Source organism: Ischnura elegans (assembly GCF_921293095.1).
Source record: "Ischnura elegans chromosome 13 unlocalized genomic scaffold, ioIscEleg1.1 SUPER_13_unloc_4, whole genome shotgun sequence".
NCBI classification, from domain to species: domain Eukaryota; kingdom Metazoa; phylum Arthropoda; class Insecta; order Odonata; family Coenagrionidae; genus Ischnura; species Ischnura elegans.
This window is the reverse complement of record NW_025791660.1, coordinates 3,153,842-3,225,930: the sequence shown is the minus strand read 5'-3', so window position 1 is coordinate 3,225,930 and position 72,089 is coordinate 3,153,842. Positions and strand designations below refer to the sequence as shown.

The window sequence follows — 72,089 nt, the reverse complement described above, 5'->3', positions numbered from 1 at the left end:
ACCACGCCTCGCCATCGCGACCTAAAACGCGAATGGCGGACTCCAACGAAAGACTCCAGAACTTCTCTCCTTCTTGAAGGAATTTCATTTCGACGCTGCGCTTATCAGCAAGACGAGACTCCACACCACGCAGAATTGGAAAATTCCTGGATTTACCACATTTCGAGATGACAGAACCGGACAAAACCCTGAGATACCTGGCAGCGGAGGAACTGCAGTTTTACTTAAAGACGGCCTAAAAGGACATCAGCTTCCTGCACCTCAAAACTCCTCCATTGAAACAACATCGGTTAGTTAGTTAGTTATTGTTATTTTTAGGGTGCGTCGACATCTTAGGTCATTTTGCACCGTATCATTCCATTGGTAAAAATTTAATTTGGGAGGATCACGCCATAAACCTGAACCTGAAGGAATCTGGATATTTATTTCCTCGGAATATAAAATAATAGGTGAGATAGGTGAGTGCGTGAATACAAATTGTGTAACGAGGTTAGATTCATTCAGCAGACCAATAGTTTTCAGAAATTTTATTACCCGACTGAGACGTTCAGGGTCGTCACGAAACATGTCGTTTAGTCCTCCCACAAGGTTCATCCTATATCGCAATACCCGATATAGGTCACATTCCGTCAGGATATGTTAGTACAACATCGGTACAGCTAGAAACCAATGCAGGCTACTTCACAATTGTCTCGGCCTATCACCGGCCTAAGCAGAACTTCTGTGCTGATAAATATGCAGCGATATTGCAAAGAGGATCACCAACAGTACTCGGTGGCGATCTAAACGTCAAGCATCATTCCTGGCAGTCGAACGTCCCGAACCCGAGAGGAAACAAGCTGAGGAAATGGCTGGATGACAACAATATCCGTGCCTTGGGTCAAGATTATCCGACGCATTACACGTCCAACGGCTCCTATGACGTGCTGGACATCTTCCTTTTTGCAAATATCAATTTATCCGTCTCCTGCCGCACCGTGCAAGCACTGGAAAGTGATCACTACCCAGTGATCTGTTACTTGGGGATCAAACCACTTTATCTCCCACTCCCAGAGCACAGAAACTTCGCCAAATGCGATTGGCCCTTGTTTCGAACTACTCTTACATCATCTCTGCCAGCTTCGTACTCAGCGGACACGTGCGCAGACATAGACAACCTCGTCGCAGCGCTCACAAATAACATCCAGAAAGCGGCAGAAACGGCGATACCTCTCGCAAAGCGCAGTCCTCCCGACTACCTGGACCTACCGGCTGGTATCAAAGAACTGATTCAAAGAAAAAACAAGGCGCGTAAACGCTTCAAACAAACACATGATCCACGCGACAAAAGAGCCTTCCAAGTACTAAAACGAAAGGTACATGACACTGTTTTGGACTTCCGACAGACGACCTGGGAGAAGAAACTGTCCTCGCTATCCACTGACGACGGCAACATATGGCGAATGGCCAGATCTCTCAGGAAGCCCTTCACAAAAATCGACCGATACGAACATATTCCGGACTAGCCTGCAGCAGCATTGAAAAAGCCTTTTGCTTTGCTGACTTTTTGCAAGACTGCTTTACGCCAAACAGCCCTACACCTTTGGCTGCTAACATTACTCAACTAGAAGAAGAAGAGCCGCCAATGCCACCATCTGCCGCAAATCCTCCAGAAACCACACTGCCAAACATCGCTGAGGAACTCAGTAGACTTTAACTGAGGAAAGCGCCAGGTCCTGACGGGATTAAAAATAAGGTTCTGAAACAACTTCCGAGAGCAGCCGGAGTTCTTTTGGCCTTCATTGTTACCGCAAGCCTCCGACTCAACTACTTTCCTAAAGCGTGGAAGAAAGCAACGGTAATAGGTTTGCGAAAACCAGGCAAACCTTCGTCCGTAATATCCAGCTACAGACCGATCTCGCTCCTAGACGGTCTTGGAAAAATGTTTGAAAGAGTAATACAATGCCATCTACTGAAGCACACCGAATCAGAGAAGATTCTCCCAGTCTTCCAATACGGATTCCGCAAAAAGCACTCAACACAGCATGCCCTACTTCGTGTCACAAACTTTATCAACAGCGCCTTCAACGCTAAAAGCTGCAGTTCTGCTGCCTTTTTAGACGTCAGCAAAGCGTTTGACAAGGCATGGCATGAAGGACTTATTTGGAAATTAAAAACATACCGCTACCCGCTCTGGATCATTGAAACCATATCGAACCTCCTCAATAACCGACAGTTCAGAGTCCATTGGGATGGAGCCAAATCAACCGTTCGACCTAATCCTGCCGGAGTCCCTCAAGGATCAGTCTTCGGACCACTGCTCTACTCCATTTATACCGCAGACTTTCCAACAACGTTCTGCTGGAACACAACCGCCTGCCTCTTCGCGGATGACGCAGCCATAATCTGCAAATCCACTAGACCACGCTACGCTGCAAAATACCTTCAAACAGCCTTAAACAAAGTGGCGGATTGGTACTCCAAATGAAAAATAGACCTCAACCCGGCCAAAACGAAAACGGTCATGTTCCAAAAAAGGAATAGCTGGTTCCTACTTCCTGCTGCTCCACTCACTCTGCGAGGTATAAATATACCATGGAGCGATAACGCCACCTACCTCGGAGTTCACCTGGATCGGCAGCTACGATTTCGCCCCCATCTGCGTGAACTCCAAAAGAAGCTCAGCAGGACAAGCTTACTACATCGTCCCATCATAAACTCGAAAGAAATACTCCAACATCTGCGACTGCACATCTTCAAAGCTGTTATACCTGCCATCACATACGTCTCTCCTATCTGGTCCGGGCTGGCATTTTAAGGCCCGATCAGAAAACTATACAAGACGATCCGGAAAATACTGCGGAGCATCACCAGAACCCCCAAGTTCGCCGGCCGTGACCAACTAGATCTGGCCACCAACGAGAAGCCGCTTGAAGAAAAATTCCAGGAAGCAGCGAAGCAGTTCTACGAGTCAACTTTAACATCTGAAATTAATGACATTGCTGCTCTTGGAATGGCGAAAGTAAATCCTTGGGATCGCCATTGCAGGCCAATCTCCTCAAAGGGAGATGCAGAAAACCAGCCGCCACATTGGTACTGCTAACCAACAGTCCTGGCAATCAGGACAAAGACCAATGCTACCACTTCATAGTGCCTGAAAAGGCGGAATGGAGAGAAAAGAGAAAAGAATCACCAGTCATCAGTGCATATATACCGCATATTATGCGCATATATCGCAATTAATGAGGACATTATACCATTTATATGCACATTTTATGCACGATTTATAACATTGTGGTGGCATAATATTCGCATAAAATTTGAATAATATGTGCATATTATTCACTTTGTGCTGAGTGGGATGTACACACTTATGATTTTGACGTGTCTTACATCTTGTATATTTCAAAAGTACTTGTCCTTAGAGCAAATAGATACATTATTATTATTATCATCATCTTAAAACCCTATTGTGAGCCAGAGAGAATGGTAGAAATGTCAGCCCCTGTTGCTGTAAGGGAAAATGAAACTCTCCCAATTGAAAAACCAGTGACTGATGTAAATATTGATAAGAACGTTGCGGTGGACAATAAGGAGACGTCTGTGCTCCCTAGTGACAAAGATGTTTGTATACCACCCAGAAGAAGTAATCGGGTAAGAAAGCCAAAACAAAGTTTTGAATTGTAAGCAGGAAGTTATTTATGTTTTCTTTTTCAGGGTATTATAATCTTATATGGAGGATGTTGTCATATCGCAAACGTTGGCATTGCTTGTTTTCTGTTGGGTAGATTGTTTTCTCTCCCTCTCGGAGATGGAGTGATGGAAGTGTAACATGCGAATTGTATCGCGTTTGAAATAAATTTGGCTGTAAACATTAATATATAACAATATACTCTTTACCATGCAGTCTATTTATTTTACAGGTAACTTGGTGATGGTTTTCCGGGTTTACACCGCGTTGATACATGTTTTGCGGACGACAGTTTCGGGATGTAAGATGTAAGTTACTCATTAAATGCTATCGATTTTCTTTACAATGCTGCTTACTTCATTATTTTCCAAGATAATGCCGAATTCTGTTGACGTACCTGTAACTTGTTTATTAACATCTCAGATTGCTGTGGGAGATGGCCTTCCCACTACCGTGTGTCCACTGTGTTGGAAGAAACTGACGGAATTCAGTGATTTCAAAAAGATTTGTTTAGAATCAAACGCAGCTCTTAGAGAAAGTTTGCCGAGAAGTTGCTGCAAGGTGTGTACGTTTCGATTTTTCTTATTCGAAGACTGGTGTAGTCTAAGTTTTGTAGAGTTAAAAGTGACACTCTTTGGCTTTTGTCTGCAACAGCAGGAATCTAGGGAGAAAATGTTTGTGGACTGATATAGTTATAGCATAAATTCATAAGGATTAACTCAATTAGGTAGTAGATTAGTCGCTTGGTGACACAATTGGAGAAATATATAAATTTTATATCAGCCGGTGGCCAATAAATCGAGTAATAACTAAAAAGGCCTTTCGATTACCGATCAAAAGATAATTTAGCATACCTTTTGTTAATCTACAATAATGGGGGACATGAAAGGTCCGCAAGTGTAGAAACAAATCCCTGAATATTTGCTGCTAAAGAATGAAGTGCCAGAGACCCGGAAATTAGTTTGTTTATAAAAAATATAGAAAAATGCGTATATGCATGGATGCGTTGTCAAATAATAATAATAATATTTATTTTACGGGCACAAGCCCTTTTACAAATCACTTTTTTTTGTATTTACTAATCAATGTGCATATGAAATGTTAGATGTGAATCAAACAGTACCCCAAGGTCCTGTTTACCATGAACCCTACTTAATGAATAACCTGAGAAGTATTAGTTATTTAGGTAAGGTAGTTTCCCTTTGCAGACGGTAAGAATATTGAATTTATTTATTTTTACCTGCAATAAATTATTCTTGCACCAGCAAGCACAAAGTCTCATATTCACGTAAACATATTATCTTTCTATTGTTGGGGGCCTCTACCTCACCTTTACCTATGATCTCATGAGGCTAAGGTTATTTATAATGTAAAGCATCTTGGCGATGTTTCAGAAATTGATTGGTTCTATTCAAGGCATTTCATGGTGGGTACAATGAAGGCATGATGGGAAAACTATTAGAAATTAATTTAAGTGGGCAAAAATCATCCTAGAAAATATAATCATGCATAGATGTAAAATTAGAAAGCATTTAGGATTTTTGATGTGATACATCTTATCTGTAAATGCTTACTCTATTTTTATATAAACGTTTTCTATATTTGAATATAAATTTTATATTTGCTTCAACTTTTACTAATTAGTTCACAAAATTTATAACTAAAACCATTTCTGTTTGTGCTTTTACTGACATTTTTTGTATTTGTGCTTACAAAAACTGTTACTTCTAATAATCTATCAGATAAACACTATTCTGTTTTTAAAAATGCATCACATAATTTGAAAGTTTCCCCCTCCCGCTCGCCGTCCCGGGTGGCCGACCCTCGCCGCGCGGGGCTAAGGGGCAGCGCCGGCGAGGCGGAGCCATCGTCGGGCCGGAGTGAGGGTGACGAGACGGACGAACGGCTGACAAGCGATTGTTCGCATTGCAGCCGATCCCGCTCGGGATCATCCAAAAGAAGATTGAGGGAAAACAAAAGAAGAGCGGCGTTCGTAAATCAGCGCTTTCGCCGACGACGTAAGTCCCACTAGCCGAAAATGCGCATCATGTCTTTAAATATTGCGGGGGTTCATAACCCCCTTAAAATTAATTTAATATTGAATCTCATTAAATCTCAAAATGCAGATGTTGCTTGTCTGAAAGAGAATATGAAGGGGGTCGTTTGGCCTGGCCCCCTCTACCGGTCCTTCACCAACTGTGATCGGCCGGGCCGGAGCACAACCATTCTAGTTAAATCAGGGCTTCCAGTTTCAAATGTAAGATTCAACCCCTCAGGGAGAATTACCTCCCTTAAGGTTCACGACGTCCATGTGGTAAACGTCTACGCTCCTGCGCATGTTGAGCGGAGGGCGGACAGGGATTTGTTTTTAAATGAAACACTGTTGCCGTACTTACATGTTTTTACAGGGAAAGCCATTCTCGAAGGGGATTTTAATTATACGTATCGCGGTGAAGATAGCCAATCTTCCCGCGCTCGTATGGAGCTTCCAAGACGGGCTTTTAAAGTTTTAATCGATTCTGTATGTTTAAGAGACGCCTTTTTAAATTATAAAAATTCCGCTAACGTGCCATTTACGCGCAAGGGCCCAACGTCGCGCTCACGTCGAGAATATATTTTATCTTCATTTCCAAAGCCCTCAAACCTCTTCCCCGAACCCCCTTTTTAATACCATGTTCCTTTCTGACCACTGTGCCCTAATCATCGAACTCCTCTTTCCTTCCCCCTCCCCTAATCATGTCGCTCAGGTCAAAGGTCTTTGGCGGTCGGACACTCGAATCCTTGCGATAAGCGAGTGTCATGAGAATATCCGGGCGAAGGTTGTTCAGCTGGCTGACGCCTTCGTCCCGGACAAATATGTAGTTCTTTGGTGGGAGAATTATTTTAAATCAAAAGTCACTCTTTTTAAAGAAAGATATCCCGGTAGTGGAGGAAAGAAAAGGATCAAACCATCCGGTTTTACAGGTCGGCACTTGAGGAGCTAATTACCTTGCCTAATTTTGAGGAGCTAATTACCTTGCTAATTACCTAATTACAGCTGGCGGGGGTTGGCATTGAGCGTTTCGGCTCAAAGTTTACCGGAATTGTGTACGCCGACGACATTATTATTTTCATCGACGACCACGAGCAGATGGAAACTGCTCGTGAAGTAATCGAGGCGTACACGGCGGGGGGAGTGGTAATTAACCACGTGAAAACTAAGGCAAGTGTCTTACAAGGGACACCCTCCGTCTAATCCCTGCTGGATGGTGACGAAGGATCTAGTCAAGCTTCTCGGTATGTGGTGGGAGAATCCAATCCCCGCCATGCTCGAGCATAATTGGGATGAGGTCCTTAAGACAATAAAGTTTAATATTGGTAAATATACTTGTCTCCCTGCCCCTGACGGCTAGGGTTAAATTAATTAATTATTTGTTATATCCGAAGATCTGGTTCGTGGCGCACATATGGCCACTTACACGAAAACACCGTGCACAACTCGTTACACTCACAAATAAGATGGTGTGGCATAAAATTCTGCGCAAGGTGAAACGGCAACAGTTGTATTTTAGTCGCGATAAGGGGGGGCTTGACTTGATAAATGCCGAAGTAAAAGCGCGAGTGATCTATTCGCCGGTTTAGAGACTGGAAGCTTAATCTGCTCTAAGCCACAGATCTCTTTGAACTTCGCCTCCGCTTACGACTCTGCCCGTCTGGACCTTCGCCACCGACTTGACCCTGACTTCTTGGACAACGATTTCGGCTTACGGACCACACCACGCCACAGCACCTCGCTTCCATCGGGAGCAGAGACATCGCGGCACAGTCCCGTCGCTAAAGGGGCGGTCGGGGGGCCGCAGCTGACTGGGCTCGTACCTACCCTTCGAACCCGGTCACTGCGGTAATCACCTCCGGGTGGTGCCTTTTCACTATTGCGACTCCCCAGGTTGTCTCGGCCGCTACCCAAGGCACTAGAGTCTAACTCATTGCACACCTGGGGGACACGGCCGGGTCCCCTCGTTAGGGTGTCAGGCCCAAAACAGCCCTCCCTGCCCTCCCCAACGAGTCATCTGGCCGCCGTGGATTCCATGGCGACCCCACCATCCACCGGCTCGACAACTGCTGCATCCCAGCCAACTGGCTACAACCCCAAGACACCATTTGGCGGCCATCCGACGATGTACAGCAGCCGAATGGCAGCCAAGGACCTGCCCCATGGACAAGGCGCCACGGCGCCATCATCGTTCGGATCCTCCGACCCACCAAACTCCTTAGAAATGGAGGAAACCTCAACGGCCCTTTTACGGTCCTCATCATCGGCCCTCTTTACGACCTCAAACGCCACAAACGCTTCTCTGACTGAGGAAATGGAGAAGGACGAGTCCCATACACTAAGCGGGTCATCAATGGCCCTCTTAAGGCCCCAGTCAGCCCCTTCCGGGGCCTTCATCATGCCGAAATCCCGCAAATTGGGTGCGAACTCGCCTCCAACCCTGCCATCAAAGCATCCTGTGACCACCACAAACAGGTTCACGCCAATACAGCCTCAAGATGATGACAGGGCAGCGCCAATCATTGCAGAAACCGCCCAAGAAACAAACAAGAGCAAACCAACCCGATGCCGTCCACCGGCGATTATGATATACAGTATATCAAACTAAAGACAATCAATGGCCCTCATTAAACGGTCATCAAAGGAGAATTCACGGCAGACATTAGAAAGAACTTCACCAGAATTCTTGTCGATACCCAAGAGGACCATGCCGCTGTAATGGCCTTGCTTAAAAAGGAGGAAGCCGAATCAAGCAGCTGGCAGTTGAGGGAAGAAAAGCAAACTTCCCTCCTCATTAGAAATCCGACTTCGACATAGATAACCTACGGGAACTCTTCGAGACGAAAAGGGTCCCAGTCACATCCCACCGAACCATCCGTGCACGAAACGGAGAAAAGATAGAACTGCACCAGCTCACCGTCCGTCCTACTGAAGAGTGGCCCGCGAAGCGCATAGGTAAACTGAAAAAGATTAGCTTCATCAAATTCTACCTAAAGCCCTACCAACACGACCGGCCGCAGATGTGTTTCAACTGCAAAAGGTTCGGGCACTCAAGCACTTACTGCACGGCGGCTCCACGATGCTGGAAATGCACCGGAGAACACTATGGCTCAAAATGCACTCTCGGCAAGGAAGAGCCGGCAACATTCTGCAACTGTTAAGGCAACCACCCGGCCATGTCACTGAAATGCCCAGTGTTCAGAAAGCACCTCGAACACACGCGCAAGCAACGAGGCCCACGACAAACCATCCAGGAGCAGCCCCAAGCTCCAAAACCCACAGAAAATGCACAACAGGCCCCACTGCAGAAGACAGAGGAACAATTTCCCAGCCTTGGCCGTGAAAACCCATGGGGAACCGGATTACAAAATCCAACATCTCGCCCTAGAAACACCCAGCGCCAACGACTGGACGTGAACATTCCGAACCAGGACTCAGCCCAACCACCATCTGCCTCTGCACCTCCTCCGCCTCAAACAAACAATACTCCTGATCTGGACAACCTGGGTCTCGGATCCATACTAAAACAACTGCTGGCGATCTCCTTACAGACACAGCAACAACTTCAGCTTCAGACGAGCCTTCTAACGAAGATGCACGAAAAATTTGCGGTGGCGGCCTCATAGTAGCTCTGTGGAATGCAAATGAAGGTTTACAGTGAAAATCCGCAGAGCTGCTAGCATTTCTAAAAACCCACGCAGTAGACGTCGTTCTCCTCACAGAAACGAAACTACATCCATGGAAACACTGGCGCCTTCCAGGATATAAAATCGTCAGGAACGACAGAGAACCCACACCACCGGAATATTACGCAGCAGGGGGAACGGCCGTTCTCCTTAAAGATGGCCTAAAAGGCAACAAAGTCAGTCTCCAAGGCACCGCCCCACTCGAGGTCACGGCGGTGAAACATGACACGCCGTCTGGCCCCTTCCAGATTGCAGCGGTCTACCACAGACCAGGATGAACCTTCCTAGCAGGAAGCTAAGTGGCCTTATTCCCGTACAACATGCCGGCCCTGATTGGAGGCGACTTCAGTGCCAAACACGGCTCCTGGCATTCTGTTTCTCCAAATGCAAGAGGAGACAAACTCCGAGACTGGTTAAATGAAAAGGAACTCCGGGCGCTTGGGCCAAGGCAACCGACGCACTTTCACACCAATGGAAAATCAGATGTCTTGGACATATTTCTACTCACGGAAACAAACAAGTCCCTCTCCTGTCACACCGCAACAGCCCTGGAAAGTGACTATCTCCCGGTCCTATTGCATATCGGACTGAGACCTACCCGACTGCCACGACCTATGCACAGAAGCTTCAGCAAATCTGACTGGCCAGCTTACCGCCAACATATTATCGACTTACTATCATCCTCTCAACCAGACCTGGACGAACCCGATCAAGTTGACGCAGCAGGCACACAGATAACAACCGCATTACTTCTGCCGCAAACTCCTGCATTCCTCTCACCAGACACCAAGGCCTCGACTACCTCTCCCTGCCCGCCAGCATAACCTATCTAATCCACAAGAAAAACGCAGCCCGGAGGCGTTTTCAAAAGTACCAAAACCCCGTCACCAAACGCCTCTACCAATCCCTCAAAAGAACAGTTTGCGGCAGAAGCTCGTGAATTCCGTCAGAAATCCTGAAGCAACAAACTTGCGTCCCTGACTCAAGAAGATGGCAGCATCTAAGTATAGTGGCCAGCCAATGGAAAGCATACTAGTAAGACTGGAAGGTAAATCAATTAAGCAAGCTAATACATGTAAATTTCTAGGTATAACTCTGAATTATAAAATGACCTGGGACGACCATATCAATTACATCAGCAGTAAATTAAATTCTACCTGCTACTTGCTGAGACAGCTTAGCTCCACAGTGGGAATGACTAAATTGCTAAGTTTATATTATGGGGACTTTTACCCTCATGTTACTTATAGCATAATCTTCTGGGGCTCTAGACATCACGCTTTAAACATTTTTCGTCTCCAGAAACGTGCAATGAGAATAATTGCTAACAAAGATTATAGGTCTCCCAGCAGATCAATCTTCAAGAAATTGCAAATTCTACTGATTCCGTGTGTGTATATTTTATTTACTATTATGTATGTAAAAAATAACCGATAATTTCATCATGAATAATGTTCTTCATAATTACCCCAATACGTCACAAAGTGACTTGCATTTCAATTTTGTACGCACTATGGTAGCTAAAATGGGCCCAAAGGAAATGGGTAACAAGCTGTTTAACAAACTACCTACATGTATGAAAAATGTGAACATCAATTTGTTCATGTGTAAATTAAAAAGGCTATCACTGAAGGATATGTATTACTCTGTCGACGATTACCTTAAAAATGGCATTTAAACCTTTGTATAAAGATTTTGAGAACAGATAATTATCCTCCTTGAATTGTATATGCACATACTTATGATTTTGACGTGTCTTATATCTTGTATATTTCAAATGTACTTCTTGGGCAAATAAATACATTATTATTATTAAACCCTATTGTGAGCCAGACAGAATGGTAGAAATGGCATCCTCTGTCGCTGTAAGGGGAAATGAAACTCTCCCCATTGAAAGTCCCGTGACTGATGTAAATATTGATAAGAACATTGAGGTGGACAATAAGGAGACGTCTGTGCCCCCTAGTGACAAAGATGTTTGTGTACAACCCAGAAGAAGTAATCGGGTAAGGAAGGCAAAGCAAGTTTTTGACTTGTAAACAGGAGGTTATTTGTGTTTTCTTTTTCTGTGTATTAAAATCTTAGAGGGAGGATGTTGTCATATCCTTAAGGTTGGCATTGCTTGTATTCTGTTGGGTTGATTGTTTTTTGCTTTCTCCATCTCTCGGAGATGGAGCGATGGAAGTGTAACATGTGAATTGTATCGTGTTTGAAATAAATGTGGCTGTAAACATTAAGTTATAACAAATTACTCTGTACCATGTAGTTTATTTATTTTACAGGGAACTTATTTGAGTCATGTTGGGGGAAATCATCTTACAGATGCAACAAAAATAATGTTAAAATGGCTTATTATATCGCCTGATGTGTGGAGTTTGTGAGTATCAATGAAACTCTTCCTTGGTGGTGGTAGGGTAACATTTTTTACTTTTTTTTATAGAACCCTCGTGTTGGTACGTAATGAGCGTAAATCTCACTCTTGAGCAGGCCAAAAAGCATCGTAAATGTTGTTTTTCAATTTCGGGACTTATTTTTCCACATTTGGTTTCAAATATTTATATAATTTTAAACAGCCTCTTGCCCATCTTTATGAATAACTTTACAGTATATTTCAGAAGCATAACCACCAGTGCTAAGTGTAAGATACACACAGAAACTAAGGGTGATTGCTAACATTACAGTACATTCATTGCGGAGGCTGTGCGTAGGAACCAACTGTGAAAGGATACCTCAGAGAAAGACATCGAGCTGGCCATCCCTTTGTTGCACCGTCACCCTTTTAGTCGCCTTCTGCGACAAGCAGGGATACTTGTTGGACTCTCTAGTCCCCCATTCCCAGGGAATGCTTTCCTAATGAGAACGACCAAGAACTTGCAACAATAAGAACTAAGTCTATTGAGCTTTCATCATGTTTGCTTATTCCTAATCCATGAAATGCAATGCCAACATTTTTTCACAAAGTGGCATACTGAATACCAACATGTTTTGCCTCAGGTTAGAGCAGTGTAAAAAACTGATGTTCCTATAGGAGGGTAGGAGAAGCAGTGTAAACCCAATAGCTATTTAATTATCAATTCAACCATTGCATGGTATATTCTGTTGCTGTGCCACTAAGTTGTAATGGTAGTTCAACCATTACTACAGCATCCACCAGACAGCCTAGAGGACCCATCTTCAAAGCACTGGATCCAATCATTTAACTCATTTGTGTCACGCCTTAGCAACACATATTCACAGTACAAAGTTCAACCACCACCGGCACTCCACTTGAACCAAGAACATTCACCTTCACCACTATAATATCTTACTACTGCCAACGATAAATTCTGAATCAGTGATGGCATTGATAAGGATTAAAAACTGTTGCATTGCGAATGAACTGCAATGCAGTAAAGACAGTGAGGTGTGGGACAGAGAAAGCGATTTTTCTCAGATCTAGGCGATAGCAACAAAAATTTAAAAAAACTGTCACGATATAGATATTCATCTGTGATTCTTGGTTTTATTTCCTTGAGAGGGATGATATTTAATTTCATAATGCAAAAAAAGCTATCACCTTGAACTTTCTCATGTGATACCAAGATGTTCAGGTTTTGCAATTGCCCACACCTTCAGCTCATAAAGCAGACCAAACTACTCCTACCAGGCAGCTAGAAGGTACTACGAGCAATCTGTTTTTATTTAACTTGCCAAAAGACTTCCGTAATTGAATAATAATGGATTGACATTGCAGACATTTCTTAACTTTTGTGGTTGGTTATCAGGATGGCGATATTGATGCGTAAGGCATTAAATTCATGCAAAAGATATGCAGGAACACTCAACTGTAGCAAATAATTTTGACAAATAGTTTGTACATTCACGCCATGATAGAGTAAAGCAACATTAAGAGGCAAAAATTGAATTTTTGTTTTCATTATTTACTTCCTCATGAGCCAGCACAAAAAATATGGGTTGCTTGAGATACACGAGGGCCCAGCTTACTTAAATATATACTATCTCTTCATATTGTAATTCAGTTCCACACTTCATGTTAGCAGTGAGTTATACAGTTAACTGTTTTCTTGTATTTCCTGTTTCCATGACTATGATCCATTTCAATTTTTTTTACTTTTAAAATTCAAAAGAAGATAGTAAGATCTATGCATTATGATAAGTTCAGGAGCCATGGCCACCCTCTTTTTAAAAAGTTAAGAATTGCTTATTGTACCATGTATTTATATTTTATGTGCATAGGTTTTTACAATGGAAAATTTATCTTTGTATCTTAAAATCATGTGCTACCAAGAACATAATACTAGTGAGGTAACTGATCCATATCTTCAACAAAATTGTGTAGTTTTCTAAGAGGGTCCCAGAGTTGTGTATTAAATTTCGCAATGCCTTTCCAGTGCATCTAAACACACTCAAACAATGTCTGCATTTAAATGCCAGCTAAGGTCATTCCTATTGTCAAAGTATTTTTACAGTGTGAAGGATACCTTCTTGTAGTTTTAATCTGACCTGTAAATTGCATTCTTGTAATGCCTCCAGGATGGAATAACTTATTTTTTCCAATTTTTATTACTAAGAAACAAAATATTTCATAGTTACTGTGATTCCAACCCCTTAAGTCGCCTCTTACGACAAGCAGGGATACTGCGGAGGTATTCTCGAATCCCCTCTCCGCAGGGAGTGCTTTCCTAACAGCTACTATTAAATGCTTGTTACACTGAAGAGTAATTCTGATGTTGTTTTTCAAGAATAATGTACAAGCAGCCTACGTCTGATTGTGGAAATCCAAAAAAAAAGAATAATATCAAGTTGCTAATTCAAAATCAAAGTTTTTATTACAACTGAAAGCAATGTTGCACATGAAATGCGTATATTCTATTCCAAAGTTAGGAGAAGAAGTGTGACTGCAATGTATATGCAAAAGTATTCCAATATATGCAGATTGTACAAAAATTAACGTTTTAATAATAATAATAATAATAATAGTTTATTTACGGGAAAAACCTCCCAATTACAAAAATGCACAAATTAACACAAGATTGAAAACATTTCCAAGCTCCCAAAAATATAGGAACAATCGCACAAACTTGCTGCAAAAACCAACAATAGAAAAAAACAAACACAGCAGTCAAGAATAACAGATTGACCAGTCACACATCTCTCAAACAGTGGAAACAGACACTATCACCATACACAAGAATAAATCATCCAAGTCATTGCACAAACAAAGGCAGCTCCCTCCTTAAATTCTTTGGGTTTAAATTAAAAAGGTCAATGTTACTACATTTGTAGTTAATGCTCCGCATAGTTCTGGTTAAGGGTGAGTGGAAGGCGTAATTTCTATTAGAATGAGGGAGTGAAAACATGAATGTTTGCCTAGTGTTTAAAATGGGGACATGGAAAGGGATCATTTCTACCAGATGAACAGAGTCAATGTCTCCATGCAGTAGACGGTGAAGGAATGTTATGTCCAGGTGTAATCGACGGGTTGCCAAAGGTAACAGATTAAGAAGGGATAGTGTTAAGTCATAAATAATAGGGAGGATGTTAAATCTGTAGGATACTAATCTAATGAATCTGCGTTGCACACTCTCAATAGCTTTGATGTGAATGTTATAGAACGGGGACCATACAATAGAGGCATACTCAAGAATAGGGCGGATTAAAGTGCAATAGAGGATCTTATAAGTATGGATATTATCAAAATCTCTTGAAATTCTGAATATGAAACCCATTGTTTTAGTAGCTTTTATGACTATGGATTGGATATGATACTGAAATGTCAGGGATGAATCAAATGTAACACCTAAGTCACATATTCTACTAACTCTAGAGATAGTAGCATTATTTAAGCTATAGTCGTACATAATTGGAGACTTAATTTTATGAAAGGTTATTACATTACATTTTAATGCGTTACATGCTTAAGGAAACAATGACATCAACAACCTAATTTAAATATGATTTTACGAATTAATAAAATTCTTAACTGTATACCTTGAAATGTCTGTGGTAATACTTTCTGACAGTTACCTTGGTAGAAGTAATCCAGTACAATTAAGTAGTTGACATACATATAAGTATTGCAACACAGGTACAAGCAATTTAAGGTTAATAAGATTCTTTTGCATGAGCAGAAACAAAGGAGAGATAAATATTTATTTATCACAATCAATCGAAATTTTGTCAGCAACATTTACCAATGGTTGTTTCACATTTTTTTAGTGATTTGGGTAAAATAGTTCAAATTCTGAATACATTTTTTTCCTTCAACAGCTATTTCATTATGCTTTCCTATTCCTGAGGTGAGATTTGTGAAGTAAGATACTTTAACAGTGAAATACATAGGTGGACACCATGGGTTGTTGTATGCAGGCAGATCAGGACTGCATTCATGCCATTAAATCCAGCCTCTACTGTGCCTGGATTAGGATGAATGCCTCATGCTTTAGTACTTCTGGGTTAACATCCATACATCACTTCCAAGCCTTGTGTTGAGCCTCTGGAAGGCATGGCTCTCTTCAGAGTATCCATATGTTGTTTGGATAGACTGAGGGAGGAGATTTCCTGTTGTCCAAGTTCGCCTCTGCTCTGCATTTAACATATCTTAAGAAACCCATCTGGAACAGTCAAGTAAAGAATATCTACATGACAATAATTGTACATACAATATGGATAAACTTAAAAACTGCCTCATAAAATTATATGTATTGGAAATAATGATTAAGATAATAATACCTATTAGGCATTTTAGGAAATTTAATATTCTTATAATGTGCGTATACCACAGTTCTAACAAGTTAAGACCCTAGAGGCAATTCCACAGCTGGCGCTGATGAGGCTACATAACCACTAACCACTTCTAGGCATTGCCTAGAGATGTTACAGCATTTTGCAGCCTCTTATAAATGGAAGCAGTAGGAAGGGAAGAGGATGAACAAGAGACTGTTCAGGCCTATTGAGGGTTGAGATTATACCAGAGGTTACATAGGTCAAATTCCAATGCAAACACACCACTTCAGTATATACCATATATGTACTAACACAAGTACATCTGCGGAGCATTTCAGCAAACAAGAACTAACAACATATGACCAAAGCCCTGGTACACCAATACAGCTGCCAAAAAACTATAAACCAAAGTAAATCTATAAAGCACCGTGTAGTGCTGAAGGATATGCATCAAATTTACAGATAAAAATGGTGACTTGCAAAAAAAGACCACCTTAGAATAAGAAACCATTGCTGAGAGAATCATTGCATCTACAGGATGGTTGGTGGAATTACGGTAGCTGCAGGATGGAGAATAAAAAGTGCCAACATAGGGATTCAATTTTTATGTACTACCGTACTACTATGTATACATTATTGTTGAATTAAAACAGAAATATAAAAGAGACTATCCCCACTTAATTGAGAAACAATACTATGAATTATAAACCAGTCATGAACAAACAAATGCATAAAATTCAACAAAAATTTAATACACTTGATAAAAATTTTTAGTAGCTTACACAACACGTTAACATATTAGAGTTGAAAATAAGGAATATGAATTTACCACTTCAGGCTTTTGAACATGAGTGCATTATATTTAAAAATCCAATTTTAATGAACCCATGCCTGCTGATCCCTTCAGTTTCACCAACTGCCAAGATGCCAAAGCATGGATGCCCTAATGTCAACATAACTCAAGACCCCTTCTAAAAAGGCCCCATTCCCTTAAAAAATAATTTTCCCATTAACATTCATGATAATATAGAAACTGGAAATCAAAGATTGAAGGAGAATCTTCCACCCCTCCATGGGACAACGGAGCTCCACAGTCCTGTGTAAAAAATTGCTGGAATGGGTAGATAGGCCATACCAGTGTACTCCAACAAACCTCCTTTGAGAGCCCATACATTTATACATGGTGCAATATGCTTCTTATTACAGCATTCACTGGCAGAATGTCATGTAATGATATATTTGCTATGCTAAAATAAAAAAAAATACATTTGTCGCTGTTATGATTTTTATTTTTTTTATTACATGCATTAAGTACTAGTGATTCATAGTCCTGAACAAAACATTCACCACCAGCCATGCCTAACTGCCACGAATTTCAACTAATGCCAAAATCATATCAAATAACTCATACAAGGGATCAGGGTAAGTTGATATGATGGGAATAATTTGTACCATAGCATACTCCAAAGAACTTCCTTTTTGGAGCTCATGCATTAATATATCATGCAAGGTGCCTCTCATGAAGGCAAATGAATTGCCGCTATTTAACTAAAATAAATCTATTTTGCAATGATGATCAGTTTGCTAAATATCCGTTCCCACTATAGCACCTACACCAATAAACAAAAGATCACGTAACATTTGTGTTCCGTGCACACACATGACTTTAAATGCAAAAACAACCAAGCTTTTTAGTTAACAGAAGAATTAACTCATAACGGATGGGCCCGGCTGTGGAGATGACATGGTGAGTTGTCAAGATGGAAGTCAAACTCAGCAGTCGACAATTGATTATCAGCATACAATAAAATATAGTGAAACATCCATCAAGAAATTGAAAATAGCCTCTCAAGAAGATTGCAGGACAAACAGTTAAAGGTATCTTAGGCTTTGACAGGGAAAATGAAAGTGCATTAACAATTACTGGAGGGAAGCTCAGCTAATCAACACCCCTCTCCACGAACCCCAAAAGAACAGTATTACAATGCATTTATTCAACAATTAAAAACTTCTTCCTCTCACGCACCAGCTATTGAAATCGAGAGCGGCTTTATATGATACAATGGGTTTAATTGAACTGCTGTCAGAGGGCAAATTAAATTATAATTTAGCCAATTCTACAATATTTTCAACACCACTTACTCAGTAAAGCCTAAATGTTTTCACTGTCTTTGATAAGGAAACAGCTATGGTGACATTGACCAAAAACGAAACACTGTGGAGATGGAAAAGGTTTTTAAGAATCGTAATGTACAGTAATATCCATCACATCCAGAGTTTAAATAACCACATAAGGAAATGTAAATGCTTAATTGGTATAACGATGTGTTATGGAAGGACAATAAAATCATTAAAATGTAATATTTTAAAATTGCTATGAAAATAATAGTTATGGTGTACAGCTCGCTTAGTGATGCAATTTTTTGAAGCACCCTTACATGGCTGAATAAAGGAATATATTGTATTCCTGAATCAATGTATCGAAATGAAATTAGTCTAAATGCTTTTGATTCCAAATACAATGAACACATTGATGCCAAAATATTTCCTCTAGCTTCGAAGGAAATCAGCAGTTCATTTAATGGTAAAGAAGTTTCGAAAATATAGTGAACACTGCCTTTGCATGTGTTTATGGCACTTAATGTTGCAAAACCCTGTGTAATAAACATACATTGTTGAAAAACTGTTGATTCACTTCCCTCGACTACCAACAGCATATGTTACCACCTATTCCCTGATTACTCCACATTAACTATCGAGGTTACCAGGCAAATGCTTCCTGACCTTATCCAGGGAATTACCCCAACCGAAAAGAAACCCCCTTTCACATGCTTACTATGAAACTGTTAAAAACCATGTGTTTTTACTCCTCCGCAAAATATTTATGAGAAAGCGCATGCCTTCCTGGTTAAGGTGGAAAATGTCCGGCCCCCTGCAGTCTCTGCATCCCATCCAGCTATAAATTACGGAGGCTATGTATGTAAGAACATATGCCCAATAGGTGAAGATATAGCATATGTATAAATATATTAGTATGACATTCGTGAGCTTACAATTCAGAATACTCCTACCTCACCCTACAATCCCAAAGGTAAGGTGTGATGAAGTCAATCACCTGAAATCCACCAAAGGGATTTGAAATCACCAGAATGGGAAATCACCAGAATGGGAAATCACCAGAATGAATATCCTGTTAATGCATGAATACAATGGCAACTGTAACACAAATGAATAATTGACATTATTATGAATCAAGTGAGTGGAAAACATTGTCTTACTCTCCCTTTTTAGTGTCCATCAGTTGATGGTTACTAAATGACGCCGATGAATAATGTTTCCCCATTGAGCTGGAGTGGGGATCATGCTTAATAGAACCACCCTCAATGTCAAGCAATGAATCCTGAGAAGTATCCGATGGAAATTACTCATCAGCTGGTGAAATCTTACATCCCTCCCCAAGTCATTAGATCCTATTGATAATATAATTGGAGAATAAAAGCATCCAACATCCAGCAAAACTCTCCGCAATTCCATCGAGCTCTGGTCCGATACGCAAAGACCAATGGCAGCGGGACAACCTATGAGCAAAGGAAGCATTTAGTATAGAAAACAAGTTGCATTAAGGATTCGTTGAAAAGAGAAAAACTTCCCCTGCCTCTCTCAAGGTGGTACCCCAGAAGAGACACCAACCACACAAAATGGCTGTCTCCCACCATTATGTGCCCGTAAATCTCGCGTCTATCCATGGAGAATCAAAATCAATCACATGTGGAACACTAGCGATTGACTATGAAAAGGCAAGTGTGGCCACGATAGGCAGGGTGAAGATCAGCCAAACAACTCCTCCTTCGAACACCTCATAAAAATACACAGCAACAATGTACTTGGTTGAAAATCATGAGGACCTCTGTCTCTCACCTCCCGATTGGCATAATTAGCTACTCTCAAGTTCAAACAGGCAACCGGGAAAAATATTAGTGACCTCTGCATTATTTCCAATGCCACAAACACATTGATGACCATAATGCTCAATTTGAATACACCTATGGTGACAATGTAAAATGAACACAGTGAACATGCGTAAAATGTTTTAAAAATCAAATAATCCAATTATATGCCAATACTTCATATAGAGTGACAAATTGAGGAAATATTTAAATCAGAGGAAGGAAACATGGAATAGCAAAATGGCAATTTATTGAACACATTGCTTATTGTAAAATAGCAATAAAATCCATGAAAAACAGAACTTTTATAGTAAGTACATAAATAAGGTTAAGTAACATTGTTTGCGGCAAAGCATCTTTACATTGTTGAAAGTAAACAACAAAATTGAGTGACTAATTCAATATAATAAAAAGATATCGCTTTCAGTGTATTAAACCTTTTCTCTACTAAAGACGAAAATATATGTGTACACATTTCTTGACCCGGGAGACAAATGCTGCATATTTTCTTCGGAGGATTTCTTATGCAAATAAATGAACGCCAAATACATACGTTTCCTAGCTCTCCCCCTTTTACATAGGGGTTCCTGGAGAGGGCATAAGCCCTCAGATGTGAAGCCATGCCTAACGGTACTCTTTGCGCATTTAACCATCATGTCGTGCCCAGCTTCGTCAATTTGCCATAAGGCTGCATGTTAAGAAAATATTGAGTTTTTCTGAAACCAGTGGCTTCACCTTGCATTCTTTAGACAAATGAATCTTTTACACATATTAAATGCAAAAACAATGACTTTCCACCTGTGATTTATAGGAGATCTTAGGGTTGCCACTCTGCCTACATACTGAAGTTCACGTTTTTTTTACAGGTTTTCACGGTCTCAATGTCACCAAATTGACAGTCTGTTAAAAAGCCAACAATAAAACAATCACCAGCCGTACATCAACTAAAAATTAACATACGCAACATATACTGTGAATGTAAACGCAGCGATGAAAGTGATATCTGTTATGAAATCGCCTATTGTTTGCAAAATTGAGGAAGGCCCAACCCAACTGCGCTCTTGCCCAGACACTGAATACCAAAGCCTCTTTTAATATGCTAATACCCGTAGGACCTTCTTCCGTCTGGACACTGGAAGTTCTTTTTTAATTCCTGGCCAAGAGATTGTTTTTGGACCACGTTGTTATAACCACACAGTAACCAAATTTCCCTTACCCATTTCAAATTCAAAAGGGAATTGAACATGTAACTTATATTAACATAAGTATAAATTTTTTTAAGTCGTAAATAATATTTCTATTAAAAACAGTACCTAGTAATGCAAGAATTTGATGGTGGACTCATGGTCTAGTACGGTGCCTGGGGTAATAGCCCGGCACCCCATTGAGTTGAGTCCCAAATCAGAGGGAAGCAAACACAAGAGAAGTGCACTCCTCTCTGAATTACACCTCAATAGAGAGAGATTAAAAATATTCTAATGCTATGTGTAGAATGGAAAACATTTTTCATTGGCAGAAAGAGTTAAGTATGCCACCTTCAACATGGAGTTTGCCTTAATCATTTACTCACTGACCAGAGGATCTGGCTGAACTCCAGCATCAAGCAGCTGTGTTTCCGTGGCCTTTACCCTCCAATCATAACTATAGCTGGAAGGTGGAGCGTTACTCAAGACACTGGATTCTGAAAACACAGTAGTCCTCATAGATACTGTTTTACCTCAGCTTGTCCAGACAGACAGAACAGACGCATCTCTGGAAGCCATCTGACTGCACTACCTTCAAATCAAGAGGAGGGAAATTTTTCATACTAATAATATGTCCAATGAAATCATTTTTTCAAATTCTCCTCAGTCGAAATTGCGATCGTTGAACAACGATGCCGAGTCATGAAAGTCAATTGATAGTCAAAGTATGGTTGATAAGGGCAGAAGTAAAAAAAAACTTTAAGTTTAGGGCCCCACAGCGACAATATCTCTAGTTTTGTCTAACAATTACACCTCAACAATTACCATGATTCTAAATGCATTATAGAAATAAACAAGAAAACTACTTACTTCAATTTGAAATAAGTCACATATCACTCAAGAAGTTTTTCAAGGGTGCCCAAGACAGTGGAGCAATAAACATATCCCTCTTGTTAGTTTTTGACCTCCGATGAATATGTAGGGGTCAAATGTCACAGAATCTTTCACGGGAATATCAGGACAACTACCAAGAAAGACAAAAGATTTTAAAAGTTGTTCCAAGGTATGGTGCTGTCCACTTATCATAAGGTTACCCTACATAAATTACAAAGTAACACATTGAACTTATTTTGTGTCTCAAAAACTGTTTGATGCATTTTTCAAGTATTTTCATGCAGGCACCCTTACCTCAGCAACAATGTTACCCATTTGGAAAATTCTTCAGCTGCATGTCTCTTTGGCATTAGTTCGTCATTAGTCATGATGGAAAGAACCACTATGAAGACCCTTACTCCCGCAATCAGGGTGGATATAATCGACTTACATATGAAACGGAAAGTCAGTTATCAAAACGATTCGTAAAATTTTCTTTGAGCATGGTGTTTACCTTAGAAGCACAGTGGACCACTGGTTATACGACAAATTTAGGAAGGGAAATTCTTTCATCGTGGAACATGTTAAGAAGAGGAATTGTAAAGGGCGCCCAACAATCTTATCAAAGCACAGAAACGCAGTTGTGGCTTCAGTCTTTGCATTTCCATCAAGATCCATCCACCGACGTGCACTTTCATTGGACATTTCCATATCTGTGTTACAACACATTTAAAAAATTCTAAACTTGAAGCCTTATAAAGTGAGAATGGTGCAGGAACTTCGTGAAGGAGATCTTGAATATCGAAAGCATTTCCGCAACTGGATGATTAACAAGCTAAATGAAAACACTTTGTTCACATTTCAGGTTAGTATCTTATTCATTCTGTTGTTTTATGTTATTTTTCTTTGCTCTTTATGTTTTTTGATAATATTATATCAACTAGTATGATGCATCTAAATTTAAAATGAAAATCATCCACCGCTTTTATGTTTCAGCTTATGCTTTCGGACGAAGCAATATTTAAAAAAAATAGAACTGAGTCTTCAACCCACACGCGATATTGGGCGACAAGTAATCCAAAGGCACAGCGTGAGCGGTCGTCAAACTGAAACGGTGTAATGGTGTTCATGGCCATTTAAGCTGGCCATGTTTTTGGGACATACTTTTTCAAAAAGAACGTGAGGACAGACACCTATCAGGCTATGCTGAAGGAAAGCCTTTACCGGGATATGGAGTGGGTAAACTTCAGAAATGCTGAGGAAGTGTGGTTGCAGCAGGATGGAGCTCCTGCACACAGGTCTAAGGCAGTACTCAATTTGCTAAAAGAGAAGTTTGGCAATCAGCTGGTGTCCATGGGGACAGAAGTTGAGTGGCCACCAACAAGCCCCGACCTCACTCCGTGCGATTTCTTTTTATGGGGATTTTTAAAGCAGTTGGTGTGCAAGAAACATTTAATAATGTTGAAGAACAGAAAAGAGAGATAATAAGATGTGCAGAGTTTATTACCCTGCTCATGTTTGAAGACGTTTTTACTGGATCATTTGTCAAGTGAATTAAATTATGCCTGGCTCGGGAGGAAGAGCACATTGAATACTGGGTACTTCATATTTATTTTTACTATTATTTATAAATATGACATTGACTTTCACATTAATATAAACCTAAATTTTACTTTCATTTTAATGCACAGTTAAGTTTGAAATTGGCTCAACTCAACCCACCATCCCCTTCTTAATCACTAATTAAGTAACATTGAAATTAGAACGGCACCACCCTTTAGAACACATTTTAAGCCTTTAATTAAGCATGGTGTTTACCGCTCCATTGTCTTGGGGCATCCTTGAAAACATTCCGGTGAGCGGGTTAATTTCCAGGATATTTTAGTGCAAACCTCCGTGAATGTTGACCGCATTATGACCTCAGGAGGTTAACGACTTAACAAAATGGGCACTATGTGTACCACGCAACTCACTTGGTCACCCTTTGGTTGGCGACATTAGTTTCCTTGATATATCAAATCATGCCTTTATGACCTATGACTCCAAATATGACCTATGGAGGTCAAAAAATCAACAATACTCATAAATGAACTGCAAAACTGTCGTAAGCACCCTTAAAAACCCATGGTTCGACACGCTGGTTGTCACGATGGCCTGACGTTTACCTCTAAGACCCTTGGACCCCCATTGTGACCTCCTCAAGGCAAAAAATCAACAATATTGATAAATGAACTGCAAAAATGAGTTAAGCACCCTTTAAAACCCGTGGTTTGACACGTTGGCTGTCACGATGGCTCGATGTTTACCTCTATGACCTTTGACCTCAGTATTAGCCTTAGAGGTCAAATACTGGATAAGACGAGTATTTGGACAGTACCAATGACTCGGGCACCCTTTCAAACCCAGCTTAGAGAAGAACTGCTTTGATGTTAATTTACAGCACAAAGGATATTTTTTTTATCGCATAATCATTCATTTTCAGTACAATTTCAGTAGAGGGTACCCCTGTTCAGACTTTGCATGAAGAAAACTGATAATCATTACAACATATTCACTTCAAATGTGGCAGGCGAGATAACTGTAGAGGATGCCTTATGGCTTGTGGATCGACACCTTTGATTGTATGCTTTTTTTGGCCACCCTTATGTCCTTGACTGTGACCTGACTGGGTCAACAGTTGAATTTTCGTGAACAAAAGTGTTATTTTTTGTTTCCTCGTGTCCGAAAACCTAAGAATTGACATTCAGATCAATGAAATTCAGACTTTTTTCTGTCTCGATTTTTTTAACATTGAAACCCCTTGAGGCGAATTTCAAATTTTAGTTTGGGCCCACATTGTGAGGTCAAATGATCAAAATTCTAAAATTTTGCTTTCATTCAACAAAACTTATGACCTTTCCCCATAAGTATGCCAATTTTCACGAATATTGCTGGAGTGGAAGTTACTAAAATTAGAGGTCAAAAATGACACATGACCGTTGGGACAGTCTGTACAATAACATTAATCTAAGAAGCAAGATGTATGGATCAAAATACCTGCGAAAAATTTTGAGGGAGTTGGTAGTCATTTATAAGGAGAAGATCAGAAATAAAATTATCTCAAATAAGCTGAAAAGAAAGAAGTAGTAGATGTATCGTATTACTGCAGAATAAAGACATTGCTGGCCTCGGTGGCGGCGGGGTAAAGTCCTCGCCTGCCAAACCAAAGGTCTCGGGTTCGAGTCCCATCTGGGTAAGTTACCCCTATGGATGTTTGTGATTGTTTAATGTTATGGCCGATGTTAAGGCTGAACAGGGCTGTTTTGGTGGTGTGTGAAATAAATAAAACAAATTTTTTCTGTTGCTCGGGCAATAATTGGATGTGCGTAAGCAATATGATTTATACTTCCAAGGACTGTAAGAAAAATTCTAAGGATCAGTGACAAGGAAAATAAAGTGTAAAAATATCAATATGTGCTTATCTTCATTAGGAACCTACACTATGAAACTTTGATAAGTTACGGAAATATGAGTCAGCACGGGGCCAAAAAGGACTACCGTGCTAATGCCTCGATAAAATTATTCACTGTGCATATTGAAGATTCTGAGGAAGTAATTTTTGTAGGAAACAGATGAGGATTAGGCTATAAATTTTGGGGGGAACACCACCCCCAAATATAGTCTCAGGATAATCCAAGTATTATCAGGTACGTATTAGAAGTGTGAACAAAAATTTCTCAGATGGAACACCGTGTCACAATGATCATTGTTTCAGACATGTCAACACTATAATCGAGCATCATTTTTCTGGGCAATTGTGAGTCACCTCCGCCGTGAGGATGACGCTCTCCCTTCACATTAAAACAGCAAGTAAAAATTGATTTAAATCATAATAAGTACTTTCAGATGATTAAATGATAATCTCAAAGTTACATTTTTCCCTTCCATTACATTCCTTCACTATAAAATCTAATTCCATTAGTTCATCTTTATTGCATTGCATTTGGGCACTGCTTATAACCATAATTAAATTGTTTACTGTTTTATGGGATGACCCTTTGTAGACTCAATGATGCTATACTTAAAATACATTAATCAATTTTTTCAAATGAAATGTTGTCTAACCCATTTTTTAAATGTCCTATGTGGTGTCAGGAGCACCCTACTCGAGTAACCTCGATCGGGAATCTCGTGTGAGTAACGCCGGGTTATTAACGTTATAATGAGCTTAAACTAGACCAAACTGACTGTGATGACTCAATGAATATAGAACTCAAGACATTTGTTTCATTCAATTCAAACATCATATTTATGGGTTGTATTTGTAAAAATTAATCAATTCATGTATTCCGTCGAATGCTGAACATTTTTCACTGCTCTGTTGATCATTGTCAAGGTCCTTTCCTAGCATTTAATATCATTAATTAACAACTTTAATGCTCCATTAAGTTTTGATCTCTAATAAATATGCTTCTTTGTAAATTTTACACGTAATACTTTGATGCAGTCACTAGGCATTATACTTTGCCCGTCGTGGCAAGTGATTCATCAAATACACAATGAAGTTACTTTTTCAATCTATTGCTATAATCTGTCGAACCAACAAATGCAAACATTTTGCTAAATTTTTCATTCTCGTTGATATGAACTTGAAACTATTAAGGCCGGGCTAAATGGTCCATCAACACGAACAAGTTAATATCTGCTTGCGTGAATGATTTAACATTGTTTGAAAGTTACACAGGGCTTACAATGAAAAAAAATGAGAATCAATCACTCTGAAGTAATTTCCACACAAAAGTTTTATCAGTTCTGTGTCCAATTTATTACGAATATTTCTGAAATCATTGAATTTGATGACCTTTTTCAAGCACAGTGGGCATATAGTGGCAAGCACGCCATCTCCAACAGCAACCTACGAAAGGAATGATAACATATGCAAGAGATTTCAGACTTGTCGTGGAAAGTAATGAATAGAATATGAATAGAATAGAATAAAACAATAACTGAGGAAATCAATACAATGTAACCCCTGACTTAGACTTCTAAGCCGGCAAAATAATATAAGGCATCCTCTACAGTTATCTCGCCTGCCACATTTGAAGTGAATATGTTGTAACGATAATCATTTTTCTTCATGCAAAGTCTGAACAGGGGTACCCTCTACTGAAATTGTACTGAAAATGAATGATTATGCGATAAAAAAAATATCCTTTGTGCTGTAAATTAACGTCAAAGCAGTTCTTCTCTAAGCTGAACATTATTCTTAAAATTTCACTTTGAAAATTTTGCATTAATCTTGCGCTCAAAAGGACTCATTGCCATGTTGGCAGAGCATGACATCAGAGGCCAGTAAACAATAGATTTATGTGGTGCCAGTAGACTATTTGTCCCAGTTTTAGTAAAACCTATTCATCTCTCTATACAATTTATTTTTTAATATCTTAATTCCATCATCAGTCATGTGAAATATTTATCCTGAATAATTGACAGTTTTAAAAATGTATGCATACTGGAAGATGCAGCACAATATAGCACTTATTACTTTCACATCCTCCTCATCCATGGCGATTTCCACAGTATAAGCTTATTGTTCTCACTTAATGTTCTGGTGTCTCCTTAGCCCCAACAGTGAAAAGGCTCAAAGTTATTAACACTTGAACCTAACAACCTGCTGACACAGTATGTCTCTCTTCCAGACCTTAAGAATGCTAAGTAAATCAGCATATAATATGATCCGCTGTATTTCTCCAAAACGTTAACATCACATAGTCCAATATTGCGCCAAGTACACATTAAAAGCAATGAGTAAATGACAGTAGTTAAATGAGACACAAACCAAGCTTTAGATAATAAGTGAATGAGATTATTGATTTAATTTATGTTACATTTCAATTTCGCGGCTTCACAACTCTGCACAAAGAAATCTTCATTACTGGAGAAGAAGTAAGTTGCCATGAATTAATCTACCTTCAGAATGTTCCCAGGATGCGTCTTTACGAATTCGGAGTAAACCATTGCACAATACAAGCACCGTAAAAACTTTTGAACAATTCACATGTTTTCACGCACCCTTCACGTTATGAATCAATATCGTCATAGATGTTTGTTATCGTCGTTACTGTTTTGTTATTGCCACAGAGCGAGTCTGCGTTACGTTCATTTCTATGATGTACGCCAATGCAAAAACTTGAGAATAACTAAGTAAATGGGCGTAAAAAGTTCACATTAACATATGACCTAAAAAAAATCGAATTTCAACGAAAAGGACAGCAAATATTTTGCACAAACTCCGTGCTCATTGACGCCCTAGCTCATAACTGACCAGGCTAGCAAGAATTAGTTTAGATACCAGACTTCATTTGCGCATTGCACCACTAGAGGTTTACGTACGCAACAGGGTTATCATCGAAAAATGAGATATTTCCAACGATGAGTGATATATTATTGAGGTGCATTGCATTATTTTAAACATGGATATTTAACATGAACTTTTTTCATTCCACATTAATGAAATTTTTTACTCTTTTTCATATTTAAAGACCATAGATGAAATGTGACCAAGGGGAAGCCATGAAAGTATCTCTGGGACCCAGTGATTGCTACATGAACTATCACAAATTGCACCTTCAACAATTTCATTCACCACTAATTCTTAGACCTGCCCACAAAGACAGTCATTAAAATAAAACTGCAAAATATGGCTAAATATACTAGAAAGGAAGACTTTCCCGTTCAAGAAGTTCATTGCAATCTGTACACTAACAATTATTTTTTTCATGTACCCCAAATTAAATAAACAAAATTGATCTATAAAAAACCACATCCCATCAGTAAATAAACTTCAAAAATGGGCGCAAATATGATTCTAGAAATAACCTAAACTTTGAGTGTAACCAATTTAAAAACAAACAATTTTCCATGTACTCAAAATTAATTAAACAAAATTGATCAATAAAATAAAACACATACCATTCTCTAATCCATGAGTCCGATTACAAAAAAACTTGTGTACAAATAATAAGAGTTTCCATGAAAGAAGACAAAAAAATATATCATGAGAATCAAAAGTATCACCTCATATTTTTAACACCTGTTTACACCACACATTAACATATACAAGTTATTGATTGAATGCATGAACAACTTTAGCGGACCAGAATAGAATGTGTACATATGCGTTGACCATATCAGAACTGGTTCTATTTTCTATTCATGCATTCACACAAGTTGTGTGGTTACACGATGCATTTTTGTTTACATTCATGGGTTCATATAGATAGATAATAACCAGCATAGGTATATGCATGGAGTAAACACCTTTAATCAAGAACGGTAAGGCAACCATCTCTACTGATTTAATTATATGTATACCACATTTTTATTTTTGACAGCACCAATATTATGTACACAAAACATTATTAAACAAAAAATTATTCGAATGAAATTTTTATTGCGAGCACATAATTTTTTTTATAAGCATCTAACATACATAATTTTAGCAAATAATAAAGTTATCAAATCAATCAATTACGAAACAAATATAAAAATGCATTCGTATATAATATTGTCACATAGTTAAGAACAAGTACACTAAATAGCCAGGTATGTCACATCACTTTTCTCGACTTGTTTTAAAATATTCAAATCGATTTGTTGAAATGCCTCTTTGGATATTTTTTGCAGCTGATTTATTCTGTTGTAAAACCAAAGAGAAGGTAAGAAGCAAAAGAAATAAATCGAAAATACATTCCACAAAATTCTTCACGTTCATTGATATGTGTTTTGAGTTGGTCATTGGTAAATTCAAATTATTCAATTTTATGACTTTTTATGACTGCAAACACTTAGTTATAACACAAGGAAAAGCGACTTCGGCCGTCACAATTGAGGTACCAACTGCGAGTTAATTAATACCTCGTCAGGATTCGGAAACACTAAGCGGGAAATTGGACATTTTTCACTGCTCCGTCGATCATTGGCGAGGTCCTTTCATAACATTCAATATAGTTAACTAACAAATTTAATGCTACATTAAGTTTTGATCTCTAATAAGAAGTGCTTTTGAGTTAATTTTTCATGTAATAAATTGATGCAGTCACTAAGCATTAAGGCCTGTTTACACGATGAATTAATGTTAATGTACATTTTCGTGAATTATTTTTGTGGACCAGAACGACAAGTTCTATTTTCTGTGCATGCATTCGAACAAGTTGGGCGGTTACACGGTGTACTTTGGCGTTCATACATTTAGACATTAACCCGTACGTGTTAATGTAACATATAAACAAATACTTTGCCCATCATAGAAAGTGAGTCATCAAATACACGATTAATTACATTTTCAAGTTTTTGCTATAATCTGTTGAAACCACAAATACAAACATTTGTCAAAAAATTTATTCTAGCCCACATGAACTTTGAACTATTGCGGCTGGGGTACACGGTAAGTTAACACGAACAAGTTAATATCTGGTTACGTGAATGATTTCACATTATTTTAAAGTTACACGAGGCTTCCAATGAAATAAAATAAGATGCACTCACCCTGAGGTAATTCCTACACGAAAATTTTCTCAGTTCTCCGTCCGATTTATGACAAATATTTATGAAATCATTGAATTCGATGAGCTTTTTCAAGCACAGTGGGCTGGCAGGCAGGTCATCTCCAACAGCAACCTACGATATGAATGAAAACATACGTGCAAGATATTTCAGACTTGCTGTGGAAGACATGCCCATACAACGGAATAAAACAATAACTAAGGAGATCAATAAAATGTAAACCCTCACTTACTTGTAAGTCAAAAAAATCGCCTAAGGCATCCTTTCCAGTTATCTGGCTTCCTGCAATTGAAAAGAATACGTTGTAACAATAATCATTTATCTTCATGCAAAGTCTGCACGGAGTACCCTCAGAATTCCTTTCTGAAGACTCAGATAAATTCCCAGCGGTAATACTTATATTTTTACAGCAATAACTCAATCTATCTGTAAAACCAGTTCACTCCTCAAAAATCATCCCCACAGCACTCAGTGATTTACAAATTTCTAATACATTACGTTCATTTCCATGACTTACGATAACGCAAAAAACTTAAGAATAATCCAGGAGAATGGCTTATAAAGCTCACATTGACAAGGACCTCAAAAATAAATCGCTTTTCAACAGAAAAGACATCATATATTTTCCACGAACTCCATGCTCATTGGGTGCGGTCCGTTGAACGCTACCAATGCTTCGGAGCGCCACCAAGCGGTCCGTTATTCGCTACGGAGCGCTACAGGTTAGGCTGTGACGTCACGGCAAACGTCATACACCCGTTTCCCGCCTCGCTCCGGACCAGCTCCAGACGCTCCCCTGAAAACTTGGGTCAGCGGAGGAGCGAGTCAATTTTTGGCGGAAATTCGAAGGGAATGCACTGAGGCAATGGAGAGTTTACTCACATGGCAGATGTTGGACGCTGAATGTGGACGCTTTTCTCCTATAAAAGTGACTACGAAGTAATGGAGTAGACGCACTTAGTAAATAATGTAAATTTAATTGTGATTTAAATAAATATATAGCAAGAACTAATTATCCGCAAACATTCTCGTATCTCCCCCAAAATGAACTCAAATGTCTTTGGAAGCAGCCTTTACATACAAAAGGCAACAAAAAATTATTAAAAGGGGCATGTAATATAAAGAAAGGATTGTAAGAACATATATCGACAAATTAACTTATGCCATAAATTAAAATCTGAAGAAAAATAGGATATACATGAAATAGATTAATGTTTTTTAATAGTCGTTAACCATTATAAGTTAATATGTTTCAACTGGGAAAACGGTAGAGTACCTACTTTTTCCTTTACTAGGGTAATGAGTTTCATTGAGAAGGGTAGGCGAGGGTTGGTGTGAGAAATACGGTCCAAAGTTTCTTCCTTTACTTTGTGGAACCTCGATATTGAAAAATAAAATTCATTGTAATGATATTCAAACATATTTATTAATATTCAATGGCCATAATCACCTCAATTCGCAATTAAAACCACATCTTCGATTTCATAATCCCAGTTTGCCCACCCTCGTTCATTTCCGCCATCTTGACTTCGCTCCTGACCGGTCCGAAAAGAAATTCTCGTAGCGAACGTAGCGCCTATGGACCGGTGCTCCGGAGCACTTCCGTCAGTAGCGTCTGGTAGCGAAAGTAGCATTCATTGGACCGCACCCATTGACGCATTGCTATTAACTGACCATGATAGCAAGGATTAGCATACATACCGGATTTCATTTGCGTATTGAACCGCTAGAGAATTGCGTATGCAGCAGGCCTAAAATCGAAAAATGAAATATTTCCAACAATAAGTGATATATTTTGCTGATTTATTACATTATTTGAATAAAAAAATATTTTAAAACTTTTTTAATTCTACATTTAGGAATTTTGAACTCTTTCTTATATTTAAAGACTGTAGATGTAATCTGACCTGGCGGACGGCGAGGTTGGGCTTAAATTTTGTTTCCGGCCAGGTGATTGAATAACCTTTAACCAAACATTTTTACACTACAATTAATCGAAAATGTGATGAATTTTAAATGAAATGGTCCTTTACTTTTTGAAATGGAAAGAAAATACTCTTCAAACACGGATGTTTGGCCTGCTCTATAGGTGTGCTACTGGCGGATAACATGGCAACTAGAAAACATCGGTTCTATACAGAGGTTGATTGTATAGTCATATAATAACAAGTGATCGTTGTGGATTAAACTTGTCGTGGATGCTTGTACAAAGAATATACAATTGTTCATAAATTGTTGAAAATTTTCTCAATCCAAGCTATTGAGTCGTGATATATCTTTCCGTCGATTCATCAATTGTTGGATTTCGTGTTCCTTTCGTTTAGCATTCTAAAGTATTATATTTTCACTCATCATCTTAGTCAATGTAGTTTCCTTGTTGGAATTTGTGATCTTTGTCAATACTGAGTAGATGATTTCTTTGACGATAAACCTGATTTAAAAAGTGAATAAGATTTTGAATCGAAAACATGAGTCGTACCATCGGGATTTTCACGGAATCTTCAGATAGGAATCCAGAAATAGACCTTTGCAGACTTTGTAGGGAGAAGCATGATTGTTTTTACAGCATATTCACTTCGAATGTAGCGTACAATATAACTGTGAAGGATGCCCTACGTGATTTAGTTGGCTTACAAGTAAGTGGCACATTAAATGTTATCGATTTTATCTAAAATGGTGCTTACTTCATATCATGTTTTGATTCCAAACTCTATTGGTGTGTAACTTGTTTATTAAAATCTCAGATTACTGTGGGAGATGGCCTGCCCACTACCATGTGTCCACTGTGTTTGAAGAAACTTACGGAATTCAGTGTTTTCAAAAAGATTTGTTTAGAATCAGACGCAGTTCTTAGAAAAAGTTGCTTCAGGGTGAGTACTTATCGTAATTTCTTATTTGAAGACTGGTGTAGTATAAGTATTGCAGAGTTAAAGGTGAAACTCTTTGGTTTATGTAGACAAAAGTAGGAATCAAGAATGATATATTTTGCCAAACGTTTTACGGAAAAGTGTAACAAGTCCAATTTCCCGTAAATGGTTTTTCCCTATCCGTCAATCGTTGGCAAGGTCCTATTAATGTTGCTGTTGGTGTTACAATGGCGACGATTGAAGACATTTTGTCTTCTAGTGAAATTAAGTGTGTGCTAAACTACGATACCCAGGAAAGAATGGCATTCAAACTCACTATTTATCAACTCAAAAAGGCAATCCACCCTCTGTGCCCTACCACGCTACCTTTTTAAGTATTTGATCAGGTAAAAGGAGCATGTTAAAGTAAACAAAAAAATCTCTGACGATTTGCTGCTAAAGATTGAAGTGTCAGAGACCCAGAAATTGGTTTGTCTATGCGTTGTCAAATAAAGTCTAATGTGCACGCGAATGTATTATCTTTGTTTAGCTCGGAGCCTCTTCCTTACCTTTAATTATGATCTCATTAGGCTATGGTTATGTGTAACTAAAAATATCTTTGCGAAGTTTCTGAAATTGATTGTTTATTTTCAAGTCATCTTGTATGAGTAGATGGTGGTTACAATGAAGGCAAAATTGGCAAAGTATTAGAAATTATTTTAAGTGCGGAAAAATTAACTCAGAAAACATTTCCATCAAAAATGTAAAATTAGAAAGCAAATTAGGAATTTTGATGTGGTATATCTTTTCTGTATTTGTTAAGTTCATTTTTATTTAGTTTACTATTTTCCATTATTGGAATATACTTTTTATATTTGCATCAACTTTGATTATTTAAATCACAGCATATTTGGCTAGAACCATTTCTGTTAGTGCCCTTTAAAAATTATTTACATTTTTACTTATAAAAAGAGTTTTTTATGTAATCTTTTAGATAAACTATTTTGTTTCTAAAGTACATTATAAAATTTGAAGGTTTTCTACAAATTCTGTGGTTAGCAAGTTTAAATATGACCTTAGCATAAGTTCAAGGGTTACCTGTGTTAGGGGATACATTTTTTTAGGTACTGAGATGTTTATCCTTCAAAACAGTCTTCAAAATCTTTGCAAAGGATATGACATGCAGAAGCTTACTCAGGAATTACACCAGGGGCCTAAGTCTGTAACTTCGTTTTCTCCCGAGTTGGGAGACAAGAGACTCGTGAAGCTCCAGTTTCATCCAACTGAAGTCTGTAACGGTAACGGAGAAAACTTTCTCCCAGTAACGGAGACTCTGACTCTCCTGGAGAGTATCATTCTCCCGACTGAAGTCCGTAACGCGATTTGGAGACTCTGACGCGCCCTGGACGGGAGCTTGGGAGTCACCCGCCCGGGACCCGGCGATTCATTTTCTCCATAGGAGAATCGAGGAAAATACCAATGGCGGACCGTTGTGGGCGATCGTACTGCAGTTCTAATTGTATTCTAATATGGTTTTTTACGTATTTGTGACAAAATAGAACACGAAAATGCATTCTTCAAGTTATGTAGTGTAATTTGTGACAAGAATAGAAATTTTTGTATGGCTGCATTTGCAAGGAAACTACGTGCAGTGAACTTTCATTGTGCCTCTAGTATAAGTGAACAAAATTTGTGTCCTTAGTGTACCCCTTAGTGAATTGATTGCACATAGACGATGAAGTAAAGAGTGAAGTGTGTTGTGAATGTAACATCTTCGACGAAATTATTTCGCACGTATATAATTTAGGCTACGAATCAACTGTATACATTACGATGAAAGGTATCTAACTATGTATTGCGAAGGGGATATGTTTCATATTGGAACTAGTCTTACTTTAGGGATACATCGAACGCCTGTTAATTTTCATTCGTTTGTTCGCTTCTAAGTTCTGTTTGATTTTATTACGTATTGCATCTATTTCCAATTCCCGTTGTGAGATGTGAGGTTTTGGCAATGTTTACATTTCGTTGTGTTGTTGTTTGTTTTTGTTTTGGTCATGTTACGGTGAGAGTGATAGTGAAATTCGAAGTTTGTTGGTGTCACAATAACTGGTTTAGCAATTTGTTTCAACCTATTCATTTAATTGTCTTCGCAATGTTAATGTGAAATAACGTAATCTGATTCTAAGTCGTTAGTGATGAGTAGGAAGTGAGGTGTAAAGAATCCTTTCGAACTTCAAGGAGTGCAAATTCTTTTAGTGTGTGCAAAGTGATTGGAAAACCGATTATCATGTTTTATTAGTGTTACATAATAGTGTTTTATATTTATTGTGAGCCAAGATATTTATTGAAACAGTTGATTCCGAATATAATGATTATAAGTATTAAAAAGATAGAAATGTGTGCGTTGTAGTGCTGTATGTGATATGATGAGCAATAAATATGTACAAGTAAGGGTAATTTTGCTTTGTTTTCTCTATATATACCTCTAGTAAACCATTTTCCCCATGTTTTCGCTATTCTACGCTGTCAGTATTTGAAATTTTTAAAAGTAGCGAGGCAGGTTGTTGTGTTTCCTAAACTATAACATTTTGGGAGATTGTAACATATGCTACTAATTGCTGGCACGTAGGTATTTGCAAGAATAACTATGTACCATTCACACATTTATCTTAACGTTATTTTCTTTACGATTCTTTTCTGCATAGTAAAGTTTTTCAATTTTCTTTTTCCACTCCCACATTGTGTATTTCAGCTTTTTGAGGATAAATGCATGTAATACTGACGTTGATAGTTATGTTTTTCCATACTCATCATGCATTCACCAATGAAAGTAAGCATCCGAAGTGCAAAAAAATATGCCAGATATATCATCAATGAATACAGCGGCCGTTTGTATACAAGATTACCTCCATCTAAAACATAAAAATGCTTTGGTGTTACGCATTAGTCTCTCCTTTTTCAATGGTATAATATACTCTTTTGTGTGTACTAATGAAGAAATATATCTGCGATGGATTTAAATCGATTTATCCACTATCAATTATAATTTCGATGCATCAATTTCTTTTATTTGAAAGTTTAACTTTAATGATGAACGAGTAGCCCTTATTACAGGTGAGAATCGTTTGATTTCCCTCTCGTTTTTTTATTTGAAACAAAGCTTTTCTATTGGTTCTTCACGGTATCGCCGGCTTCGGATTCAATATTTTTCATACCTATCTGCTCTTCCTATCCGATACCGAGAATTAGAGTTTTCTCCGGTAGCGGCCAGGAACTGATGTTTTCTCCGCCGAGTTACGGACTACAGTCGGGAGGAAACTACGGGAGAGTACAGAGTCTCCGGAGAAAGGAGAATTCAAGTTACGGACTTAGGCCCCAGGCCAGATTCTCCTACTCCATCATGGCCGACATTTCTATTTTGACGAGTTGTCCAGGTGCCCTGTTGACGATGGACAACTCGTACATCAAAACTTCGGCTGATTGTAAGATAGAGTTGGAAAACCTGACCCAGAGGAATTCCCATGTAACCTTTGACGATTTTATATGCAGGGAAAACCTGTGATAATTCTTTTTATGGCATGCATGCCTGGCAAGGTTATTGCATTCTTAATTTTTTGGGGGCTATTGGCATAAATAAGGACTCTAAATTCATGCTAAGAGTAGATTAATTCTTACTATCTATTTTGAGGTTTATTCTTTTGAAACCTTTTTTTTATTTGTTTTGATAACATTTTGTATACTAATTGCGTGATATTTGGAATGCGATTCTGTTTTAATTTGTGAATCAATTTTGCGCAATGAGTTTGGAGTGTGTTGACAGAAATATTGTCTTAGTGCATAAGGAATAATAAATGTTTTTTGCTGATTTCTTTTAGAATACATTTGAGTTTATGCAGGTAACTGTGGTGATAAACTGTTTCATCTAACTGTAGGGTTAAAGATTTAGTTCGTGATGTGTATTTATTTTTTATTTTAATGGTTGATATGATTAATAATTTATGATTGTGGTTAATTAATAGGGCTCTATTATGGAAATGTAGCTATTAGAATATCTAATGGGTGTGGTGTAAAAGGAAGGATGTTGTCCATTACCAGCTGCAGTTTTTCGCCATCATTGTGGCAGAGCTTGAATACTGGTATGTGGTGAGGTTTTGCGTGAATGAAGCCATTTTTCAATGCATTCATATGAGTGCAACTGCTGATCTGTCAGACCATTTAATATTGAATGCAACAAATAATAATCAGATGATTCAATGTCTGAGGAATTTGTTGGGTGCATTCACCCTTTGCATTTGAGTGTTTTCAGTTAGGTTTTAATGGTTAATGCTCTAGGATTTGTAATGTTAGGTTGAGCATTTCATGCTGTGAAATTACTGTTGAATCATTGTGAACACAATTTCCTTGCTTGATACTAAATTCCCAATGCATGCAATCCCTTGGAAATGGCTTGGTGGGCAACTTCAAACACAAAGCAGTCTCTTCTCGAGTATGACATTGATCATCTTTGAGCAATGCCTCCAATTGATTTTCTCTGGAGGTTTTTGGCCTTTCTTCACATAGACAGTTGTCATCATTGAAATGTCTTTGAAGAAATGATACCAATCCTGTAACATTGTTGCTGATATAGCAGTATCTCGGTTAATTTTTAAAAACTCTATGGAGCTCTTCTCTCAACACTAAGTATCTAATGCCGTGATGTATTCATCGTGGTTGTTGAGCAGTTTGTTTAACTAATGTCTGAGCTGGAGTCATGATGATTCTGGTAGTTCACAATTGAGCAGCAATCAGTGCTATAGCCATCTATTGACAGGCAGTAGGAACTTTGTTTCGAGAATAATACATAATTGCGCTGTGATTGGTTTCGCATGTTTTAAGGTTAATAATAACAGGGTAATTTAAAAATCCATTTCATGAAATAGTTATGGAAGAGAAGATGATTTTGAGGTCTGTTTTCTTTCTCCATAAATATTACACCTTGTATTCTCTTCTAGAGTTTATATTTGAGTATTAACAGGAGGTATAAGAGCATAATAGGAACATTGAAAACAATCTCCACTTGTTTTTTATATGGCTCTACCCTTGAGAAAAGAATAAATAGTGATATTGGCCAGGTAACAGCTACTACTACAAAAATGATAATTGCAGAAGCAAATTGAGTGAAAGAATAAGAAACTTGATCAATTCATTTTCTTAACTGCAAAAAATTGAATCTTCAGTCTCTCTTTTGATTTCTCATGATTTGAAAAAAAAAACGGAAAAATGATACATCTGAATGATCTCCATTCTCTGTCGTGTATTATGCTGTGAAGGGGCAGCTTCCATGGTCCCTAAGATATGTAGAAAAGACACTGTGTGAACCTGGAATATCAGCGATCTTCCTGTTAATTTTTTTTAGTTTGTGCTGTAGCTTTTCAGTATTTGATTAACAGGCATGCAGAGACCAAGCTATTTTTATATGATAGCAGAGGCAATACGTGTAACATTTTTCTCCGTAATGCTTTGAGTACCCCATGTATGTGTTTTAAAGAGATAAAGGTTTATCCCTGTTACTTTTTCTGCAGAGTTTTGAAGGAGGAGGGACAGAAGATGAGGAGTCGGAGCCTTTTGTGGAGACTAAGGACTGCATTCAAGATGTCATTGAAAACACTTCAGAGTTCGCATGCTCAGCCCAAATGACTGAAGTGTACATTCCTGTGCCAGACTGCTTATTGCCCAGGGAGGATAAGTTGGTAAGTTATAATCTCATTCACAGTGAACACTGGGTGCTTTCCATTCATTGACACACGTCGACTTGCGTCGCGGTTTTTGTGTTCCATTCGGTGTGTGTCGCCGACTGTTGTGACACAAGTCAACAAACGGTAACGCACAGGAATAGGAGAGTTATAAACAAATGCCGCGAGCCGACACAAGTCGACTCATGAGTCGCATGAATGGAAAGCACCCACTGAGTCTAATCACCTTCAGTTTTACAAATTTCTCGGTTGTATGAGGAATGGGGGTGTTTGTTACAAATTTAAGAATTTTGGTGGGAAGTCACTGGCATAATGCAACCTTCAGATGTTGTTCTTTCTAGTAGTGACACAGGAGGCAGGAAGTGGAAACACACAATTTTTTTTCGTGCAAGTCAACAGCAGTTGTACAGCATTGATAATCTGTTGACAGAAATGTCTCTTATCCCATGGAGTATAATTTCGTAATCCCTTGTCAAATCTCTGTTCAAGCCATTAGTGGTGGCTATTGCAAGGCTGTCTCTCATGATTGCCCTCTATTTGTTCAAGCCATCATCCTCCATTGTTTCAACTGAGGAACCAACATAAACTATTGTGGATCCTTTTTATAAGCCTAGGTGAAGAAATGATGAAGACAAATCAATTTTCAGTGGAACCTCGATGTATCGTTCCCACTGTGGTGCCCTTAATGTAAGTGGCCAATACTCTCATTAAAATCATGTGCTCTTGGCAGCGTAGCTCCCTGCTCCCTAGTTGAGCATTAATATTCTTGAGTTTGATCTGTGAGTTGCAAGATTCTCATGAGTATTTTGGCCAGCTGGAGTGGTCTCAATTAAAAGAGGAGTTTTCATTATCGAGGGAGGGAATTATTGTTTTGCTTTTATTGAGTGACGCCCATTGTTCTCTCCTAGTTTCATGTAAAGGACGAGAAAGAAGACCCTCTGAGTGAAGGGAACTCTCCTGTTCTCGACATGTCACATCCAGCTGGAATTTTAAGTGATGCCTCTGACCCATTGGCCACTGATGTCCTGGTGAGTGTACTTTTGCCAAGTGTAATTTAATTTTTCTACGGCACAATGTCATTCTATTTTGCATTATTCCTAAGACCTTTCTGCAGAAATGTACTGCATTTTGCCTTGCCTGTTCAATCATGAACAACTACAGAAGAGCTTTCATGTTTGAATCGTTTAAATTAAATGTAATGAACAGATTTGGTGTATTTTGCCAAACTGGCTGCTCAACTTTGCTCACTGAGCAAGTAAGCTTTCTATCATCTCAGCACTGAGCAGTCATTTGTTATGTGATCGCACATACAGTTTCATTTCTGTTTGCCATGGAATGGAAGGGGGGAACTGAATACTATTGACTTACGTTCAGTGAAACAGATTGACCATGACATCATAATGTAGCTGCTAGCTAGATTCAACTACATAACTCGCATTCCTTATGAGAGATTTATGTTCATAGGAATCAAAATGTTGCAGATTTGGATTTTGTGATGAAAGTGAAGAGGAATATACTGTGGGGATGATGGATATTTTAGACCTTGTTTACCATATTTGAATTGAGTGTTGGGCATCGGCAATGCTAGTCGATTGCCAAAAGATATCAATTGTTTGTGATGTTAACACTTCCAATGCTGACCATGTTAAACTCAAAATCACCCTGAGCAGCTTCCATTTTTTTTTCCTTCCCGTCAACTGCACAGTGAGATAGACACGTGGTGCAGGTTGCACAAGGTCTGCTTTTTCCCCATGCCACCGTTTTCTTTCAATTTTTTTGTGCATGATGTGTCCAAAAAAATACGAGGAAAATGAATTTTTCTTGTTCTAATGGTGTTGCCATTGGTATTTTGCCACTGCCATAGAAAATTTGTGGCTCACATCGATGTACACCCATGCCTCGTATAGTGCAATTTCGATGTAGCGCAAATTCGTTCCTCGGGGAAACATAGTAATGCAGTGTAGCCTAATCATAAAACTTTATCGCTCTCATAACAACACGTGAACTTGCGCTCAGTACACCCAAAAGTGCTATCAAATTACGCATTTTAATAGTATTGCTTTCCTCAAATCTTCTTTGTTTACATATTAATCGAAATCCATTGCTGTGCAATTGCCAAAAGCATTACTTGACATTGGGTCTAGATAGTCGGCCTACAGAAGTAATATATCTCCTCTCCTTAACAGAATGACAATAGTTAATTAAGATCATTAATTATGCGCGGTGTTAGTGGAAATGAGTTTTTTTTAAGCAATATGGTATGAGACGTAATTTTTGCCATCATAGGTTATCAGGCGATTGACTTCCAGGTAGAGGGTCTCTGCTAAAGCCTTTGAGGTCATTGGTATTCACGCGGTAGAAATGGAGTGGTGGCCGAGTTGTATATGAATAGCATCAACACAAAGGGTCTGCTTTAGACTCAAAGCTTTTGAAGCCACCATTTATAAATATGTTCCATACTTAGTATCTGATGCATTGTTTCCTTACCTCTGTATTTGTATTCTCAGCTGTGAATAGATCATTCTTTTTTGTAGAATGCTCTGTGTGCCTTTACTATTCCAATGTCTACTTCTTTCTTGCTTCCTCCATCAATGGTAGCTAGACTTTCTGTTGCTTTTCAATGAACTGGTTGCTCTGGTTTGTGTAGCTTAGCATATGAGTTGGAAAGGTTATGAAACATGAAAATCGCATATTATTGAAGCCATGTTAAGTAGTGGCTTTATACCTTAAAGTGGAGACGTTATCATTTGTTTTTTATATTTTATCATGGATATATTCCTTTTCCACCTGCAACAACTTCACATGTTTGAAAGCACTGTCTAAAGGCCTGGTTACACGGTGCATTAACCCGTACGGGTTAATGTATGAATGCGTGTCTGTTTGCATGTCTGAATTCATGGACGTTTGCGTGAACGAGGAGCATGAATGAGCGGTTACACGGTACATGCGTTCGCACAAGTTTTCACACATTTTATCGTAACGCGAGGCGTTTAGTTTTTGTTTATTCCCTTTACAGTGCGCAAAATTTAAATGTGAAAACAGTATCATTAGGTAGGAAGCAGACGATACGTACCAGAAAATAATTCCCTTTTCGTTGTTTCCTGTAGGACCAGGAAATTTCACATACTGGTAATATATTTGCGCTGCCGTGTAAACAGTGGTTTTCATTGTAGTTGCCGAAATTGTTTCATTTCGTGCCAGTAATATTTATTTATATTTAATATTTATCGTTATCGCTCGCTTAATGCTATATCTCAATAGTACTCTATTTATTTCAAACCGTTATCAAAGTTAATACTTAGGCTGAAAATTTGTAGACGCATCTTGTTTTTAAAGCCGTGTTTACTAGACATTTTTCTGTCATCTGTTTCACTGAGTGTAGATGATATATGAGAGTAGATATTTTCAATACTGTGTTCTACTTTTGTCCGGGACGGTTATAAAGTTAAGAAGATATTTGCTGTTGATGGAAAAGATGTTGGTTTAGAGGTCTTGTCGATTTATGAACTTGCGTAATGTGAGTCGTATTTTTGTGGTGGGCCAGCACATTCCCACCTCGGACGTATAAAAGGTAGAATTGTCGTTAATTCGTATGATATTAATTATGTTTAAATGTGTTCTATAAGTTGTATGATAGCCGTTGTATTTCACAAATGTCGTGTTGAAAACTCTGTTACACCCTCATCGATTGTTTTGTTCCGGCATAATACAACCAATAAGATACCATAGGCATAAACTTGGTATGTCAAGCATACATGCAGGGATAATCTATACGAATATTAGTGTAGATGCAAATGGTGAGTTTGTGGTAGGATTCAAGCACTTACGATGCAGTACAAATGAACAAATACGCGTAAAGAGTTACTGAATAGCCAAGACGGCCGTGGAATAGCCCTGCAGATGACAACTATATGTGTCGTTTCCCACCAGGTGGCTCTGTTATCAACTTGTGCGAATGCATGAACGAAATTAGAACAGGTTCTATTTTCCGTTCACGCGTTCATGCATTTGTACATATTGGGGTGGTTACACGGGGAATTTTTCCGTTCATTCTCGCGTTCATACATTTAGACATTAACCCGTACGGGTTAATGCACCGTGTAACCAGGCCTTTATACCTTTTGAGCAAATAAGTTGTAAATGGTTCAGTTTTTTTAGGGAAAGCTAATGATGTTCTACTTGAATTGCAATGCAAATTTTTATGTAGTCCCTGGATGTAAAATACCTCAAGAAAACACCACTTGTGAGTAGGGATAGGATTTTTTCGGTGGTTTGAGAGGGAGAAAACCTGTACTTTGAAATTGGAAATTCGGTTCTTTCAAATAGACATTACGGTGTTTTCTCAAAAACTCCAAGTTTAAATATATACTTACATTGGTTTTTATTTCAAAACCTAGAAAAGGGTCAGTACCACAGTTTAACCAAATATATCTCGGTTATGTGACACTTCCCTTGTAGCTGTGTTATGACTATAGACAATCACGTCAGTGGTGGAACTGGGAAAGTTGACAAATGGTAAAAGTGGTAATTTTAACAAAATAATTGTAAATATTATAAATTCCTAACATTAATTACATTGAGGCATCTTGCAGGGTAGTATGAAGAATATATCCATTTGAAACTTTAATTTTATTCGTGTGAGGAATTCTGAAAAGTGTTTTTATCTTTCTGTATCTCAATCATTAATGATGATGATTGGGGTTTATGTTGCAGCCCAATACCTTAACTGCTTCCCAAGTCGAAAAGGTGGAAGCTCAGGGCACAGGAGCCATGGTGGCAGACCTGGACTGGATGCTGGTCGGGGCAAAGGAGGAACCATCTCCTGAGGAGAGTGCCCAGGTATGTATGGAATTTAATCAATTGTTGAAGGAGATAGTGGGTAAAAAATGTTAATCATGGAAAATGTTAGAACATTTTTATTTTTCACAGCATTAAAGGTAACCCATTTGATTCAAAGTTACCAATTACTCAAATAAGTTTCTCATCATAAAAAATCTGTTTTTTCCTTTTTATGTTGTTCATTTGTGTAGTAGATTTTTTGCCTTATACATTACTTTATATAATCCTGGGACCGATAAAGTTTACCTTATTAGCCCTCTAGTGGGGACGTGGGGTACCTCGTTGGTCCAAAGTGTTTCATGCGTGTGCTGTTATTCATGTGATGACATAAAATACCTGTGATTTTCAGAAGCTAACCATTATTTTGGTGTCAAATGCCTTTCATAGATACTTGTTAGTAACTGGTTAGCATTCAATAGCAAAATAAAGTGGGAAAGTGGGCCACAAGTTAGAAGTGTTTTGCACGTTTATGCTACTTTTATTGGTACCTCAGCAAGTGGCCTACTTGTTTGCCTTCATCACAAGGGAGGGGGTGAGATGCAAATGACCTAATGCTGTAGCTGTACAAGTGACCAAGCTCCACTTTTTTCCCTGTGGTGAATAATAAAGAGCTGTATTCCTGCAATGCCGGAGCCTGGATTCCCAGTGGCACTGTTTATTGGAAGTATAGTGACCCATCTTCAAATTCCATTCATCTTACAAGGGGAGATAATGAAACTTGCTCTGCCTTTTCCAATGCCGTATTTTTTATGGCCTTTGTAATGGTGAACACATCCCTGAACTAGTAGTGGTTCTGTTGAATGGGCATTAGATTGGCTGTACTTAATTAATTTTCAAGGAGTACTTTTCACAAGCCACGTATACTTCCATAATATCGCACTGCTCAGCATACAGGTCAGGTGGGGTAGTGGTAGCGAGTATGGCTACCTGCCAGGGGACCAGGGTTCGGAGCTTCGTCATGGCTATATATTTTGTTGTCTTCATTGTTCCATACGGCCTCAACTTTTTCATTAATTACTAATTGCGACGAACATAGACATCAGCCTTTTTTATCATTCATAAAGGCGTTTAGGTATTTAAGCAGTGACATTTCCAACGTGGAGAAGTGAAGGCTCCACTTGTTACTCTCCTCAAAAACATACCGAAAGATTCATGGGGAGCTATAACAATGGCTTTTTTTTTTTTTTAAGAAATGACATTTGTTGGTGCGACTGTTGTTATTATAATGGAAGGGCTACAGAAGATTTTGGGAAGCGGCGAGCACAAGACACATTTGGTGTAATTGTTGCTTTTAACCTTCTAGCAGGTGTGACTGTTATTTCTACACAACTGGGCAAATGGCGTACTTTGCCCACATTATGTGCATACATGATAACACTCGATTTTAGTTTAAATTAATCTTTATTTCTATAAAGTAGTTAAATCTTGTACATTTATAGGTGATACAGATATAAAGGTACACAGGTGGTACACGGCTGGTCGCACAGCGTAATTTATACGCCAGGTGTGATGGGTTCCTCTTCCTGATCTTAAAAAATTAGCTTCTACACCTCAAAATTTGAAAACTCACAATATAGACAGTCAAAGTACATTGTAGGAATACGCGAGACCATTCTAGCCTAGAATATACGTACAATGTTGAAATCCTTGGTTTTCGAGGATTGACATTTATATTATATGCCAGCACGCCCGGTCCAGGGCCATCAACTTTATTTCACCCTATTTATTAGTTGAAATTATATTTTGGAATGGTTCTTTTAGCACATAGGTACTGTGTTAGTAAACTCCCTTTGGAGTAAAGTGAATTACAAGTGTTTGAGAAATGTGGCATTTTATAATCCTTATGTGTTCTTATTAATTATGTCTGTACGCATGTTGTTGATCACTGCGAGCTTGTAATTGCATGTGCTCTCGCAAGATTGATTTTAATTTTTAATGAGGAAGTCGATCAGTATAAGCAATGAAAAAATTAACATATTGGCGCACACCAACGCTTGCTAGTATAGTCCTCGTATCTCCTTGTTTTAAATGACACTACTTAAATACCTCAACTCCGCTATGATGATAAAAAATAGTCTCATGTCTATCCATGTTGCAATAGGATTGTTCACCAATTTTTTATATGGTCTTAAATAAAAGTACACATGGAGGGGATGCTGGCGGCAGTTTCAGCACTTTTCTATTAAAAAATTTAACCCTTAAAAGGCTAAGCGAAAAGTGTGGAATATGAGGGTCGGCTCAAACGCTCCGAAAGCGTACCATGGTTGCCGAAGGCATGGTGACGGCTAGTATATTACTGGCTATCCAAAATCGGTGTGTGCGCAAGAGGCCTTTCAGTAATCTTCACAAGAATAAATATTGACAACATTTTGCAATTCTATGTTACAATGCAGACGAATTTGAGAGGAACATAATTGATTATTTTACGATATTAGTTCCCTTTAGTCACCATAGTTTTTATAGGCTAGAAATTAGGAAAAAGCATTTCAAACTAAAAAAACGAGCGTTGTGTGACAGGGATTGTTGATATAATATGAAATGTATCCCTCAAGAACCATTTCAGAATTTACTAGGGTATAATTCAAATAAAAATGGAAGCCAGTCTAGGCCAAGTAAATGGTAACAAAATTAAGTATTTGATACAAAATATACTCATAAGTACATTAACATATTTTACAGTGTTATCATAGTTAATATGCATCAACTTTAACCTCGCACGCTTGACTCCTTGAATTTCCAGAGCACTAAAAATGTCATCATTAGATTTATTTTCTGCGTATTTAGATTTTTTTCTTATCTTGACCACTATTTATTGAAAAAAATTGAAAATAAAAATGAGCATAGGGCACTTAGCTCATATTGGGCACAGTATTAGAATTAGCCCTCACTAAACCACAATCCGAAGGCATTTCTCGCTACGGCATCCACAAATGCAAGCACGGCTTGGATAATGGGGTTCACTGAAAGTGTGCAGTCAGCAAAGTAGCTGTACACAAAAGAAAATGTAATGCACCCATTGCAGAAATGTTTTCACCAACATGAATTGTTAGCCAAAACTCACCGGTAGTATCTACTTAAATGGGTAATTTCGTTTGAGGTTAACACCCCTATTAAAAATTTTGAAAAAGGTGGGCCGTATGATCACGATGAAGATAACAAAATACATAGCCATGATGAAGCCCTGGTCCCCTGTGTGGTAGCCTTAAATGCTACCACTACCCCACCTGACCCATCTGCTAAGAGGTGAGATATTATGGATCTATAGGCGGCTTGTGAAAAGTACCGCATGAAAATTAATTAATTGCAGCCAAACTAAGGCCCATACAACAGAACCACTGCAATTTCAGAGATGTGTTTACCATTCCGAAGGCCATAAAAAATATGGCATTGAAAAAGGCGTAGCAAGGTTTGTGGTCTCCCATTGCTAGTTAGGCTGATGCACGAGTATTTACAGGCAGTTTCGATTCTAATTTACTTTTAACTGAAACAAGTTCATATTCTTAATTCAAAATAAGTCATTTTTTCGTCTTTATTTTTAATTTAATTGTTGTAGTTTTCTTGCCTTATATTTTTCTATGTTAAATCTTGGTACCGATGAAGCAAATATCAATATGATATTTATTTTACTATAAAATATCCTGCGACCAATAAATCATGCCTCATGAAGATGTTTCTTTAGAACATGAAATCCCAGGACTGATAATTCATAGCTCATTAAGAAAATCAGGTCTCACATTTCAATCAAACTCTGTAGTTTTGTAGTTCATTGGGAGCTGTCCACAAATATCCTCCAATATTGGGTTTTAAAACCAATGGTTTTAAAAGTGGAATGCATTTCAACGTTTATATACCTAATATGTTCCCCTAGAAATGGTCTCCTTTCAAGTAGCAGTGGTAGTGTGGTGGTTATGGTGTTTGGCTACTATCTGGAGGTCTTAGGTTCCACATTAGCATACAGCACTTTTTTAATAATTTGTTTCTACTTTTCACTTTACAAAGTTGTGCAAAAGCCTGCTGTACATCATTATTTCCATGATTTTCACTGATGAATTTAGTTTTCTGTGTGGAAATCTTTTTCTGCAATATAGCAGCATCAGATTTTATCCCATTTTTTTACACAGATGCCTAGTTTCCATTATGTTATTTAGGTTTATTCATTGCCAAAGAAACCTTAATTATTACATGGTATCACATGAACTAAATTAGGTATCTAATGAAGATAATATTACAAACAGGCGGAACATAAATCAAAGACCGTTTACATGTTGAAAAAAATGGAATAATATTCAATTCCCTGAAGTGTTGCAAATATTTTTATTTTGTAAGGAAAAATTTGTGAGGAATTCCATATTTTGTTGTAACGTGGTTTATAAAAAAGTTTAACCCATTAACGGCCAAGGCTATTATTCGGTAGAAATATTTGAATTTATCATCATATTTAGTCTTAATAGATACTAGAAAAGAAATTTTGAAAAATTTGAGGCTCTAAAAAATTTATTTATACCAAAACAATAATGGTGCGTTTTCACACCTTTGGCGGAATGTGGGTACTTCGGTTAACATACCGTGAAAAACTGAAATCTTTTTCTTTTCCACCTCTTTAATTTATAAACACATATAAACGCCCAATTTAGCATTTAAAATCATTAAGTAACCGTTCATACTCTAACAAATCCCTTTTATTAATGAAAATTATTTGAATATAAGGGCACAATACATTTTACCCAAAAATATACATTGTGCCTATTACATAACCTACACCTTTCCTTGTTACCTTTTTCTCGATAATATGACTTGCATTAACTTCTTTAGTGTCTGATAGTAAGGAATTACGAGAAGGTTTGTCTTTTTTCGGATTTGATGGTCCTTCTGCATGTATTTCTTAGTGATTGCTGTAGCTGAATCGGTCACCTTTGATTGACGTTAGCGCGTCATATGATCTTTGAGAAATCAATTGGAGACATTTTGAGCCAACTGGCCCTCCTATAGAATTTCAATGAATTAGTTAACATACTTTCCAGTAAATTGGTAAACAATGTCCACCACCACTTTTTCCCTTTGATTTTGATTCTATAATTCGCGTTTGCATTATCGTGATGTATAATCCACCAGTGGGATTATTGGAATGGCAGAAGCTGGGGAATAGTTATGCCTTTTCTTTCAAATGGTAAATTGGCTATTTGTTGCAGGCCACAATTGCAACAGAGGTTTCATTCCATTTGACCGCGAACAATTCAGATTCCTCGTCAAAAGCATGATCAATTTTCAGAGGTTTTTTCCAAAAGCTTTAGTCTTCAAGTGGGCACTTTCCAGTTACCCGAGTGGTTCAAGTTGCAAAGGATCGCCTTTCTTTCAGTGTTTGGAACAAGGAACATCTATAAGAGAAGTATTCAATAAATAGCCGATGCTGAGTAATATCGGGAATTATTTTCAAGAGATGGGAAACAACGATAGCTCCTAATCCTACCTTCACTCCATTAAAGTTTAATTGATTTAGCCCCTGCATACGAAGACAAATTGGATGAGGTAAAGAGCAAAGGCACCATAATTTTAACCCTAATCAAACCGGTTTATTTTGTATCAGCATTTTCGCTGAGTGGCGTCCAAAATACGGAACCATTTTCTCATCCATCGGAGGGTTATGAGAAAAAATTCCAAACTGCAAAAAATTAGCATTCAGCATAGTAAATATTGGTCTCAGCTTTGCACATTTGTCCGTTTTGTCGAGAGAAAAGGTGGATATTTTCCTTTATCTCTTTCTACTCATAGTTTGACGAACTAATTCAACCCATTTATCTTTATAATATCTTTAGACAAGTCCTGCTGCAGGAGCACATGATACCCAGAGAGAATCAAAATCTCAAGACACTTCCCAAATCTACAATACTAATTGTAACTGATGCCTACTGCTATAAGAAACATGTATTACTTTTTTTGAAAAATTTACCATTCCCTCCCAAACCTCGTCATCAAGAAATCGGAGGAAAATGTCAGATGGAGACATACCTCCAAATTCACGTCTTATTTTTTCGTCATATTCCTTCTCTTTTGATATTGGACGACAGAAAAACTTAGCATCAATATCCTTTGGTACCTTGGAAAATTAGTACCTTTTATCAGACGACTGGATATCTTTTTTGGTACTCTAATGGCTTTCCTTCTTCTTCTTGCGCACTCAGCCGGTGCTCCACTATGTCATCGCCTCGATGCGTTTGCAGTGTTACCGCGATGTCATTTTTAATCGGCATCGCAGTTCAAATGTTATCATCGACGTCTTCTTCATCAGTCAAGTTTTTAACGTCTGGCGGTATTTAGACAACATCCGTGGCGTCATTCACAGAATCCAGGGTTTCCTCTAAAGTAGTCAAGATATATTGGGTGGACATACACCTTCTTTTATTATCCACCTACAGTAGTCTCGGAAAATTTGATGAAATGAAAAAGATATTTTTTTCACTCCTACGTCGCCTGAAACGTTGACATTGAAGATCACCCATTTACACCCGTCATACCTAACGAATGCGAATAGACCAATGAGACTAACTTCTTGAAGCTTTCTTATAGTGTTTGAAGGTAAGATCCATTGAACTATACATAGCAGTGATCCGTTTTTGAATGACCAGCGCTGTTTGAGAAACAGTACATTACACACTGTTGAAAACCGATAGGTCTCGTGTCGGGGAATCGAGCTGCTCATTAGTACACAATGGCTAAAAGAAGCCACATTTTAGAAGACGACAGCTGTGAGACCAATAAGATAAGAAAACACATTTTATGATATTTACAACCCAACAGGGATCAAATTGATTCACCGAATAATTACAGGACGGCGTACAATATTAGTGACGAAGGTTTGCTACATTTGTCTCTCGGTACGGTGCCTCAGTCCTAATCCGCCATACCCCCAAGCGCCAAAGGTGCGAAAACGCACCATTATATAAAAGTGTCAAAATTGTACATCTCTAAATATATTATTTGGTTTTAAAAAATCTGAGTAATTAAGCATTATTAGTACACTTATAATACTAGTATTAGGATTCATAAATATTCTTAGTGCACTCGTAAAAAATATCAAGTAGATAAAAAGTATCAAGTAGAAATTTAGTAAACTTGAAAAATTATAGCTAAATAGTCACGCCAAAATTATTAAAGAAAATGGTTTTAAAAATAAGTTTACCATCTAAAGGCTAATCTACCATGGAAAAACTATTAAATAACGGTGTAAATATTTTTTCACGAACTAATTAAAAAATGGTGCGTTTTCGCACCTTTGGCCGTAAATGGGTTAAATCAATCCTTTCAAAAAAAAGTCCTGAACCTCTTTTCGTGCATGATTAATATCTTGATGATTACTTCCAGCCTACCTTAAGTGAGGATGGGGACCCATTTGAGAGTTCAGCTACTGCCCATGAGTCTGCATTTGGTAAGTACTCTTACGGGTTGCAAATAACTCTTTACTTGGAGGGATTGATGTTAATGTGGAAGATGTATATGTAAATGCTTTTATTTAGCCAACCTTTACTGTGACTAAAGCAATTATTGAGAATTTGACAGTAGCCCTTGAGTCTGCAGTGGAAGCAGTGGGTGAGTGCTTTCAAGGGCTACAAATAGCTGTATACAGATAAGGCTTAGGCTACGTTCAGGTGGCAAGGTGCAGTGCTTTCATGTAACCTAATGTATGTACGGATGCCTTCAAACGAGTCAAATGACACCGTGTTCTCCGCTGCGTCCATTTCTATCCGGCCAGGCACTGCACCATCAACAGCATCAACTGGTCGTGAAATTCAGACCGCTTTCAGATGAGAAAACTCTGGATTTCCTTGTGCTATGCGGAGAATGTAGGAATGTGGAAAGTCGTCTCTTCTGAAATCAGCCTTATTGTGACTGATTCTGAAGGATGAAGAGCCTGAATTAGTCATCCGTACATATTTTCTGTTGTCTTTATTTTAAGTGGTAATGGGATAGGGGAGAATTATTATATTTACTTACTTTTTCGTAGTCATCTGAATCGTTTTTAATGGTCTTCCCTAACAAAATATTTTTGCTTCACTTAAATTGTTGGGTATGTAAATGACCAATGGCTAAGAATTTTTTCTTCCTATTCTCTATTTGGCATTTTTGACAGTTAAAGGGTCATATCTAATGAATAAAAAGAATACTGCCTTGCTTCAACCAAGCTTGGAGACTAGTTTCTTGAATGAAAAAAAATTTACTCGTAGTAACCAAACACCTTTTTTCCAGAAATACCGGTGAAAAGCGGTGCGAATCCTGAAAATTATATATGGAACTTGGTCAAATGAGGGCAAAAATTAGCTCTGCTTTTGGACCATTTTGAATTCGTGGGAAAATTAGCAATTCCTCCCTTTTTTCCTTGGGATTAGCAGTGGTGCTTTGTTAGGTTTTACTGACAATTTGGCAAGAAGCTTCCTTGGAGGAGAAAATATGGTTGACATAATATTAAATTTATAGGTTTGCTCCAGAAACGAAATCTGTATGTCTAAGAAACAGCCGAATTCTTGATATCAATCAAATAATTCTACATTCAATTTGCATAATTCCCTGAAAGGCGTGTGGTAGGGGTTGTTAGGACTTCCGCTGTTCTTACATAAAAAGGATATGCTCTATGGGAATTAGGACTAGCATTTATTAAAATCCTTTACGGCTCGGGGGAAAAACGAATTCCCATATCTACCCGTTCCGCAAAACAACTCTTTTAATTTATCGCTTCTATCGGACCTGAAAATATAGTGGGGCTCTAGTATTTTGTCCTTTGTGTTGCTTTTAAAGAAATCCATTCTCAACTGTTCAAGAAATCTAAGCCTAGCGTTTGGCCTTTGAGTCTCCAGTGGCTCCCAGTCCAATTCACATAACATCTGGGTAATGCTTTCTGTACAAAGGTAGCGGTTTTTGACGAACCACACAGCCTTCCTTGGTATTTTTTTTCAGTTCGCTGATTAAGTCTTTCTTTGCCGGGTCCCATACGCTCATTGGATTATCGAGGTGCTGTCGGACGAGTGCAAAATAGCACCTTTCTATTACTTTCTCATCTGAAAATCTTCCCACAATACGCTTCACAAATCCTAATTTCTTCGGGTCTATGCCACAAATATTTCTTATGTGTGTTCCCCACAATAGGTTCAAGGTACTTCTCAAGGTACTCGCACGTACTTCACTTCGTATGTAGCCTCTATGATAACCCCTCAACGCCGCCATGCGTACGCAGTACGCGCCCTTTAAATTTCGTATGCCGCCGTCATGCGTACCCAGTACGCTTCCTGACCTACTGTTTATAATATTTTTTCTCCGACCAGATATTGTATGTTAAATTAAAACTAATTACTCTATCTTTTGAAGAAATGTTTTTCCTTTCTAATAAAATATTCATAGCGGTTTTATGCCTTCAAGATTTAAAAAAAATGCTTCGATAAAATTCCGTTTTAAACCAGCGCCTTGACGACTTCGGTCCAAAATCTCGTCGCCTTATTTCAGCTGTTCTATCATGAAAACTTCCGCCTATTCTGCTTGAGAGACGTTTAGAAGGGTCAGCTACTTTAGCTTGATATACGGTATCTTCTAAGCTCAATGCCATCTCTCCGTCTTCTCCTTGTTTGTCGTCACCTCGAGCCCCAAGTGTGTTTGGTCCGCCTCGTTAGTCCTAAGCGTCCTAGGAAAAGGGGCCATGTGCTTCGCTCTGCATTTATTTTTTTTTCTGGACAGTAATCAACGAAGATAAGATTCCATCTAAACAGTCAGCGTATACCAGGGCCCCTTCGAGATATTTTCTCGTCTCTTGAGGGAACTTCTAAACCTCGAGCTTCAGTCCACCCAGTCCACCAGAGTCATTCATGATGTGTGGTGTTCGTTCAGGCAGTGTGCTGAAATTCTCATTGGGTGTACTTCCTGTGTGTGGTATTTTTCTTTAATTGGGGATCCTACGAAATGGGAATAGTATTGAAAGGCATAAAAGAGACTCGGAAGTCTGTTTGTGTGTTAGGCTATAGTAAAATCATTGGTGGGGTGAATTTCAAGGACCTGTTATTGCATTCGTACGTAATGGAAAGAAAACGCCATTACAAGTGATGTATAAGTTATTTAGGAGACTATTGAATGAGGCAGTCCTAAATTCATATGTTGTTCACAGGAAAAAACACGCATAAAAATTTGACTTATCATTTCGCGTGCCATTGGGCGAGATAATATTTTTGAAATATCCAACGTCATACGAACTGTTTGGAATTCGCCGTCACTCATTGCACAATTTAGTACCAAGGCTCACAAAAATTGTTTTCCTAAAGACAATTCCTGCAGCTGGGAAGAAATCAGTCTCAAAGGATGTGTGCAGTTAGTGCGTAACATGGGAAATGAAGAGTTTGCGTGTACTGTTGTGAAAAATTTGCAGTGGGATTATGTTTGGATTGCTTCAAATCATGTCAGAGCAGATTTTCTAAGGTAAATCATTTGAATATTTGGATATAGACGTTTGAAACATTAGCATGTGATTACCTATATGAAATGATACGGTAATAATGGAACAAAGTCAGAGAAGTGGTAAATTTTCAAGTAGGCGAAACGGGTAATCATATCGAAAGTATCCAATCTGTTATGAAATTATCAACCCCAAATAACTAAATTACATCATGTAATTGTATTTTTAAATGCATGGAATGTTATAGATCTCGTAGCTTATTCAAAACCAAATAAAAATCTTTCAAAATTGAAAATTTATTCATTAGTTCATAAAAAAAGATACATAAAACAAGAAATATTTTTTCCAATCGCTCGAAAAATTATTATATAGTGGCGCATTATATTACGCAAGTTTACAAAAAATTTCAACGATACTGATCGTATATTATGAAAGATATAAATTATTGAATGATAGTATACCAAAAAGGCGAAGATTTTTAAATCTCATCCGGCCGCTGAGATGGGATTTAATTAAATGCCTGCCGCGCTTGAGGGGTTAATAACATTGACTGCATAAGCATGGTTATAGCTGTGCGAATTCAGCAAGAAATGTACCGTCATGCATTTGCTCAGATTAAGTTTGAGTCCCCTCTCTTGGCTCCACAAATGAACGTTGTTTCAGTCCAATGATAGAATTTCATAGTCTGAGTGATCACCAATTTCGCGATAGATGACAGGGTCGTCAGCAAATAAACGTGTTATACTGCTAATGGGGGAGCAGAGTTCATCAATGTATATAATGAACAACAGGGAGGAAAAATCTATTTTTCCCTTAGCCAAAATAATTGCTGAAAGAAAAAGGCCTACATACGTTGGTGCAAAAAAAAAGAAATAAGAGGAATTCGGAGAGAAATTTTCCCTTGCAAAAGCAAAGCAGGGAATTCATCTCTCTTTAGTTCCCAGAAGAATTGACGATAGTGTCATACTGACCCAAAATAATAAATTAGTCCTTGTTCTTTATAAAATGCTTTATGATTCTGCCATTGATGCTGAAAGGGATTGCCAAAATAAGTCTGATATGCTTACATCTTACAACAACTAATATTGATGTTGATCTAGTGGACGTCCAATTCTGTGCAAAAACTATACTGCAGGACGTAATACAAGATGGCAGCCTATGGTCATTTTTTTTATCTAATTATAGAAAATTTCTGCTTTCATTGCCCTTGGCATTTTAAAGGTTCATTAAATATCTTCTCAAGTTTTTAGGAGTGGTTTTCTGCAGAAGAAGGCTTGGGAAATGATATACTATACTGCATATAATGAAAAAGAGTGGAAATGCTATACTATCCCAACACAAATAAGAGCTCAGGCTTGCGTGCAATACTTGGAATATCTGCCCCTGGTGCCGCTCCAAACCATTGCTTATCTCATGACAGTTGGGTATATTTCACTCAAGGGAGTTTCTTTTGGCTGTTTTTTCATTGCTTTTATCTTTAAATTTTTAATTACCACTATGGAAACTAATCCAGGAAAAATTCAAAATAATGTTTCTAGATACTCATATGTAGCACCACAAAATTTATTGTGATTGCCATTGTTAGGAACCTTTTAAATTTTGAAAATACTCACCAATCATTAAATATTCGATTGAAAAGAAAATGTTTTTTCCTTTTTAAAGGACCAATTCTGAAAGGGGTCTAATTTTATTCTTTTCCTGCAATTGGAAGTCATATGTGTGTGCTTGATTATTTGTATACGTAGCATTTTAACCCCTGATTTCGTCTTTTTTGTTCTACTACACCCCTGTTGCCCTCGTCAATTTTATGCTCTGTTCTTTTTCCGACCATTCATTTATATCGAGTCTCTAAGTGGAAGTCCAACTTGGGCAGCTATTGTTCCACCTGTCCGTGCATTTTTCTATCCATTCAATGGATTTTATATAGAAGATGTTGTAGTCTTAAATTTCATGTTTGACTGCGTTAGTTGCTATTTGATATTTTCTTCTAGGGGTCCCGGCTGCCGAGGAAATTCCCGAGCAAACAACATCAACTTCATATCTGCTTGCAGAAGGAAATCTAAGGAATCATTCAATTGATGAATGCATTGGTCCCACAGCTTTGGTGACACAAATTGATTCCAAGGCTGGAACATCCCATGAAGAGGTAGAGAAAAATCTGATAGATGAAGACTTGGAAAAATGTGGTGCTTCTGAAACTTATGAGATATCAAGTTGCTCAATTCCTGATGACAGACAATGTAATACCAAAGACATAGAATCACTTAAAAGCAGCAGAGGTGGAGCCGCAATGGCTGTTGTTGGGGAGAAAAGTGGTTGTGATGCACCAAATACCTCGCATAGCCTTAGGTTTATCAGAATAAGTAGAAATGACAGAAGTGGCTGTGAGACCATCGTGGGAGGCAACAACGAGGTACTTAATTGCTTCATCGAAAATTCAGGGAACAGTTACAGTTCAAACGAAGATTCATATAATTGCTTCAGCTGCAGAGATGTGTTCAACAACAAAAAGGAGCTAATCAAACACATGAAAATTCATTTTTTTGCTCGTAATTTTGATGCCGCAGCAGAATCGCCTATCGTAGATTTGTCTCTGGAAGCACTTCCATCAAGCGGACACAGCAGTTCTTGCGAGCCTACCATCTCAAAGGCTTTAAGTGGGCAGGAGAGAAAAAGACTAGAGCCCATGCCAAAAGAAAATGTGCTTATCAAGGAAACCAAAGGAGGAAATGGTGATGAGAAAAACATAAGACGATTGACGAGAAGTTTCACTCTAGAAGAGAAATCAACTTCACAAAGGTTATCTTCAAAGTCATCTAGCATTAGAAATCTGAGTAATCACGTGGGTTCGAGAAAGGAAGAGAGACTGTATACATGCAGGGAGTGCACTGAGTCCTTCACTCAGAAAAGGAACCTCACCGTACACAAACTTACACACACAGGAGGAAAAACGTATTCTTGTAGCACTTGCTGCAAGTATTTCACTCATAGAGGTCATCTCGACATTCACTCGCGAACACACGCAGTAGAGAAGCCTTTTATATGTAAGGTGTGCAGTAAGTCCTTCTCTAGGAAAGACATTCTCTACGCGCACGTACGTAAACACCTACGAGAAAGGCCTTATTCATGCAACGTGTGTGAAAAGTCTTTTTCGATTAAGAGCCACTTAGTTAGACATGTGCGCACGCACACGGGAGAGAAACCGTTTTCTTGCAACGAGTGTGGAAAGTGTTTCTCGGATAAGAGTAGCTTAGTTAGACATGTGCGCACGCACACGGGAGAGAAACCGTTTTCCTGCGACCAGTGTGAAAAGTCTTTCTCGGATAAGAGCGACTTAGTTAGACATGAACGCACGCACACGGGAGAGAAACCGCACTCATGCAGAATCTGCAAGAAATCTTTCACTAAGAAGAGTAATCTCAAAAGTCACACGCGTACACACACGGGAGAGAAGCCTTTTTCATGCAACGTGTGTAAAAAGTCTTTCTCGGATAAGAGTACCTTAATTAGACATATTCGTACACACACGGGGGTTAAACCGTATTCTTGTAGCCTTTGCCGCAAGTGTTTCACTCAGAAGAGTATTCTCGACAATCACTTGCGATGGCACACGGGAGAGAAGCCTTTTATCTGCCACCTGTGCAGCAAGGCCTTCGCTAGGAAAAGTCAGCTCACCTCACACATTCGAACACACTCGGGAGAGTAACCTTACTCATGTAGCATTTGCTGCAAGCATTTCACAAGGAGACGTTCTCTCGACACTCACATGCGTTTGCATACGACAGAGAGGCCTTAAATCATGACACGAGTGTGAAAAGTCTTCTCGAAAAAGAACCACTTAGTGACACATTTTCGTATGCACTCGAGAGAGAAGCCTTAGTCGCGCAGAATGTGCGAAAATTCTTTTTACAGAAGAAGCTACGTGGTGGTACCCATGCAAACGCAAGCACCTTCTTCACGCAGAATCTACAAAAATAATCTTTCACTAAGAGTCACATGCGAAACAACACGTAGGAGAAACCCTACTCGTGCGGCGAATTAGAGTGTCCCTCTCGACAAAGAGCCTCTTTGATATTGACATATGTACAAAAAAACCGAGAGTTGCTTTATTTCTGCGACGTCTGCAGCAAGTCTGTCACGCCATGATGCGACCTAGTAACCCATTCGTACACACTCAATAGATAAACCTTGTCAATGTAACATATGTTGGAAGTGTTTTGCCGTGAGTGGTTACCTTGACAGATATACAAACATGCTCACACGTGTGAGCGCAGCCTTGTTTATTCATAGTCCGCATCGCGTCCATCGCTGCAAACAGTGGCCCTGACTACCACATGTGTAAACGTACAATTGATGTGTATTATTATTATTGCGTATTTTGCACCAAGTCTTTCACTGTTATTTTTTAATCTCAACTTCCACATGCGCTCAAAAGTGAGATACTCTAATTATGTTGTGTGCTTTCACTCAGATAAGTCACGTTTGCACATGCAACATTTTCTTGTGGACAGGATAATTTAAATAAATGTTACAAATGTTCCAATTAAACCTCATGCAAAGCTGCGAGGAGGAGTGTAATCGTTAATTTTCGCCTGCACAACGAGAAATGAATGATGATATTGTGTCAATGGGCCATCTACATGTTTCTATGAAATGCGTGCCCAGTAATGTTTTTCTGGATTTTCGTAATGAATATTGAAAGAGAGTATTTGCAGAAAAGGGCACACCCAGGCTATCAGATTAGGATGAAGCAGCCTACACTACACATTTTTGTTTAAACACGTCCACAGTATTCACTCCAATGTTTCTGGCCTTAAGTCCAGTCCTTATTGGCATCTTCTAATTGGTTCCGAATTTTCTCAGAATTAATCATGTGTTCTTTGAATATTCTTTGTATAAATAATTATTCTTGTCCACATTTTGTAAATAATGTGTTATCAGTGCACAATAAAAGGCTTATGGCCGAGTTTATTAATTTAATGAATTCAGCATGTTATTTATTTTCATTGTTAAAAAATATGCAATTTTATTCCTATTTCTCTGTTTTCACTCGCGGCTGAGCGATTCGAAACGATTTGTCAGAATGCACCGTCAATAGGACAGCAAGGATTATCGTGGGCCATTAACCTTAGAACGGTGAAGTTGCGAGAAAAGGCAGCAGTGGAGGTGGATGGTGTACAAAAATTTGCAGAATGCATGGGGATGTTATCGGAGGGTGGGAGAGTAAGCAGAGGGTGGGGAGTGGATGCTAGTCGGCGCTGAGCGCACTTGTAGGGTTTGGTAATGAGAAAATGATGCAAAGGACACGTCGGACGCAACCAATAGTAGTACTACGGAGTTTGTGAGCAAGAGATTCATTTGTGCACAAACTTTGGCCGCAATCCGTTCAGCCGTCTGGAAACACATAGCGGACAGATAAACATGTATTAAAGATAACATATAAAAAAGATTAAGCGTATCCTGACATTATCTTATCGCCGAGGAATGCCATAAGTTCCTCCTACAAAGCTAGGTTCACATTTTTATATTTAGAATTTATGATACTTTGTATACAAATGTGGTTAAACAATTTATCTGAGGAAAATAAAGAAAACGTCCAGTCTACTTTCAAATTTCAATACCTTTTCAGAATGAAGATATGCATTTTAGGTTAACTAGAGGTTTCCCCTTTCTCCACTCACAAAGATTACATGATGTTACATTAGAGGGTGACCTTGCATAATTTGTCACCTCCACAGATGCTATTGGGTGTTTATATTTATTTATTGCAAAGGCCAACAATCTTTTTATGGGAAGTTACTTACATTATGCTTACATTCCACTGTAAAATAAAATTAACGCAATTTTAAAATTAAATGTACTATACTTACATAAAAGTTTGTGGCCAAAATATTAGATCAGCCATCTTTAGATAAGCAACGAGAACTGACCCCCGTGCATGGTGTCTGATATATCGGATAAGATAAAAGTTATTAACATATTGAGAAAAAATTCTATAAAAAATAATTTAATTACCCTGTGGGACGACTGAAAGGTCTTTGAATGCCATATCTTACATACATCCTTCTTAAGTCGATACATTCAAGTAGTCAGCTGAAATATTAGCAGCGCAGTAAAGACAGACATCCATGTCAACTTAATATAGTATCACTATGTAGCGCATGTCAATTGGAGCCCAGAAAGAAATTATATACGGAGGTTCGACGAATCAGACGCTATGCACTAATTGGTCATACCTTAGGCTGCGGAAACGTTTTTAAATGGTCTGCATTGTCATAGCGGGGAGAACGTGTGTCAACATTTGACCAATTTTCTCGCCACTGGCAGCCATATCTTAAGATTTCAACGCCGTCATTTCCGCGGTCGCTTGAACTCGGCCAAACCTATACCTTTTTTTCTGAACTGTCGGCGGCTGACCGTGAGCCTTCTCGAAACCCACCCACTCTTCTAGCCGATTACAGAAGAAAGTGTGTAGGAGCCCGCAGTCTGTCTCCGAACTCCGTGCAGTGCTGATCCCACTCCAGCTCGCAGTGTTGCCAAATCTAATCCGTTGGAACCGCACAGCGTTCGTCCTAGAACCTTCCGCCGCTCCCGAAAGTACCGTTATTCCCAAGGCTGGCAACGCCGGTCGGCCGGATGGAGGGGAAAAGGGAAGGGGATGGAGGAGAAAGGAGAAGTGGAAGAGACAGCGCTTCTGATAGTCTATTTTCCACCCAGCCGCCATCAGTTCGGAGAAAGGGTATAGTGGCAGAGAGCACAAAGGTGTCTTTCGGGGACTGGATACCCTCATCACGGGGAGCGCTGCCCGGATTTTCCCTTCTCGGAGAGGGAAATAGCTCCCTACTTTCCGCGGCGCATTCACGATGAAAACAATTCCAACGATTCCTAGCATTTCCTAGGGATTTATTTATGTTGCTGCTGTACATTAGCCAGGGAAACTTATTTGAATGCATTGGTTTCTCCTTCTTGTACTATCGGCGGTGGGTCTTTCGTCCCCGCGTAATTACCAAGGACATATTACATATACGGTCTGTCGTCAGGGGGTAGGGTGGGCAGTCCCGAATTAAGAGGGTTCACCACCTGCCAGACACACGCCCTGGGTCCACGAATAAATATCTTTCCCGCTCAGGTCCCGCACACAGTGGCAGAAAAATGTTGACACTCCCGCAGTTTAAGGTTTAAAGCTACCGGCTGCGTCCGCCGAAGATGAAGATGTTGTGTCAACATTTAATCATTAAGTTAAGCTGCGACATAAGCAAGTTTGTATGTCGAATAAGCAGTCATGGAGAAAAGGCAGCAGTAATTCGATCATATATGAGCCTATCCCTGGGATAGATAGGCCAACTAAATAATACACAAAGCCGCGATTTGGCGATGGGAGGCTTCTAAATATGCCTCGCATCATCTGGAGGAGAAGGCAGCGGGTCATCTTCATATGAGTAAAGGTAGGGGCCACGGTGGTCAGTACAGCGACACTCATTTCATTGCAGGCGTGAGAACGTTTACGTAAACGGCTGTAATACTGCGATGAGGAAGGCAAGGGGAAACAACTACATTATTATCCCGAGGAGTCGCCGTCTCTCCAACGTTAAATTATCACTCACGATGGAATTCCCTTGGGTAAAACATTCCGTAGGTAAAAGTAGTCCCCCATTCTGATGTCCGGGAGGAGACTGCCCGAGAGGTTTTAATAGTCACCAGCGACAAAGTTTTGAAGATAGGTATAGTGGCGGAAAAATTGACGCACAGCTCATCAGCGTCTGAAAGCGGCCAGTTCAGGAACCACTCGTCTTCCAAAATTTCCTAGGGTTTAGCGTTTTCGAAGTCAATCTTGGGCGTGCTTCGCGATGGCGAATAAACGAAATTGTCAATTTTGGTGGGCCTTTGGCGCGTTTCCATTCTGCATTTCAAGGATGTATGCATCCGAGACATCGGAAAAAGGTGCAAGGGTTCTGGCAAAACACGGCATAGTGACACTTTTGTGACTTTGTCGTGATCTACAAGAATCCTGTGGCAAGGAGACAGACGACCCCATATGAAAGGCCAAGTTCCATTCAGATATAAAGACGAATATACCGAGTCGAGTGCTCTTGCGGAGACTCGTGCATGTGCCAAACATCACGAGCCTTGAAATGCAGAATGAAAGAACACCAAAGAGCTACCAAGAATAGATAATTTTCTTTATCCGCCATCGCCGAGCATGTATGAGGAAGGCCAATGCACAACGTGTACACAGCCACTCGCTCTCCAACGCCTCGAAGAAACTCTTTCACAAACCAGCGAATTGCCATACCTTGCCGCACCTTACCATAATCAAGCCTTATATAAGACAGCAAAACATCTGCATCCGACATTTCAAACCTAAAGACGCATGCAGCAACGCTGGCGAAACTATCGTTGAACGGGGAATCGGCGCTGAGGGTAACTAGGAAGCCAAGCTGCACCAAGAGGCTAATATTACTTGGACTGTTCTCTCCCTGTTACGGAAGCGGCTTTTTCTGCTCCTTACTTGTTGGACCACAGCCAGTAGACAGGTGGGGGACTGCGCTGTCGGTTCCCTGCCTGTTTATTACTTTTGTATTCCCGCTGACATTTAACGTGTATGATATACGTTTATGTATTACTAACATTCTACGGAAGACAACAGTACATATCAATTTTCAATTGACCCCCTGGTTTGGATGTTAGCAGATGTTTGCGTTGTACACTACAACTCCGTTAATTTTATTGGCATAAACAGCTTGATTTCGGCTAACTACTAGTGATAGATGTGGCTTGTTCATATCAAGATTATAGTTATAGGAACGAAATCTACGGTAATGTCAAGCGCTCAAATTAGGGAAACTTGATTTTACGCGCATAAAACGGGTGCTTTTGGGGAAAAAAATTAAGAACTGGAAAAATTATGAGGCCGAAGATTTTTTAAGTACATGTTACAACACAGAAATGAATTCTCTTTCGTATGCTTTTTCTTGCATTGAAGTTGATTGCTTCGTTTAGACGCTAAAGCTCCTCAAACTCGGGTATCATGCTTTTTTACAGAGAGTACATGAGCTGGAAAATGATGCAAGACCCTTTGAGAATAATGGTATTAGAATACACGGATCAGGACATTACATTATCTCCAGATCGCCCCGTGATTAGGAAGAGGAAAATTCTGGAGCTCCTGAAGGAGAATGAATGATGTAGCCTGAGGACGTGCAAATGGAGCATGCTCCGGAAACGGTAACGAGGAGGCTGATGAAGATACATAATTCGAATCGATTGATGCATGAAGACCGCATTCTTTCCAACACAAATGAGACCTCCACTTCTACATAAAAGAGGGAAAATTTCAATGAAGAACAAGAGCAAACATGAGCAAGAAATGGCTGTTCTCGAGCTATTGCAACTTCTCTAATCAAAGATGAAAATAAGTCTGTTGCTTTGCCCATCCCTGCCTGATTGTGATAGTGACTCTATTGAAAACTTGGATTAATCTTTTTGATACTGTGTATGGAGAAATTCCTGAGAATATTCAGAGTATTGGTATATTTTTAGTGAAAAACATAGTACCTGGGTGTAATGTACAATCCATCCAGATAATGTCCAAGTGTCATGGTCCTGAGACTATACTGTACGTTAAACCTCATGCAGGCAAGCATGATATTTTTACATGACTGGGCACTTGGCGAACTTTAACCACGATTTTATATGATAACGCTCGATTTTTTTTAAATTTATCTTTCTTTGTGGAAATTAGTTCAAGCTTGTACGTTCATAGTTGAGGCAGATATATCGGAACGGATTTGATCCACAGCCAGTTGTGCGGCGTAATTATAGGCCATGGGTGTTGGGTTCCGATTGTCGATCGAAAAAAAACCAGCTACAATACTTCGAGCTTTGAAAAATCACACTGTATACAGTTTAAGTACAATATGTGAATACGCGTGGGCAATTTAGACCAGAATGTAAGTACAATATTGAAATCCTTGGTTTTTGAAGAATGGCGAACTTTATTCGCCAACAAGCTTTATAGCTCGAGTGTTAACAGTTTGTATTTGCATCCTGCCATATATGCAACACACAAATACTCTGTGGTATCGCCACGCAGTCTGGCGCACAGGAAAATGAAAAATCAAAGCAGCGACCTCTTTTGTTTTGTGCAAGCCGGCCAAATTGCATTGAGGGAAAATAAATAATACTCGATAATACGAGCGAAAATTCCGCACTTTCAAGGTACGTATCACGGAATCAGTAAGTTAAGGAAACGGTATAGTTGGGTTTCAAAGAGAGAAGAAATCGTAACATAAAGTACTTTCTCTGTACTTTTTCTCTTGTAAAAATGCACAAAATATATGAATACATTACAGACATGAGAGTTTTTTACCACTAGAATTGTTAATGGCATCTGTTAATGGGTAATGGCTCGCAATTCACAAAACTTTTTTAAAGATAATACTAGATGTAACATTGTTGTTTAACATTTTTCATACTTCTTAGGTTTTATTTTTAATATTTTTGCGTGCCTATGTTAAGTTTCTTTTCTTTGGTCTAGTTATGGGCTTCGTAGGTTTTTTAACTTTTTATTGAAGTTTAGAATAGGAAAATGTGTGGAGTCGATATTCTTCCATATGAAAATAATGGAAAATTTCAAGTGAAATTAAAAGGTAAATAGTGCAATTTAACACTTTGCGTGCCATGGACGTAATATTACGTCCTGCTAATCCTTCTGAGGATTGCCATGGACGTAATATTACTTCTTTCCATTTAATTGGCTTTGTATGCGTGAAGCCGTAATATTTCGCCAATGGTGCTTTTCCAGTTTACCACTTAGTGGTTCTGTTTTTTTTTTTAATTCAACTGCTCGATAGAAAAAGAGTTATTTTTATGTCTTGAGGACGAAAAGCCCTGTATAGCCACCGGCATCCTCATCTTTGGCCACTTTGTGTGAAAATTCTTTGGGCCAATCGAATCGTTCGTTGAGGGTGCATTGACCCTTTTTTTTCATTCAGGATTTCCTTGGAACAATGCTTTTTCATGATTTCCATGCTTAATATAGTTCAAATTGATTGTATAAAAAAATTAGTATGCATGTTAATGCGGTACATTATATACATATGTTGCATCTTTTTTATTTTTCTTAAACAGTAGGTTTTCATTGCTAAATTATATATTTAAAAATTAACAATAAATGTTATTCAACTCATTCATAAAGAAGAGCCAAGTCCATTTTTATTGAAATGATGTTCATGACACGCCCTATTTTCACGCAGGGTTCCGGTGTCAAAAAATCATTTTTCTTTCAAAACAATAGATAGTGTGCATTGTTTAAAGAAGTAGTTGAAAAACATACGATTATTAGAGGGTTCAGGGATAACCTTGAAAATATGCTGAATAACACTTGCTTCCAGGTCTAACTTTCGATCGAAGTCGTTTCCCATCGCCTGGTTGAATCCTAAAGCCATCTGAAGACCATAATCACCAAAGTTTAAAGCGAAATGAAAGGCTTGTTTTTAAATAATATTTTTGAATTGTGACGACTAAATTCAGGTATCATTTGCTCAATAATTGACCTATAATGCGACGTATTCCAAATTGTAAAAATTTATAATTCAAGTCGTCAAATTAGAGGCTAAAATGTACAAATCTATCATTTTCGTCCCGACAGGAATTGTTTGAAAAGTGTACTTTTTATCAATCTAAATATGTTTTGACTCAATGATTTCCTAACGAAGTCCAAGTCCAGTCCGGAACGTAACCAGTTTACAACTGTTTCGTTTAACACGCATGACTCTAATTTGTATAAAAGTTCATTTTGAGGTACAGTGTCGAAAGCTTTCTTAAAATCTTGAAATTATTCGTCAACTTGTCTTTTCGATTCACCAGATTTTATAATGCCGTGAAGAAAGAGCGCGAGCTGTGTTTCGCATGATCTACCTTATAAATCCTAAATATAATGTGTGCCTAGAAGAATCGACAAATTCACCTCCCCCCACCCCTTCCCCCATTCAATGTTAAAACATCCCGCTGTATGTATTACCATCGTACTATAGTAGACGTGATCATGAGAATAAAATAAAAGAAATAGACTGCAAAACATAGAGATTAAAAATGTCATTCTTCCCTCGTACTGTTAAGGATAGCAACGTTGTCTCAATTGATAGTATTAGTGGCGTCGCTTGCTAGGATCCCTAATTGCATATATTTTTCATAGTTCTAACCTTGCTAATGCTTAGTAATTCCTAGAGCAGATTAATGCAAGTTTTTACATGAATAAGCATGTATATTTTACTAGTATGCGAAATACTTCTATGACCGTGTGGTGTGCATGTGGCGGTCCTCTTGCATGCTGCATGTTGGTGATTTGTCACCCCCTGCCAAACTCCCTAGAGGTGGCTCGCAGGGTATTATGTAGATTGTTGTACGGCATACTGTGAACCCAACAACCCAGCCCCCTACCCCTGCGCCCTCAGAAGAACCTTTAGGTTCTTAGGATGACCGCTAATCCGACCGGCTGCCTTCCTCCTCCGACGGCACCGCAACCATTCATGCATGCACTCCCTCCCGAAACAACACCCCCCAATTCCACCGGAAAGGAAGACCGCCGCCACGTGGATGTTGGAATGTTTCTTAGAAAAATTTTGTTGACCCCAAAAAACGCTGCATTTCCCACTTCTCCTCCCTTACCAACTCCCACCACAACTTTCTCTGGTTTTTTCCCAATCATCATCTTACCCCGCTCTCTATTCCGTTCTCATTCCTCTTCAAGTGTCTCCATCTCCTCTCTCCCCTTACAGAAGTTGCCACGGCTCAGCCGAGGGGGTCGGATCATCTCGCCTGGGACCCCCAGCTTAAGTAAAACGCTGCGCTGTTGTCATCACCTCTCTCTCGCATGGCGCGTGTATTTGGTTGCGTTCGGTTTTCTTCTGAGCGTGGTTCTTCTCACTGAGCTCATAAATGACAAAGTTAGCGGCGCGTGCTCGAAATGGGATTGCGGATGAGACCAACGTCCTTACTTGAATATTATAATACGTTCCCAGTGAACAAAAAATTTGAAAGCCTTTACCGTCGTCGCCTTCTCGTAAGCGTTCTTGCCATCTTCTCGCGGTCACCTTCATAGACATTCCATTGATGATCCAAAACATTCCTAATATTTAATAAACGGAGTCATAATATACCAAATATACATTTATGACTTTTTTCGATGCAAAAACTTCAAAATTCTCTACTTACCTGGTAACAAAACCTGAGGAAGTATTATCGCCCTAGCCGACGAAAAATCATCTTTATTATTCTAAATTCATCTCCATCCGTAGAAGTACCACAGATAATAACTCGGGAATACACTGATCTGTCAAAATAAATCCGTTAATTATCTGCTTTGCTAGAAATTTTTCCATAAAATACTTCAGCGCTCGCCGATTCTCAAGTGTTCTTAGACTTTCAGTCATTGCCATCAGATGGCGAGGGGTCGACTTAAGCCTCTCGTTAAGAATGGGTTCGCGCAGAGCGATTAGGCTGAGCTAAGCCGGATGAGCTGATCCGAGCGTGTAGAACAGGCATTACTTCGAAACACAAATAAAACAATTGTGTAAATTAAATGCACTACGCACCAATTGTACCGCGAAGATTGAAACCGAGGTCGACATAAATTCTTTTATGATCGTGAAACATTGCAAGTGTTAATTTCAATATTTAAACTAAGTTCAACAGATTCAGGCTTCAATAGTGTGGTTTTCTATTATTTTTTATTGCATTAATCGAAAGATCATTATTCATGGAGTACGTATTTCACGATTTTAGATTTTTTAAAGGACGATATCTGTTTTTCGCCAATAAATGAAAAGTGAAAAATTTCAAGCGCGCGAAAACGCGACGGCTAAGTATGAACGCTGGGAAAAGTCCGTGTGACGTCGTTCTCGTTCCCGCTGCTGCAAGTGAGGTGACCTTGGGGCGAGGCTTTGAGCGCTGATACGACGCAGGATGCTAGCAGGTAGCAGAGTACCCTGCCTGCTGGTAGCACTTGGCTTAAATTATGATTTGATGATTGTTAATACCTAATCAAACGAAGGAATCTTTCCGACCTTAGGCAATTTCAATAGGTGATTATTAAGAGATGTTTCCGTGAGCTATGTGCATCATGCATGCATTCGTAATCTCAGACGATGTAAAACTCCTATCTACTCGTATAGTTAACTAGGTCCGTGTGACGTCACGTGGAATGGCATCGCATGGGCGCCAATCTGGGCTTTTTCAAATGAGGGTAAAATTGACCATTGCCATTCGTATATACCGGTATTTCTAAAACGAAATAATTTGTATATAATGAATCTCACTAATGGTGGGTAACGAATCGCAATCAATGCTTTTCGTTTTTTTTAATGAAGTTAACTATCCTATTGGTGAAAGTTGCGCTCCCAATGTATGGATAAGCCTTTGCTGGTGACTAATAGTTTCTATAAGCCTTTGCTGGTGATTAATAGTTTCTTCTGTTGAGATGATACGAAAATATGTAAGTATAAACTTGCATCTGCTACGGGACAATTTTTAATTAGATTTGGATGGATTAAAAAATTTTACCATAGGAGTATATTGAAGTTTGGAAATTGAAATATATTTCCTTCACCCGCGGCGACGTTTCTTTAGCTGTTTTTATATATCAATAATCTCGAAGCGTATTGACACACTGGAACACTTCGGTGTTGTCAGTAGCCGTGGGATATCGTTTCTGAACTACTTTCATGGCTATCTTCTTCGACTTGCAAACCCTATTTAAGACCGAATGGAAGTCTGACCGCAAGATGAAGTGCCAGCTGCTTGAATCTAACAGATGCTTGAATTGAACAGAATTATCTCAACCACAGAACCAATCAATTCGCCCCACATTTTTCGAACATCGCCCACTTGCGATGGAGTGATATATTTTATCATTGCGCTACTTTCAATGAAAAAAATGTCCAAAATAGCGGAATAACTCCTTGATATTTGGTTTAAATATGTATTCCCCTTAAACACTTCGGGTACCGGCTGCTAAAGTTAAAGCGCTAATGAAAAATACCGCCATTTTTTACTATATTCGTACATTTTTTAAAACATTAGCATCAAAAATATGTTTATACCGATGTTCATTTCAATAAAAATGGACTTTGTTCTTATTTACGAATGAGTTGAATGACACATATTGTAAATTTTGAAATATATAATTTAGCAATGAAAACCTACTGTTTTTGAAAAATAAAAAAGTTGCAACGTATGATGTACCGCCATAACATGCGTAATTATTTTTTTATACAATCAATTTGAACTATTTAAAGCATAAAAATCATAAAAAAGCCATGTTCCAAGCAAAGCATTATAAATCCTGAATGACAAAAAGGGTCAATGCACCCTCAACGAACGATTCGATTGCCCCAAAGCATTTTCACACTAAGTGGCCAAAGATGAGGATGCCGGTGGCTACAGAGGGCTTTTCGTCCTCAAGACATAAAATGAACTCTTTTTCTATCGAGCAGTTGAATTTAAAAAAAAAGAACCACTAAGCAGTAAACTAGAAAAGTAACATTGGTGAAATATTAGGGCTTCACCCATACAAAGCCAATTAAGTAGAAAGACGTAATATTACGTCCATGGCAATCCTCAGAAGGATTAGCAGGACGTAATATTACGTCCTTGGCACGCAAAGCGTTAAATTGCACTATTTAACTTTTAATTTCACTTGAAATTTTCCATTATTTTCATATGGAAGCATATCAACTCCACACATTTTTCTATTCTAAACTTCAATAAAAAGTTTAAAAACCCACGAATCCCATAACTAAACCAAAGAAAGGAAACTTAACATAGGCACGCAAAAATATTAAAAATAAAACCTAAGAAGTATGAAAAATGTTAAACAACAATGTTACTTCTAGTATTGTCTTTAAAGAAGTTTTGTGAATTGCGCGCCATTATCCATTAACAGATGCCATTAATAATTCTAGTGGTACAAAACTCGCATGTCTGTAATGTTTTCATATATTTGGTGTATTTTTGCAAGAGAACAAGTACAGAGTAGTACTTATTGACGCAATTTCTTCTCTCTTTGAAACCCAACTATACCGTTTCCTTGACTTACTGACTTCCTAATAGCTTCAAGTGCGAAATTTTCGCTCGGATTAACGAGTATATTTCATTTTCCTTCAATGCGATATGGCCGGCCTACACCAAACGAAAGGGGTCGCTGCTTTGACTCTTTATTTTCCTGTGCGCCAGACTGCGCGGCGATACAATAGTGAATTTGTGTGTTGCATATACGGCAGGATGCAAATACATACTATTAACACTCGAGCTATGAAGCTTGTTGGCAAATAAAGTTCACCAGTCTTCGAAAACCAAGGATTTCAACATTGCACTTACATTCTGGTCTAAATTGGCCTCTTGTACTCCTATATTGTACTTTAACTGTCTGCAGTGTGATTTTTCAAAGCTCGAAGTATTGTAGCAGGTTTTTTTCGATCGACAATAGAAACCCATAAGTAACGCAGCACAACCGGCTGTGTATCAAATATGTACCGACATATCAGTCTTAACTATGAATGTACCAGCTTGAAGTAATTTCTAAAAAGAAAGATAAATTTTAACAAAAAATGAGTGTTAACATATAAAATCGTGGTCAAAGTACGCCAAGTGCCTGGCCATGTAAAAAGATCAGGCTTGCCTGCACGAGGTGTAACGCAAAACCTTGCATACAAGGACCATGTGTCAATGCATCATACAATATTTATGAAAATTACCGTAATATCACACGTAAAATAACTGTAACATAAGGCAGTTTTAAGAAACTACAAATTAGGTAGACATAATGAGAGAAGAAAAAGGTAGGTGCAACATATTAACTGATAGTAGAATTGCTGGTGAGGTTTTCATGGGTTTTTCATCTGGTGAGATTAATATATGCCGACGTTTCGATGGCAGAGGCAGCCATTCAAACATCGGCCTACAATGAACTCTCTTGGTGGGAAACCCGATAAGACTTTACCAGCATAATATGCGGGGAAGGAGTTGCCATTTTGAGAGGAGGCAGAGCTCGACTTACCATCAATTCTGTGCTCCCATCCAAACAAAGAGAAGACGTAGAGACTGAAGGTGAAATTTTGCATAGCGAACTATTGCAGCCCTGTGTGAAAGCCACTAAGGCCACTAAACTTCGACTTCTGACTGTCCTGAACTCCTCTCTCAGTTGAATTTCAGAATACGGACTCGCTCCACCCACTTGCTCTCCCTACTCCACCTTCTTATTCCCAGAATGCAATCCTGGACCAAGCGCTCGCCTTTATATTGCCTCTCCTCCCATCTGAATTCTCTCCATCCTTTTTACCTGTCGTGCAAGAAATTTACCTCACACGTTTCGTCCCATCCATCCACCAATTGCATGTTAATTTTATCTACTGGTTGATTCTGTTTTTTTATATTGTTATTGTGTTGTCTAATTCTTGTAATTGTAAAAAAATTGCCGTAAATTGGCGTCATGGCTGCATGTCAAAAGTCACTTATGTAATAAATAAAAAGAAAAAGATCACAACGTGGAGGTTTTCAGGGTCACTACCGCGTAGTTTCTTCT

General features: G+C 38.7%; 2 protein-coding genes and 3 long non-coding RNA genes across 5 annotated transcripts in view; 2 read left to right on the top strand and 3 right to left on the bottom strand.

The window, feature by feature from the left end:
• Positions 1-15,515: 15,515 nt before the first annotated feature.
• On the bottom strand, positions 15,516-21,828 carry LOC124173068. Its single transcript, XR_006868378.1, has 2 exons — positions 21,636-21,828; positions 15,516-16,002 (listed from the first exon to the last, which is right to left on the bottom strand). It is a non-coding gene; the product is annotated as an uncharacterized LOC124173068 (long non-coding RNA).
• An 8,915-nt stretch (positions 21,829-30,743) lies between these two features.
• On the bottom strand, positions 30,744-31,303 carry LOC124173067. The gene is made up of 3 exons (XR_006868377.1): positions 31,180-31,303; positions 30,895-30,944; positions 30,744-30,776 (listed from the first exon to the last, which is right to left on the bottom strand). It is a non-coding gene; the product is annotated as an uncharacterized LOC124173067 (long non-coding RNA).
• Positions 31,304-33,491: 2,188 nt separating this feature from the next.
• Positions 33,492-39,131, top strand: LOC124173066. Its single transcript, XR_006868376.1, has 2 exons — positions 33,492-33,532; positions 39,073-39,131. It is a non-coding gene; the product is annotated as an uncharacterized LOC124173066 (long non-coding RNA).
• A 75-nt stretch (positions 39,132-39,206) lies between these two features.
• LOC124173046 (oocyte zinc finger protein XlCOF6-like) lies at positions 39,207-59,422 on the top strand. The gene is made up of 5 exons (XM_046552564.1): positions 39,207-39,240; positions 40,152-40,271; positions 43,957-44,082; positions 51,442-51,505; positions 56,500-59,422. Exons 2-5 carry the CDS (start codon positions 40,212-40,214, stop codon positions 58,212-58,214), a joined length of 1,965 nt encoding a protein of 654 aa, XP_046408520.1. The 5' UTR covers positions 39,207-39,240; positions 40,152-40,211; the 3' UTR covers positions 58,215-59,422.
• A 9,727-nt stretch (positions 59,423-69,149) lies between these two features.
• The window catches only part of LOC124173286 (zinc finger protein 569-like), a 24,837-nt gene continuing 21,897 nt past the window's right edge, over positions 69,150-72,089 (bottom strand). The window contains exon 7 of the mRNA XM_046552805.1: positions 69,150-69,323. Coding sequence (XP_046408761.1) covers positions 69,150-69,323 — 174 coding nt within the window. The remainder of the gene's footprint in view (positions 69,324-72,089) is intronic.

What these genes read in the sequence shown, in the direction of transcription:
- LOC124173046 (XM_046552564.1), top strand. Translation starts at nt 40,212, where the DNA reads ATGTCACATCCAGCTGGAATTTTAAGTGATGCCTCTGACCCATTGGCC. An exon ending in CTCCTGAGGAGAGTGCCCAG is followed by an intron (nt 44,083 to 51,441) that starts GTATGTATGGAA and finishes GATTACTTCCAG; the next exon opens with CCTACCTTAAGTGAGGATGG. An exon ending in TGCCCATGAGTCTGCATTTG is followed by an intron (nt 51,506 to 56,499) that starts GTAAGTACTCTT and finishes ATTTTCTTCTAG; the next exon opens with GGGTCCCGGCTGCCGAGGAA.